The sequence below is a fragment of the Xyrauchen texanus genome, chromosome 11, assembly GCF_025860055.1.
Source record: "Xyrauchen texanus isolate HMW12.3.18 chromosome 11, RBS_HiC_50CHRs, whole genome shotgun sequence".
NCBI classification, from domain to species: domain Eukaryota; kingdom Metazoa; phylum Chordata; class Actinopteri; order Cypriniformes; family Catostomidae; genus Xyrauchen; species Xyrauchen texanus.
This window is the reverse complement of record NC_068286.1, coordinates 1,415,352-1,487,205: the sequence shown is the minus strand read 5'-3', so window position 1 is coordinate 1,487,205 and position 71,854 is coordinate 1,415,352. Positions and strand designations below refer to the sequence as shown.

The 71,854-nt window shown below is 40.6% G+C and overlaps 4 protein-coding genes across 8 annotated transcripts in view; all 4 read right to left on the bottom strand.

The window, feature by feature from the left end:
- adgre5b.3 (adhesion G protein-coupled receptor E5b, duplicate 3) overlaps positions 1-16,786 on the bottom strand; it is a 23,633-nt gene extending 6,847 nt beyond the window's left edge. Inside the window, exons 1-14 of one of the 2 annotated variants that reach the window (XM_052137624.1) lie at positions 16,524-16,786; positions 12,446-12,511; positions 11,171-11,314; positions 10,958-11,089; positions 10,679-10,801; positions 10,100-10,231; positions 9,959-10,014; positions 9,520-9,609; positions 4,108-4,261; positions 3,845-3,961; positions 2,200-2,396; positions 1,864-2,034; positions 1,574-1,768; positions 720-937 (exon numbers count right to left, since the gene is read on the bottom strand). In XM_052137624.1, the coding sequence (XP_051993584.1) occupies positions 720-937; positions 1,574-1,768; positions 1,864-2,034; positions 2,200-2,396; positions 3,845-3,961; positions 4,108-4,261; positions 9,520-9,609; positions 9,959-10,014; positions 10,100-10,231; positions 10,679-10,801; positions 10,958-11,089; positions 11,171-11,314; positions 12,446-12,511; positions 16,524-16,554 (1,826 nt within the window). In that variant the 5' untranslated portion in view covers positions 16,555-16,786. The remainder of the gene's footprint in view (positions 1-719; positions 938-1,573; positions 1,769-1,863; positions 2,035-2,199; positions 2,397-3,844; positions 3,962-4,107; positions 4,262-9,519; positions 9,610-9,958; positions 10,015-10,099; positions 10,232-10,678; positions 10,802-10,957; positions 11,090-11,170; positions 11,315-12,445; positions 12,512-16,523) is intronic. The other variant, XM_052137625.1, reaches the window with a different exon arrangement.
- An 11,854-nt stretch (positions 16,787-28,640) lies between these two features.
- Positions 28,641-52,770, bottom strand: LOC127651508 (zinc finger protein 501-like). Of its 3 annotated transcripts, none has more exons than XM_052137367.1 (3): positions 52,427-52,770; positions 36,747-37,164; positions 28,641-34,440 (listed from the first exon to the last, which is right to left on the bottom strand). In XM_052137367.1, the coding sequence occupies exons 1-3, from the start codon at positions 52,679-52,681 to the stop codon at positions 33,407-33,409; spliced, it is 1,707 nt and encodes a 568-aa protein (XP_051993327.1). In that variant the 5' UTR covers positions 52,682-52,770; the 3' UTR covers positions 28,641-33,406. The 3 variants fall into 3 exon arrangements, with proteins under 3 accessions (XP_051993327.1, XP_051993326.1, XP_051993328.1); XM_052137366.1 differs by lacking the exon at positions 52,427-52,770 and adding an exon at positions 37,234-37,602; XM_052137368.1 differs by lacking the exons at positions 28,641-34,440; positions 36,747-37,164 and adding exons at positions 41,955-44,051; positions 50,212-50,518.
- Positions 52,771-60,535: 7,765 nt separating this feature from the next.
- On the bottom strand, positions 60,536-66,000 carry LOC127651510 (zinc finger protein 883-like). The gene is made up of 3 exons (XM_052137372.1): positions 65,640-66,000; positions 65,177-65,570; positions 60,536-61,527 (listed from the first exon to the last, which is right to left on the bottom strand). The coding sequence occupies exons 1-3, from the start codon at positions 65,892-65,894 to the stop codon at positions 60,563-60,565; spliced, it is 1,614 nt and encodes a 537-aa protein (XP_051993332.1). The 5' UTR covers positions 65,895-66,000; the 3' UTR covers positions 60,536-60,562.
- A 1,055-nt stretch (positions 66,001-67,055) lies between these two features.
- The window catches only part of LOC127651509 (zinc finger protein OZF-like), a 19,954-nt gene continuing 15,155 nt past the window's right edge, over positions 67,056-71,854 (bottom strand). For both annotated transcript variants that reach the window (XM_052137370.1, XM_052137371.1), the window contains exons 2-3: positions 71,697-71,854; positions 67,056-71,442 (exon numbers count right to left, since the gene is read on the bottom strand). The exon at positions 71,697-71,854 is cut by the window's right edge and continues 242 nt beyond it. In XM_052137370.1, the coding sequence (XP_051993330.1) occupies positions 70,436-71,442; positions 71,697-71,854 (1,165 nt within the window). In that variant the 3' untranslated portion in view covers positions 67,056-70,435. The remainder of the gene's footprint in view (positions 71,443-71,696) is intronic.

Sequence of the window (71,854 nt, the reverse complement as noted above, 5' to 3'; positions counted from 1 at the left end):
CAAGTGTACTCGAACCCGTAAGAGTCTGGAAGGCCAAGGAAATGGTGTCGACGACCCAGCGTTCCTTTTCCGACATCCGCCGAAGCAGACAAAGAGCTACTCAGAACATCTAGAGCTCTGCGTGCGGTCCAAATAGATACGCAAAGCACGTACCTGACACAGCAACGAGAAGGCTGGGTCTGCCTCCTCCCGGGGCAGCTTGCTTGTAGGTTCACAACCTGGTCCCTGAAGGGGGTCGTAGGAACCTTGGGCACATAGCCCGATCGCGGAAATCGACATTTAGTAATTTAGCAGATGCAGACTTACAAATGAGGAACATAACATCTGCAATCTTTTTCTTCCGGGAATACAGAACAAAATTACTGATGACTCATACTGCACTCACTCATTTCGTCCAATCAAATGCTCTGTAGTTCAAGAGTATCCCTCCCCCAAATAACACATACCTCTGACTAGCGATTGCAAGTAGCGATTAATGGCTGTGATGTAAATTAAAGCCTATTGGCTATCTAAAGAAACTTTCCAGCTTCTACTTTCAACAGGAAACAAGTGTGCTTGTCATGTCAGTTCATGGGGACTTTAACTACAGAAATAATTTATTTTATTTAAAAACGAATAATAAAAAAAGCTGGACTGAGTGATGTTTCATTTCAATTTCAGATTCTTGCTACTGTCCTGTACTGGCACATATACAGCTGTGTTCACAAAGACACACTTACTGTCGATCAGTGCCGTATCCTTCCCAATTCACAATTGCAGAGATAGCCACAATGACGAGAGGGGCTCCGTATCCGACGGCATACAAGTAGAGATGCTTAAGCGTGCTCTGAAACACCAGGACAACCATTCGGTACAGCTGCACTCCCTCCAGCAGCATCCAGCAGAACGCGGCCAAGAAGAAGAAATGCAGCAATCCAGCAACAAACGCACAAGCTCCCTGAACGGCAAAACACAGATCAAATCATCTCTGGACTTTGTGTTCAGCATGTGGTTGGACTCTCGTGTGCCCCTTACAATATCTTTCCTCTAAAGCAGGGATTAAAAACGAAACGTTTTTTATTATATTCACTATATTTTTTTCATTCAGGTTCCAGTTGCCTCCTTACTTAACATCTGGCCGGAGAAACCATGCATGTTTATGTAGTAATGAATTATAAATAGTTGTTAAAACGGTCTTCCGCATGTCACAGAAGGCTGCATCCATAATGTGCAATAAGGTAATGATATTTTAGATGCAGCGGTTTCCTTCACGATCAAAGCACATATTTATCTTGTTCAACTCAAATTTAAACCTAACGAAAATGTGCTGTGATAAAAGCTTTCGTTTGATTTCATGAACAAAAATGATAGGAAAAAAATATAAAGTTTTTGACCTGTTACCAGCATTTCTAATATAATGTTTTCACTCTGGAACAGTTGAAAGGGACATTCCATTTTCGGTTATGCTCTGCAAAAAAATGTATTCATTTTTGGTTTTCGTTCCTGAACAGTTTCTAGTCCCTGCTTTAAAGTGGGTATATAGTGGCTCCAAAAAGGTACTCATTTTTGCGTTTACAGATTATTCTACACACACCTTGTTGTAAGTACTGGAGATCCCGCAGAGGAAGACGAGGTCAGCGATGAAGAGGCACAAGCTCAGATGGAGGTGGATGCTGTTCCGGGTTCCTTGGATGAAACGGCAGAAGCGGAACGTCAGAATACACAGCAGTAAACAGATCAGAGACAGAACTAAACCCACACGAGTGATCAACACCAACGCAAACGTGTCCTGCAGAAGAAGTAGAGGAAATAAAGGGCAAAGGGGTGAATATTATAACAATGTTGATAAACTCTTCTTCACAACTGTCCAGTTCTGAGGTTTACCTTGATGGGGTAGAGAGCCATGAGCACTGCGAAACTGCTCAGGTGACTGCAGGAACACACTGTATGTGTGCTGTTAGACCACGCCCTCACACAGCCCCGCCCAGACCACGCCCCCTGAGCCTCATTCCAGTACACACAAGAGTATTTCATGCCCTTAGACTCCGCCCTCTCCTGAAAGAGAGTTTGAAGCAGCTGATTAAAGTAAGACAGTTCAACCTGCAGTTTTCAGAAAGGTGAGGATGTACGTAAAGCGCAATAGTATGGATGCTAATGTCTTCGATGTGTGTGACTCCAGTGAGTTCTTGTGCTGGTATTGATGATGTGTTGGGATTTTACCTGCACGTGTTTAAAGACGAGAGTAACAGGATCAGACAGGTGTTTTGTTTCTGGATTACTGATGATGGCTGTCACCACTCTCGAGTTGAGTTGATAAATAATGTTTCCCTCCTCCTGTGATATTTGGCTTATCTTGTTGAAAGAATCTCTGGATGTGTTTAGATCTTTATAACTGACCAGCGCCGCGAACGCAAAACCTAAAGACAAGCATTAAGAGGTTTTAGAAATGTTGATCTTTATTTTAGGAATTATAGGATTTTGGATCCACTTGGTCAAACCTACATGATAAATGCAACCTGAAGATAAATAACTGAAGATAAACTTTTCTTTGATAATTATTGATCTAGGGAGTTCTAGATGTAGTTCACAATAGCAGGTAACATTGGATGATATACAATCATTTACACATTTATACATTTATTTATACAGCCATTTAGCTGAAATATGATTGGCTGCTGGTGGCCAATCATTTGATATGAGTCATATTGTAGAATATGTAAACATTTGGCCCCAAATGGTAAATGGTCTGCACTTATATAGCGCCTTTTTAACCTTAACGGTATTCAAAGCACTTTACAATGTGACTCATTCACCCATTCACACACACCAATGGCTGCATGTAAGGTGCTAGCCTGCCATTGGGAGCAACTTGGGGTTCATGCTTCGGCATGTGGAGTCGTGTGGGCCAGGATTCAAACCACCAACCCTGTGATTAGTGGCCGACCCGCTCGACCACCTGAGCCACAGCCGACCTACAGGGAGCCCAACAAGAGGTTGCGGAGTTATGAGCATTTTTTTGTTGTAGCGCCCCCTATATGCAATTTTGTAAATCTGCTGTTGTATATGTGTGTCAATTTTCATAACATTTGGCCTTTTCGTTTGGCAGATATGGGTCAATACACACAAAATGGATGACGCCTGACCAATTCTTTGGCTTATATCTTCGCAACGCTTTGACAAATAAAAAATTTCTTTGCTAAGTTTTTGTCAAGAGGGTTTATATTAGACACACGCCAATTTTTGTGAGTATCGGATATACGGCCTAGGAGGAGTTCAAATTAGCGTGAATATTTTCATGACCAAAATGAAATCCACCGATATAAGACACTTGTGTGTGCGACAAACGGTTTGAGTTATGGGCCAAAACTTAAAAAATTATCACTATAGCGCCACCTTGAGGCCGATCGGGCCCAAACTTTGAAATGCTGTAGAATTCTGGGGGACAACCTTCCCTCAAAGTTTCAACTCTCTACTACTTACGGTTTGGTAAGTTTTAGGGCAGAATAATAATCCTGACAAATACAATAGAGTTTCAGCCGTTCAGGATTGAACCACTAATAATAACAATAATAAAAAATAAACAATATTACAGAATTCACGTACAGTCAAAGGACTTATTTGCATAATTTATTCAAATATATATATTTTTTTGTATATTTAAATTGCACCAATAAATGTATTAAAAGACAGCCCTACTGATTGTTAATGAAAGGAGTGTAAATTGTTACTTTATACACTTAAAATTAGAAGTAACATGCAAATAAGTACTGCATAAGAAATCCAAAGTAATCACGTTAGATTACATACAAAGTCTAAAGATAATGTTACCAATTACAATTTTAGTTGTATCATTTGTAATCAGTACCTGGATATGATTTCCCTACAACCGTTTTCCAGCTGGTGTTGAAGTGGGCGGAGTCTGTGCTGACAATGACACTCCCAGTGGGAGGAGCTTCACCACGCCTTACAGCCACCTCAGTGTCTGTGCATATATAGAGGTCACTCACTTATTTAAACATTACACTGCGGTTGAATCTGAATGTGTGATATGAAACACGTCATGTCTTATTTCTTTATCGTGTATCCGTCTGAAAAAATGAACTCTAAATGGACGTCCAAGTGTCTTACGAGTATTGTGTGTCTCGAATCTGGTTACAGGCTCTTTGAGTTGTGGTCCAATCAGACGCATGCTGTTCTCCATCGCACCCAGAAACTGACTCAAAGTTTCACTGTCAACAAGATTCCCCTCCGACAGCAGCTCATCAGAGGACATGCACAGATTCTGTGGAGTCAAACAGAAGCTTCATTCACAACTGAGGAATTCAATAAATAAGGTCATTTGCTTTGAACTGAATGTCATGTCACTCCAAACTCACAACACAAATGCATCACGATCACTGGCTATCCTGCTCAGCTGCTTTTGCTTGGCTCATGTACAGTGGTGGACGAAGTACACATACCATGTACTTGAGTTAAAGTAAAGATACTCAAGGTAAAATATTACTCAAGTAAAAGTAGAAGTGCTGCCTTTAAACATTCACTTGAGTAAAAGTACAAAAGTATTTGCCTTCAAATGTACTTAAGTATCCAAGTACTATGATTTTTTATGGCCATAATGTCCTATTATAATTTGTCACAAGACTCTTGCTTAACTCAGACTACATGAAGACTAATGTCACTCTTGGCACACCAATCTATTAATAAAATGACATTAATTAGTCAGATGTGTATATATATATATATATTTTTTTTTTATTGAATACATTTTTTGTGTATTTGATTTTGGAGGGAAGGGGACTGTTCCTATAAGGTATAATACATTTACAGTATTTACTGTATATATTTTTCTGGAGTGTCTATGGTCATAATTATTAACATCCTATTGTTATGATACATTCACATAAACCTGCACAACGCCATTAAAATATATATATGTGTGCGTGTGTGTGTATGTGTGTGTATTACATATATATATATACACACACACACACGCGCGCGCGCACACACACACACACACACACACACACACACACACACACACACACACACACACACACACACATACATACATACATAGAATATATATATATATATTCTATGTTATGGGAGCAGCCAATTTCCCTCCAAAATTAAACACAAAAACGTATTAATGCAGTGTTTCTGCAACTCCCCAGAAAGAAATGCTATTATATGCAAGTCATTTTAGTGTCAACATAATAAGCAATGTACATTATGCGTCAATATTTACCGATAATTGCTGCAATAATAGCTGCAATTATGATGATAACGACGGAACTTGCGACCATAGTTGGCTAACGATGCTTTTGGGAAACGCACCCCTGGTTCGCGCTTAGTAGATGCCGCCAAGGCAAGTTCAAAACAAAGCGCGCGCGCGCTGTACTGTGATTGGTGGCTCGTTTGACCAGTTACGTTTTTATCCACTCATAAATAAAAAGGAACGACTGATTTTGAAAATGTAGTAGAGTAAAAAGTAAGGTATTTGACTTTGAAATGTAGTGGAGTTAAAGTAAAAGTCTCCCCAAATTGAAATACTTCAGTAAAGTACAGATACGCAAAAAAGCTACTTAAGTACAGTAACGAATTACATTTACTTCGTTACTGTCCACCACTGCTCATGTAAAGAAAATATAATATACTGTATATGTGTAAGATCAGGATATGAACTGGATACCATTGCATGCTTTCATGAAACTTTATCACCACACCAACATTCGTTTTTTAAATGATCTTTTCTTTGGTCTTGTAGGCGAGGGCACCTAACGGGCCAGAGCTCATGAATGAACCAGTATTTCTGAACACATCTTATAAGCGTATGATTCATTCTCTGACTCATACTTCACATGCACTGAATCTCTCGCTGTTGACGACAGTGAGCTCTAGTTGAAGTGCGAGTAGATTTCACAACATAATAAAGATTTTAATAAAGGATCATTAGACTTGTTTCAGTTATGAACGACTCGCTCAAAACACATAAAGACATCTGTCGGTCGCTGAACGAATCAGTCAACGAATCTGAATGAATCTTTTGGTGAATGGATTAAAATCACTGTGTTGAAAGTGAAATTCATGTAGCCAGTAAAACAGTGTGCGGTGTGTGTGTGTGTGTGTGTGTGTGTGTGTGTGTGTGTGTCTGAACATGTGTGTGTGTGTGTGTGTCTGATCATGTGTGTGTGTGTCAGATTATGCATGTGTGTCTGATCATGTGTGTGTGTGTGTGTATGTGTGTGTGTCTGAACATGTGTGTGTGTGTGTGTGTCTGATCATGTGTGTGTGTGTGTGTGTGTGTGTGTGTGTGTCTGAACATGTGTGTGTGTGTGTGTGTGTGTGTCTGATCATGTGTGTGTGTGTGTGTGTCTGATCGTGTGTGTGTGTGTGTGTGTGTGTGTGTGTGTCTGAACATGTGTGTGTGTGTGTGTGTGTGTCTGATCATGTGTGTGTGTGTGTGTGTGTGTGTGTGTGTGTCTGAACATGTGTGTGTGTGTCAGATTATGCATGTGTGTCTGATCATGTGTGTGTGTGTGTGTGTGTGTGTGTGTCTGAACATGTGTGTGTGAGTGTGTGTGTCTGATCATGTGTGTGTGTGTGTGTGTGTGTGTGTCTGAACATGTGTGTGTGTGTGTGTGTCTGATCATGTGTGTGTGTGTGTCTGAACATGTGTGTGTGTGTGTGTGTGTGTGTGTGTCTGATCATGTGTGTGTGTGTGTGTGTGTGTGTGTGTGTGTGTGTCTCTGAACATGTGTGTGTGTGTGTGTGTGTGTCTGAACATGTGTGTGTGTGTGTGTGTCTGATCATGTGTGTGTGTGTCAGATTATGCATGTGTGTCTGATCATGTGTGTGTGTGTGTGTGTGTGTCAGATCATGTGTGAATTTCTGATCATGTGTGTGTGTGTGTCTGATCATGTGTGTGTTTGTGTTGTGTGTGTGTCTGAACATGTGTGTGTGTGTGTGTGTGTTTGTGTTGTGTGTGTGTGTGTGTGTGTGTGTGTCTGAACATGTGTGTGTGTGTGTGTGTGTGTGTGTGTCTGATCATGTGTGTGTGTGTGTGAGTGTGTGTGTCTGATCATGTGTGTGTGTGTGTGTGTGTGTGTGTCTGAACATGTGTGTGTGTGTGTGTGTCTGATCATGTGTGTGTGTGTGTGTGTGTGTGTCTGAACATGTGTGTGTGTGTGTGTGTGTGTGTGTCTGATCATGTGTGTGTGTGTGTGTGTCTGATCATGTGTGTGTGTGTGTGTGTGTGTCTCTGAACATGTGTGTGTGTGTGTGTGTGTGTCTGAACATGTGTGTGTGTGTGTGTGTGTCTGATCATGTGTGTGTGTGTCAGATTATGCATGTGTGTCTGATCATGTGTGTGTGTGTGTGTGTGTGTCAGATCATGTGTGAATTTCTGATCATGTGTGTGTGTGTGTCTGATCATGTGTGTGTTTGTGTTGTGTGTGTGTCTGAACATGTGTGTGTGTGTGTGTGTGTTTGTGTTGTGTGTGTGTGTGTGTGTGTGTGTGTGTCTGAACATGTGTGTGTGTGTGTGTGTGTGTGTGTGTGTCTGATCATGTGTGTGTGTGTGTGTGTGTCTGATCATGTGTGTGTGTGTGTGTGTGTGTGTGTGTGTCTGAACATGTGTGTGTGTGTGTGTGTCTGATCATGTGTGTGTGTGTGTGTGTGTGTCTGAACATGTGTGTGTGTGTGTGTGTCTGATCATGTGTGTGTGTGTCAGATTATGCATGTGTGTCTGATCATGTGTGTGTGTGTGTGTGTCTGATCATGTGTGTGTGTGTGTCAGATTATGCATGTGTGTCTGATCATGTGTGTGTGTGTGTGTGTGTGTCAGATCATGTGTGAATTTCTGATCATGTGTGTGTGTGTGTCTGATCATGTGTGTGTTTGTGTTGTGTGTGTGTGTGTGTGTGTGTGTGTCTGATCATGCATGTGTGTCTGAATATGTGTGTGTGTGTGTGTGTGTGTGTGTGTGTGTGTGTGTGTGTGTGTGTGTCAGATCATGTGTGAGTGTCTGATCATGTGTGTGTTTGTGTTGTGTGTGTGTGTCTGATCATGCATGTGTGTCTGATCATGTGTGTGTTTGTTGTGTGTCTGATCATGTGTGTGTTTGTTGTGTGTCTGATCATGTGTGTGTTTGTTGTGTGTCTGATCATGCATGTGTCTGTGTCTGATCATGCATGTGTGTCAGATCATGTGTGTGTGTGTGTTGTGTGTGTGTGTGTGTGTGTGTGTGTGTCTGATCATACATGTGTGTCAGATCATGTGTGTGTGTGTGTGTGTTGTGTGTATGTGTGTCTGATCATGCATGTGTGTCTGATCATGTGTGTGTGTGTTGTGTGTATGTGTGTCTGATCATGCATGTGTGTCTGATCATGTGTGTGTGTGTGTGTGTGTGTGTGTGTCTGATCATGTGTGTGTTGTGTGTATGTGTGTCTGATCATGTGTGTGTTGTGTGTGTGTGTGTCTGATCATGTGTGTGTTGTGTGTATGTGTGTCTGATCATGTGTGTGTTGTGTGTATGTGTGTCTGATCATGTGTGTGTTGTGTGTGTGTGTGTCTGATCATGTGTGTGTTGTGTGTATGTGTGTCTGATCATGCATGTGTGTCTGATCATGTGTGTGTTGTGTGTGTGTGTGTCTGATCATGTGTGTGTTGTGTGTATGTGTGTCTGATCATGCATGTGTGTCTGATCATGTGTGTGTTGTGTGTGTGTGTGTCTGATCATGTGTGTGTTGTGTGTATGTGTGTCTGATCATGCATGTGTGTCAGATCATGTGTGTGTGTGTGTGTTGTGTGTATGTGTGTCTGATCATGCATGTGTGTCTGATCATGTGTGTGTGTGTGTGTCAGATCATGCATGTGTGTCTGATTATGTGTGTGTGTGTGTGTGTCAGATCATGCATGTGTGTCTGATCATGTGTGTGTTGTGTGTGTGTGTGTCTGATCATGCATGTGTGTCAGATCATGTGTGTGTGTGTGTGTTGTGTGTATGTGTGTCTGATCATGCATGTGTGTCTGATCATGTGTGTGTGTGTGTGTGTTGTGTGTATGTGTGTCTGATCATGCATGTGTGTCTGATCATGTGTGTGTGTGTGTGTGTGTCAGATCATGCATGTGTGTCTGATTATGTGTGTGTGTGTGTGTGTCAGATCATGCATGTGTGTCTGATTATGTGTGTGTGTGTGTGTGTCAGATCATGCATGTGTGTCTGATCATGTGTGTGTTGTGTGTGTGTGTGTCTGATCATGCATGTGTGTCAGATCATGTGTGTGTGTGTGTGTTGTGTGTATGTGTGTCTGATCATGCATGTGTGTCTGATCATGTGTGTGTGTGTGTGTGTGTTGTGTGTATGTGTGTCTGATCATGCATGTGTGTCTGATCATGTGTGTGTGAGTGTGTGTCAGATCATGCATGTGTGTCTGATTATGTGTGTGTGTGTGTGTGTCAGATCATGCATGTGTGTCTGATTATGTGTGTGTGTGTGTTTTGTGTGTGTGTGTGTGTGTGTGTGTGTGTGTGTGTTACCTCCAGTAAATGCTCCCCTGTGAAATGCTCGGCATCTGAATCATTCAGAGACTCGCAGCTCTTCATCAACAGTGACAGTAAACTCTTCAGCTGCAACACAAAGCAAGTAAATAAGTAAAAGCCGAACAAGAGGATGCGTTTAAAACATCAATTTCCGCAACTGGAAAAACGTGACTGCATCTGTGTCACATGACAATGAAAACTTCTGGTTTCCATGGAACAAGTTTTATTAATTTCACATATTTTTGCAATAAAACATATAATGAGTGTTTGAAATGAAAACAGAAATATCTCCACTGCAATATGATAAACATTTTAAAAGCTTATTCTGGCTCATCCTAAATGAAAATCCTGGCGATTCTCCACTATATGGCCAAATACATCTGTCTGCATTTCTGTCCATCTCATAATTATGAAGACAAGAAGAAGTGTGTTGTACCTTTTCAGGTGTGTGGTGTGTCTCATTTTCAGGTTTAAATTGCTCACAGTTCATCTCTGTGCACGACAGAAACAAGGATTAAAGTGAGCCGTACATTAGTGAATATATAAGTGTATTCAAACACAAACTCATTACATTCACCTATGCATTTTGACTGATTGTTGCCATAGTTACTGTATCCACGGTGACAAATGCAGCTGTAGCTGCCTTGAGTATTGTTGCAAATAGCATGTGAGCCGCACCGATCGGCAACGTCTGCACACTCATCAATGTCTGTAAGAGACAAAAAGTAGGATTACATTACAGTCAGGTCTCCTTAGCAACCAAATTGTCCCGGTTGCTAGGGAGAGTAGAGTCACATGGGGTAACCTCCTCGTGGTCACTATAATGTGGTTATCGCTCTCGGTGGGGCGTGTGGTGAGTTGTGTGTGGATGCCGCGGAGAATAGCGTGAAGCCTCCACACACGCTACGTCTCCACGGTAACATGCTCAACAAGTCACGTGATAAGATGCGCGGATTGACGGTCTCAGACGCGGAGGCAACGGAGATTCGTCCTCCACCACCTGGATTGAGGCGAGTCACTACGCCACCACGAGGACTTACAGCACATTGGGAATTGGGCGTTACAAATTGGTGAGAAAAAAAAGAAAGCTCATCTGTTATGATGTTGTTATTAATATATTTAGTATTATTAGGATGAGCAGGACACTGGCGCTCACCTGTACAGTTTGAGTTCTTCTCATGTTTATAGAAACCTGAAGAACAGCTGCAGGAGAAACTGCCAGACGTGTTAATGCAAGTGCTGTGAGCGCCACACACTGATGACTCACACTCATTCACATCTGCAACACACACACACATACACACACATGCATGATCAGAAACACACACACACACACACAGTTTAACAAACAATCGAAAATATCCAATTGTACTCTACTCAGTTAATGCATGTTGTGAAAATAAGTCACATGGGTCATAGCAGTGAGACCCGTCACCTTCACATGTGCCGTTTCCTCCAGGTGTTATCTGGTACCCAGAAGGGCACCTACACTTAAAAGAGCCAATGGTGTTCTCACACATCGAATGAACAGAGCACACGGATTCATTCTCAATGCACTCATTTATATCTGACAGGAGAGAGAGAGATTTGAATTCAGTTGAGTTCTAGTGTTTCAATGTGCTGAACTCTTTGTAATGCTCTCCCGTACCTTTACACTCGCCGGTTGTCACAGTGAAATTGACGGTTCTGGATCGAAAGCCTTCATGACAGATGCAGTAGTAACTTCCCTCTGTATTTACACAGTGTGAATGATCACCACACAGATTCACAAATGATTCACACTCATCTTCATCTGAGAAAGAGCGAGAGAGAATGAGGAATAAAACACGTCATCGCTTACAAAGTCAACCCTCAAATAAAAGTCTGTCCAACGAATGGGGAAAACGTTTCTCAAGACACAAGTTGTTTTAACTGGAAATGGCACCTTATTCGGGGTTCAATCCACAGCATTTGTGTCATAATGTTGATTACTACAAAAACTTATTTTGACTTGAAAGCAAAAGTCTGGGTTACATGAAGTCTCAACTTGCAGCAAATTTGCCGCTGGATATTTTCACATGCAGATGAGCTTTTGATTCGCCGCAAATGTTTGATTCCAGCAAACCTTTGGCAACAATGGACAATTTGCCACAAGTTCGCCCCAAAGCATGTGAAAATTATCAGTGGAGAATTTGCAGCAAATTTGCCATGAACTCTCGGTTTCTGTAAGAGAAGTGGAGCGCTTCCAATGGAAGTCAATGGGGTTTAATCTGTAAACATTAAAATACTCAAAAGTATAGACACAAGACGTAAACAATATGTGTGTTAACATGATTTTACTGTCATTAAAACACTTACTGACCGCATCTTGTAAAGTTATAGCCAATTTTACAACTTCGTTGCCATGACGATGTAATGTCGACAAACCCTAAAACGACTAAAAAGAAATGTAAACAACTTTACAGCTCATATAATACATACGTTTTAAGTGCTTTAATTATAAGCTTCACATTTCTGTGTTTAAACCCTCCATAAATTGCCCCATTGACTTCCATTATAAGTGTCTCACTGGAACACACATTTGTGCCTTTTGTTTAAGAAAAGGAGGGATGCGTCAAAATACATTTCTATGGTAATCAACATTATGAAACAAACGCTGTCGATTGAGTTTAACTTGTACTGAACCTGGAATATTCCTTTAAAAATGCAGTAATATTGTATTATTACTTAAAGAGCGTGATGTTTCATTATTCAGCAAAACAGTGAAACTGATATTTAAGTGAAGACATTAACTTTACATTGGGGGTGAGATGCACACATAAACAACACAAACGACTGATTGAAACTGCGCGTTTGGTGTGAACGGCCCTTGTACTCATGCAGTGACATACAGACCAGTGACCAAATGTTTGTATTGCACTTCACACTTCAGGGCGATCCTTACCAACACATTTCTTTTTATCAAATCTGAATCCGATGGCACATCCACTACATGATGGCAGAACGAGACCTGAGAAGACAAAGAAAACACACAGGTGTGAAACACAGTAAATATATCTGTGTGAGGGGGGTCAGGACCACTAGTACTCAACTCACACAGCAGAACTGTTTCCTTCGACTGTCTGAGGCCCTTAATACTCCATAAACCTGCCCTGGGTTAAACGAAAGCTTGTTCTCTTTTGCACCTGAACAAAGGCTGAATGGCTATAAAATACACATTCAATGTTGAACTCTGCACCTTTATATGGCTGTGCTGATAAATCTGCTGGAGAGGTTGTGTTTGCTGCGCACTTTAAAGGACTGTTAAAGCCGTCCCAGTTTAACATGCAGACACAACTCTACTGTAAGAATCCCTTTTGGATGTTCATTTTCTTGTCTCTGTGATGTTAACAAATTCATGTTTGTTATGAGCGACCCATCAAGCCAGACTCAACAAAACACTGATTCATCATCAACAGAATACTATCAGATGTTGTCAATTGAGCATTACCAGAAATGAACCCAGAATATTCCTGTAAAGACAGATCACTGCGTATGTGAGACTGCATGTTTGCATTGGCCTCCATCTAAAGACAGAGGCGGCATGTACATCTGATAAGAGAATTCTACAGTAAAACACATTAACACACTTTAAACTGAGAGAAGAAACATGTAAGTCAGACAAAGAAGCAACTGTACAATTGTGGCAGGGTGGAGGGTGGGGCCGGGTCGTGATCCTACACACCCAGTCCCGTATCCTCTCTCTCTCTCTCACTGCCGCATTGGCCTTTTCCCTCTTTTAAATTTTACAGTGTTTTGGGGGGTACTACACTGTTACAGGAAGTACTCCCCCATATTTTAATATTTCTGTTTCCCTCCCCTTGTCCAGATAGATGGGGATGACCTGCCGGCAGATGGGGCTTAGAACACGCCCTCCCCCAGTGAAAGAGCGGGGGGTCCTCTGCCTGAGAGAACGAGGGAGGAATGTGGCAGGGCGGAGGGCAGGGTCGTGATCCTACACACCCGGTCCCGTATTAGGCTAATCAAGCCTCCGAGAGGGATAAAGGCCGACTGTGGAGGATTGTGCGGGAGAGAGAGATCGTTTACGGACATGTCCATCGTTTGTGTTTGTGTTTGTGTCTTTTGTTTAAGTTTTTAATTAAACTTATGATTTATATTGTCAAGCCGGTTCTCGCCTCCTCCTTTCCCTTGAACTACTTTACAACAATACTTTGGATTACTTCTTCAGCACTGGTAGATTTTTTTCACTTGTTTTGACTATTTGTGACTATAAAAAAGTACAGTAAGTCAAAACACACATGTTACAAATACATTCTCTGAAAAACCCAAAAGCAGTGTACTTCCTTCTGCCAGTTGAGGAAGTTCAACCTGCCACAGGTGCTGCTGAAACAGTTCTACTCTGCAGTCATTGAGTCTGTCCTCTGCACTTCAATAACTGTCTGGTTTGGTGCAGCTACGAAATCAGACATCAGAAGATTACAGAGGACAGTTCGGTCTGCTGAGAGGATTGTTTGTTGCCCCCTGCCCCCCTTCAAGAACTATACACTTCCAGAGTGAAGAAAAGTGCTGGTAAAATCACTCTGGACCTCACTCACCCAACACACTACCGTTCTGAACTGTTGCCTTCAGGCCGGCCGGCTTCAGAGCTCTGAACACCAGAACTGTCAGACACAGGAACAGTTTTTCCCTCAGGCCATCCATCTAATGAACAATTAAATTGCCCCATTGAGCAATAATTATGTGCAATACACAGTTTAATTCTATTTATATTATCCAACATATCCACTTCTGCCATTACTTACATTGCTCTGTACATAATATACAGTTTTTTGTTCTTTATATACAGATTGTATTAGATTTGCACTACGTGTGTGTATGAAGGTGAGTGTATGTATAATTATTTATTTTGTGTTCTTTTTTGTTTTTAGTTTTTAATTACCCATGTCTTGCTGCTGTTTTTGGTGTTGTTTGTATTGTTGTACACTGGAAGCTCCTGTCACCAAGACAAATTCCTTGTATGTGTGAGAATACTTGGCAATAAAGCTGATTCTGATTCTGATTTTGCACTAATGTCAAAGATCTTACTAGAAAAACTAGATTCAACATGAATGTTCTTGATAATAAATATGATCGTGTCTGGTCACATATGCCTGTAAAATGGCTAGAAATAGCATTTTAGCTTAGCGTAAAGCTAACAATTTACACACGGTTTATTTCTATTTCTTCTGCTTCAAATGTACTTCTCAATTGGAATTCAATTCTTCCATCCAGCTGTTGTTAAATGTACATGTATATTTAGTTTTTTTCACCGGAGCACCAGCTGAGACTTCTCCTCCCCTCTACCAGTGATGCTTGATTTAACATCCCGCGTCTACTGCCTGCGCGGATATCAACAGCGCAACTGGGTTGTAGGTTGCCAGATTGTGGTCACAAATGATATGTAATGTGTATGATGTGTCGATTGTGTGAGTAGAATGCGTTTCATTCAAGATCTGGCAACTGATATTTGTACATCTAACGTAAGTTGAGCGTTTTGGACACTTTTGAAAAAAAAAGTGGGAGGCACATATACAAACTGTTGTAATTCCTACACCGTTCACCTGATTTGGATGTAAATACCCTCAAATTAAAGCTGAAAGTCTGCAGTTAAAGCACATCTTGTTCGTTTCATTTCAAATCCATTGTGGTGGTGTAAAGAGCCAAAAAGATTAGAATTGTGTCGATGTCCCAATATTTATGGACCTGACTGTATATATAAAATACATACAACCACATGTACTATTTGCAAATCATTTCCTCTTTAGTCACATCCATGTCTTATCTTGCTATCCTCTGGCATCTGGGTCACTTTGTTGAGCAGTGGTGTAAAGCAACATGCAGGTCATCACTGGTGGAGATTAAACATTACAATAAACATTTAACCCTACATTAAAGGAAGGAATATTCCAGGTTCAATACAAGTTAAGCTCAATTGACAGCATGTGTGACAATGTTGATTACCACAGATATTATTTTCAGCTCATCCCTCCTTTTCTTTAATAGAAGTTAAAATCTGTGTTCCAGTGAGACACTTCCAATGCAAGTCAATGGGGTTTAATCTGTAAACATTAAAATACTGTTTCAAAAGTATAGACACAAGACATAAACAATATGTGTGTTAACATGATTTTACTGTCATTAAATCACGCACTGACCACATCTGTGTAAAGTTAGAGCAAATTTTACAACTTCGTTGCCATGACGATGTAATGCCGGTTTACCCTAAAAGGACTGTAAATAGTTCTCATAGTGTTGTAAATGAAGCGGATCATTGAGGCTGTGACTCATAATGTTTGTCAGCTGAGGGCGCTATTGTGCCACTGTTCAATTTGACAAACATTGCGCTCTTTTGCTCAGTTTTGGTCTCAAAATGATCTTTGGAGGCGGGGGTTTGAATGAGGGGCGTGGCTAATTCGATGGCTCAGTCGCGTGAAAGCTTCAGAAGCTAAAATCAATTACAGCACCTTTAATACTTATTTGAGCGCCACGATTCAGATTGTACATTTAGTCCGGCTCTGCGCAACATTAAAACGCATATTCTATCTTCAAAAACACTCTATATGAGCAAATTTTATGTCACTCCAGTAATTTTGGGATGGACTTCATAGACTAAAAACGAATAATTACCTTTACAATTTAATAATTGACAAACATATTTGTTCAGGAATGTATTCATTAAACACATGACTACTGTTACAGGCCTAATTATTATGTAACTGGATAATATTTGACCAAAAACAATCATCTCCCTCTTCATCTATGGACTAGTCTTGGCTTGCTCACATGTTGATACTATGACACCAATTTCTCTAAAGCTGCTCTGAAAGAGGAATATGTATCATGTGATATCTCTCCCGTTCATGGAGATTTCTAATATCCTCTAGTTTAAAGAACAGTCTTTGTATAACACAGATTTATGGCCTTATCTTCGGGTTTCCAGCTTCAACATGTTGCAGATACACAAACACAACACATAAACTCACCCAAAAGAAGAAGTGTCCATTTCAGTTCCATATTAGCAAACACTAAGAATAACTGCTATTTTAAAACACAGTCTTTTAGGAAACGTCCTGCTGTGAATATGATATTCCCAAAGGAAATGTGTATTCCTGTAAGACATTAGAAATTCCCCTCATTCACGTTCTGACTTTCACTTCACGTCCTGAAAGTCTTCAGTCCTTTCAAAACTCTCTGTCCGTCTCTCTTGTAATGTGTCCAAGTACATGTGAACTGAACATTGTAAACTGAGTCACCTCCTCCTCCTCCTCCTCTCTCTCTCTCTCTCACATTTCCTCTACTTTCCACCATGTGTGTGGGAGAGAGAATATGGCAAGCCGCTTTAGCTATTAATACTCCCAGTGTTACTCGTCCTGAGAGAGAGAGAGAGAGAGAGAGAGAGAGTGTGTTGCTCTACCCAGGGCTGTATGCTTATTTTTCAAGGTGTTAACACTGTTGCTAGTGAACTAAAAAATGAACGAGCACAAATTGTAATTTATTAGCACAGTGTAGAACAGCGGTATTCAATAAACTTTTTCGAACTAGTCCTAGGCCGTTCAACCGATTGGAACCAAACCAGTGCAGGAAGATTCTCTGGAGTCCCAAAATGAAAGGTTATCAAAGGAATTTTTACATTTTGATTTATCCTCAAACGGTATGCCAAAACGTTTTAAATGGGCGTGGCCACTTTTACAAAAATGTTTATAACTCTTGAACAGAATCGGATATTGTCACCAAATTTGGTACACATATGTATTGAGTCACTCTAAGGATACACAAAAACAATTGTGCATCTCCACCTCTTGGTGGCGCTAGAAAAGTAAAAAACATTCAAATGGATCTAACTATGGAATGTCTGGGCCGATCGACTTGAAATTTTGCATGCAGTTTTTGTGTCTAAGGTGCCATCAAGGTCTATAAGGACAGTCATATACCTAGAAAAACATGACCGCTATCAACAAAATCATCTTTTAGCCTTAGCTGGAGGCAAAACAAAGGGGAAACTGGAGGCGGCCAATAAAACCAGCACAGAGTCGGCTACATAAGGAGCTTAAAATGTCATCTTGTTGTGTTGTTGGGTGCCAGAATCGGAGAACAGGCTCCAATTTGAAATTTTATCGGATACCAGCTGCCACTGCCAGAAAAAAAAACGACGACAGCTGTGGTTAAATGCAATAAAACGAGCGAACTGGACAGAAACGATCATCAAAAATGCTCGCGTTTGAGGCGCAAACTTCATATCAGGTTAGGTTAAATAAACTGTTGTCTTTTGTTGGTATGGATTATGGTTTGGTTACGTGTCTAAAGATTTCTCATGCATGCCCACCTAATCAATAAGTTATTTCTCACGTAATGCTAATGTTTTTAGCGCATAGGTTAGCTAACTTTGTTAGTTGTACAACTAGTGGTTAGCTAACTGCTAGCTAGCAACCAGAGACTAAACATAAAGGAAACTGTTTGTGTCATCTCCCCTTCTACAGTTGCCATAAGTACAATTGTAGAAAGGGAGAGGGAACAGTGAGAAGGCCCATGTTATGTGTCTTGTGTGTTCAAGTAGTTGCATTTGCCACTGTTAGAAGCCAACCAAAAGGATAGCTAGCTAGCTAGGTAGTAAGCTAGGCTGACATTAGCTTCAATTACATCTTATTATTTTGTAGGAGAGGCTTCAATGGATGAAGACAGCCCAGACTTCGTCGCCTCTTCTTATAATCGGCAGAGTGACAGGCCTGTGGAAGAGCTGGAGAGGTAGGTGAAATTGAGTTTTCTGAATGTGTCTATGTAAGTGGTACTATAGGCTGCAATTTGTGTGCAGTCTTCTTCACTAAAATCTCTATGTTTTGTCTCTGTTTTGTCTTGCTTTTCTAAGGCTGGAAAGGAAAAGGGAAAGTCTGACAGTGGAGCAAGTGGCTCCTTGCCATGTTAAGAACATTCAAATGATTTTTTATGCACTGTACAATGTTTTTGTGATACAGAATTATCAAACTGCTTTGTCACTTGTCTTTGACTTGTCTTGACTTTCACAAATGTCTTCCAGCTGATGATGATCCAATGACACCAGAGGAACAAATGGAAGAAGCTGAGGCAATAGTCCCTCAAGCAGCATACAACAGTCTCATTGAAAAGTATGACCAACTCAACACTGAATATGTCAACTTGAGAAAAGACTTCGACCTACTCAAAGAGGAGAATGAAAGATATTTTTGTGATTAATTGTGAGTAAGAAGAAAGAATAATCAAATATGGACAGTTCAAAAATTAATTTGCAGTCTCTGGAATGTTTATTTCTAGAAAATATGCAAATCTTACTTTAAAATTGTACTGTAATGTCACTCTAAATTTACACCATTTACAGGAGGCATATACTTTAAAATAACTCTTTGGCCATTACATGCATACATCTTCAAATAATACCTTAGCCATCACATTGAATTTAACTTTTGTTTTTGTATTTTGGCCCAGTTCACTCTCATGTAGCTGTACAAATAGTTCTTATTGCCTGCTGAAATAGAAACATATATACTAGGGATGGGCGTATCGATCCTGTGGTATCGATAGATCGATATACTCACGCTACTCATTTGGCATCAATTTCCTTAAAAAAATATCGATATAAACTAAAAAATTATAATTGGGGGTGTATGTATCACTTTCAGCTGTTTTAGATTACTTCCTTAAATTACTATGTGCCGGGACACCCCTGGCTGTACATGGCGGCGTATTGAGCTGGCCCATGTCACGTGACAGTAGACGAGCGAATGAGCGACACAGCCGACGATTACACACACACACAGTCCAGCACGAAAGCGGGAGGTGGAGGCGGAGGGAAAGAAGAGTATGATATGGCAGACAAAAAACGAAGCGTGGTGTTGTGTTATTTTTCACCAGTCGATAAACTCACGGCAAGGTGCCAAGTGTGTGATAAAAACGTTTCCCACAGCAGCAACACAAGTAATTTATTCAAACATCTAAAGACGACGCACCCCGAGTGCCACAGTGAGCTTGAAAAAAGACAGGCTGCTGTGAAAGTCCAGTGTCCTGCACCACCCGCAGTCCGGCAGAAGACCCTGCAGGAGAGTCTGCAAAATATTCAAGTGTATCCAGGTACAGACTTGACAGTGGAGTGATTAAGTGTATAAATACCGGTATTACGATCACAATCTAATTTTAACAGACACTTCAGGTGAAGGGGATATAGCCTACTCCCGCTATATCCATTTAATGTTATATCCAGTAACGTTACTGTCCAGTTGTTGATTAGCCTAGTTAAAACAGGCCTTGGTTTTTAGTAATGTTTACTGAATGTTTTGTTAAAGTAATTATCCGAAATTCTAATAATTTCCACACCTAAAGGGGAATTTATTGAAGTTGAAAATTGCTGGCTCAGAGTATTTAAACAAGATAAGAATATATGAGATACAATATTGGGGATTTTTAATCTTTGCATGACAGTTTTATTTTTTCCATTGAAAAGAAAATATTAAAAACTATGATGTTGGGATATTGGTTTTAATCTGTAACATGATTTTGTACATTGGGAAAATATAATTTCATATTTCATTAATTATATCACAAACTTCTGCAGCTTCTTGCGATTCAGATATGACAGTTAATTGGAAAGTGACGTGAAAACTTTATCCTTTTCAGGTGAGTCTCAAAGAGCACGTGATATCACAATGGGCCTGGCCAAAATGATTGTGAAGGACTTGCAACCCATTTCAATGGTAGAGGATCAAGGTTTCCGGTATTTTATGAAGGTGGTGGATCCCCGATACCAGATCCCTTGTCGGAAATCCATGATGACAGGTGAAATTCCCAAACTGTACGAGCAAGCACAAAAAACAGTGAAGGACTCCATACAATCAGCAAGCAGTCTGGTTTTAACAACCGATATGTGGACTGCAAGAACCACCGAAGCTTATTTGACTCTGTCAGGACATTTTATTGACAAGGACTGGAAGATGCTGTCTTGCAATCTTACAACAATCCATGTAGCTGTGCAGCACACAGCAGACACTCCTCACAAAAATAACTGATGAATGGGGCATCACCAGTAAGGTTCATGCAGTTGTTACAGACAATGGAGCCAATATGGTCTCTGCTGTGCATAAAACTGGTTGGAAACATATTCCTTGTTTCTCTCACACACTTAACCTCATTGTGAAGGACTCCATTAAGGCTGACACAAGTCTTGAGTCCAGCTTGGAGAAATGCAGTGCTATTGTTCGGTTCTTCCACCACAGCACCAGAGCGACTGACAAACTAACAGAAGTACAAAATCAGTTGAACTTGCCACAGCATAAACTAATCCAAGCAGTGGATACTAGATGGAACTCGGTGTTGTACATGATTGACAGACTGTATGAACAACAACAAGCCATCACAACTGCACTTTGTCTTCTTGGGCGAAACAACATGTGCCTAAGTGATGGAGAATGGTTCCACATCAGGCAGGCCATTGATGTCCTCAGGCCTTTTGAAGAGGCCACTAAGGAGGTTTCAGCAGAGCAGTAAGTGACAATTTCCAAAGTCATACCTCTGGTCTCTCTTCTCCAGCAAGCAACCACATCTGCTGGGCAGAGTAACAGGCTGGCTTCACAACTTGAAGCACAATGCAAGCGACGGTTCCAAAACATTGAACGCAACCACACTCTTGCAGTCAGCACCTTTTTGGTCATTCGCTTCAGAAACATTGTGTTCTGTGATTCTGCAAATGTGGAAATGCTTAAATCACGGATCATCACAGAGATGCAAGCCATGGCTTGAGCTGAAACACAGTCAACCAGACATGAAGCCGCTGCGACTGCATCAACTGTGACACAAGTGACACAAGGGTCACCTGCTGAGTGTTCATCATCCAAGGGATTATGGCGGGAGTTTGACAGTCGGGTTGTGGCTTTTCAGAGCAAACGCACAGCAAACACAGATGCATATATTGAAATGAGAAGATACATGGAGGAAAAGGTGATCCCAAGGAGTGAGGACCCTTTGATTTGGTGGAAAAAAAATGAAACCACATTTCCACTGCTGAACAAAGTTGCGAAAAAATACCTCGGAACTGTTGTAACGTCTGTTCCAGCAGAGAGACTCTTCTCTAAGGCCGGAGAAATAATCAGCCAGAGGCGTAATCGTCTTAAAGCAAAAAATTTGAATATGCTACTTTTTCTGAACACCAATCTGAAGCTTCAGTAAAGTGTGACGACATATCTCGAAGTGCACTAAAGGCGACAGTTTTCTAGTTCATTTTTCCAAGTTCATTTTCTCAGGGAACAACTGTCTTTGTTATGCAGGTTTATAGGATAAGTAAATCCTAGTTTATTATGATCTTTATGACGTCTTGTTTTTGCTTCAGTGAAGTGTTACATGTTTACGTCTACAAAAGAGGCTCGAAACATAAAATTGTTATGATGTATTAGTTTTTTTTTTCCTTTTAGCTTTTTCTACCAAGATTGGTCTTTTTTCTTTTTGAGAAATAAGAAAAGTGGAAATGTGTATTATTCATATTTAATTTAATTTATTTCTTTCATATTTATGTTATTTAAATTTTTATTTTATTATGTATTGACCATAATAAATTTTGTTTAAATGGTCTGTATTTGTCTTGTGATTTGTCTTAAATTTAATAATATTTTTACTGACAAAAATTGCCAATAAGAAATGAATGGTATCGGTATCGGTATCGGTATCGATATCGATGAAAATGCAAGAAAAAGTATCGGTATTTTATCGAATCCTAAAAGTGTGGTATCGCCCATCCCTAATATATACATCTTCATGGCTAACTGTTAAGATAGACGCAGTTGAGTCAGGTGTATTCGTCTACAGCGACTGTATCCCCCTCTTAACTTGTGCACAACTATAATGAAAGAAGTGTTTGCACATCATACAGTCAATCACTTTCCCAAACTCTGGCTTTTCACATGTGTTGCAACGTACTGGTGGTTGAAGGGCAGGATCTTGGCTGCGGGTTAGAAGTTCTGGCAGAATAAAAGGTCCAAAATATTGCTTTGCTTTAGGTAAATCCTTCTGCAAGAGCTCTTCATCTCTTGGGATGCGATTTACAACCAGCTCCTTAGTTGTCCACACCACAAAATCACAGTACTGGAAATTGCAGACAAATATATGGAGTTGAACCTGTTGGTAGTACTGGTGTGTCTTCTTTAGTTGGAATGCTTGGTCAAGGCAGAAATCCTCAGTGACTGTGACACCCTGTAGGCCATCCCTGTATTTATATGGGCATTTGATTTCCAGGACTCCTTCCCCACAGCAAGAACACACGACTTCCCCATCTGGAGATGCGCCGAGGTGTGGTTCATCAGGTCGTATCTCAAAACCACAGAGAATAACCTTTACATTTTGATGGGTTTTATTGACCTCTTTGGTGTAGCACTCCCTAGTAATTTCCTCCTTGTCTCTTCCCCATGCAACTGCTGCAACCTGCATGTTGGTGTCGTGGTAGCGCATGATTTTGTCCAGGGTGGTTTTGTGCAGATGGTCACCTTTACATACACTTTAAAGTGTTGTGGTGGTAATCCTGCCTGCCCTGTGAGTGTGCCAGTCTTGGGACTTTGCCTGCAGATTTGTGGTGGCCTCAAGTCTCGCACACTGGTCAGGGGGGATGTTTCTTTTCACGTTGAGATAGGCTTCCTCACATTTCTCTCTGATGTCCACGTGTGTCTGCTGTCTGAGCGTGAGGTCGTACAACAATGCGTATTCTATGAGATCATTATATGTTTGAAGTATGTCTGTCTGGTGAGAACCACATTTTGTTGTATGTCAAATGTGTTGAGACTCAACTAATGCACTTTGAAGTTTGACTGGACACTTGACTTGAGGGTGAACCTACACATAGCAGCATAACTCTGACCTGGTCTGGAAGTAATTACATGTTAATTCTTACCTCTATCTTAAATCACTCTGTTTCTCTTGACAAAGCAACAAAGCCTGATCTACTCTGGTACATGCCTCTAGCACTGCTACTGAACCTCCTGACTTTGGCTGGAACTGCTGCTGTCAACAGTCTTTTAGGCTTCTCTCCCAAACTCTTGCTGGTTTGACCTTTCTCTTCGTGTGTTTCAAGAGGCATTCTCCTGATGTGTTGCTGGCTGCTCGGACCTCCCCATCCTAGCATACAGCTCATCTTAAATAGTATTGCAGTTGCATGGCTGCAACAAAACTCTATATTGCGATGTCAGATGGAAAAATTAAAATGAGTGATAACTTGTTGATCATCTCATAGCATAGCTAGCACAACAACATAGCTAACATAACAACTATTAACAACATAAGTGTTATATTCATTGTGGTTTCAAATATGAGCTTTCAAATATGATATTACCCAGCCATGCAAGTGCAGTTCACCATCAAGATGTAGTTGTTGGTTCTGATTACAATGACCCAAGCCTGGTACATGGTCGTCTTCTGGCCTTGGTGCTGGCTAGGCAGAACTTCAAATCTTACGACACAAAACTCACCTGTTAAATCTTTGTATTTTAAGTCTTGTACGTGACCATTCAGCACATAGTTATAGGCATCTAAGATTAATACGCCCTCAGTTTCTCTTTACTATACACACTTGGTTTCTCTATCAGGTAGGTGTAGATGTCAGGCTACTCAACCGGAGGTAATCCTGTCAGATCTTCCATCCATTGAGTGAGCGTGTACGGGTTGGCCAATCTGGTTCTGTCCATTAAAGTTAACTTTTTCCAAATAACAATTGCGGTCCCGCACAGTGACCTTAGACATTCAGATACGATTGGATTTTCCCCAGTCATTGTTAAAAAGCAAGCTAACAAAACTTGCTAGCTAGAGTTAGTGAAGTGGTCAAGGGAATCGTTCTGCCTTCACCTAATCTCTGCCAACAAAACAAACGTCACAATGTTAACTAATTGAAAAGGGGTCTATTTGATCTAGTCTTAATCCGTTCCCGCGTTTGGAACCAGTCCAGTGCAGAAAGATTCTCTGGAGACCCATTATAAATAATTATTAAAAAAAAAGTAATATGGTCTAAAAAATAGTCTCCTAACATGCTGATTAATGAAGCTAAATTTAGATAGATGGTTTCAATTTGCTTCATTTTTGTTTTCTGCAGTGTGTTTAAGCAAAAGATGGCAGTATCTTGGGTCTCCGCTACTTCTGTTAAAATAACTGTGCCTCTTCTTCATACAGTAAATCAGGCGTTGTGCGCACCACATGTCTATAGCACGGAGAGCAGGAATAAGCACATAGCGCTGGACACCCTTTAATCACGCTCTAGAGATAAACATTATCTCTAGTGTGGAACACACTATTCCCACTCGACACACGCATAGACTTATGCTTACAAAATAACTCAGCCATGTGTCAGATAACTAGCACAAATATTTAGATCTCGGTCTGAAATGAAGTGTCCTTCGGTCCTGATCTGGACCGGAATCCACCTATTGAGTACCCCCTGCTGTAGAGTATATAAAGTGGATATAAAAAGTCTACACACCCCTATTAAAACAACAGGTTTTTGTGATGTAAAAAATAAAACAAAGATAAATCATATCAGACTTTCTGCCCCTTTAATGTAAAAATTACAACCTATGTAACGTCACTGAAAACCAACTACTACAAGAGCCATGGCCACAAAGAGCTTACTAAGCATCAACGGGATCTCATTGTTGAAAGGTATCGCTTAGGTGAATTTCCAAGGCATTAGATATATCGTGAAACACAGTGAAGATGGTCATCAACAAGTGGAGAAAGTATGGCACAACAGTGACAAGAACGGGACGTCCCTCCAAAATTTATGTGAAGACAAAGAGTAAACTGGTCAGGGAGGCTGCCAAGAGGCCGACAGCAACATTAAAGCAGCTGCAGCTCTTTCTGGAAAGTACTGGTAACTCCTTAAGATCTGCAAAGAAGAATGGCAGAATATCCCCAAATCCAGGTGTGCAAAGCTTGTCGTATCATACCTAAAAAGAATTTAGGCTGTAATCGCTGCAAAAGGTGCTTCATCCAAGTACCGAGTTAAGGGTCTGAATACTTTTATGTTCAATACAAGTATAATTATTTTTAATACATTGGCAAAGTTATGAAAAAATCTGTTTTTTGCTTTGACAGTATGGGGTGTGGAGTGTAAATTGATGTGAAAACATATTTTTTAAAGCATTTTAGCATAAGGCTGCAACATAAAATGTGAAAAATTAAGGGGTCTGAATACTTTATGAATGCACTGTATGTGGATGTGTGTTTGCACACACAAATTCCTTGAACATGTGTGCGCACGCATGCACGCACACGCACACGCACGCACGCACACACACACACACACACACAACGTTGAGTGCCCATTTGTGCATTGTCTCTCCATGTACACTCTTTGAGGAATATTTCAAGATACTACTACTTATCATATTATGTTGTGTTTGGGCTCGTTTGAATCAGGATAGTCTGCCATAACTTACAATATGTCATTCTCAATGTTATATATATGTTTTAGGGATGTTATAGGGAAATCTTGACAAAAAGACACCTGCTAATTATATTTATGTGTCAGAATTTCAAACACTTGAAAAAGCAACATAATAGATATTTAGATTTGCTTTTAGAGAATGTATCTTGTATATAAGTGTACTTGTTCACTTGTTCTTATTTCTGCCAGTGTAGTAAAGACAAAATATACTCTTATTCAAAATATATTCTCTAAAAGCAAGTCTAAATATCTTATATGTTTCTTCTCAGGTAAATTGATGTTGTTTTAAGGTGGCTATTTTTAGATTTTTTTTTAAATAGTTTAAATATCGTATTCAACATTCTCCAATAACAATTTTTTCTTCTTTAGTGTAGTTCCTAATGTAAATGTATGTAGTTTTAAAGGAATTTTAGATATTATGTTTGGGAAAAAAGCCAAAAAAAGACTAATCAAAAACTGTTGCCGTGTATAATGTGCTGACTACACTCTCACCTTTCTGTTCACTTCAATCATCTTTAACTCACAAAAACAAACTCTCTCCTTAACAGTGCTGCATATCGGTGATTTTCTTCACAATAAGATGCACACTGAGACACATACAGTATATGTTGATTCAATACGTCGCAAGTCATCACGTTATAATCTAGCTTGTCGATAACGTCAACTAATTGTTTCAGCCCTACTCCACAAGACCTCTGAAGGTGTTCTTGTGGTATCTGGCACTAAGACATTAGAACACCTTGAACTCTTTTTCATATTCCTCAAACCATTTCTGCACAATTTTTGCATGCATTATCCTGCTGAAAGAGGCCACTGCCATCAAGGAATACCATTGCTAGGAAGGGGTGTACCTGGTCTGCAACAATCTTTAGGTTGGTCATGTCAAAGTAACATTCACATGAAAGCCAGGACCCCAGCAGAACATTGCCCAGAGCATCACACTGCCTCTGCCTGCCTTCTTCCCATCAGCCTATCCTGCTACCATCTCTTCCCCAGGTAAACGATGCACACGCACCCGGCCGTCCACATGATCTAAAAGAAAATGTGATTCATCACCTTCTTCCATTGCTCCATAGTCCAGTTCTGACGCTCATGTGCCCATAGTAGGCACTTTCGGCGGTGGACAGGGGTCAGCATGGGCACTCTGACCGGTCTGCGGCTAAGCAGCAACCTACAATGCACTGTGTGTTCACTTTTCTATCATGGCCAACATTACATATTTCAGCAATTTGTGCTACAGTAGCTTGTAACGGTCTCCAAAAAAATAACTTAGGAGGCAAACTACAAAATAATTTTAAGGGAGGGACCCACCGACCAGATTTGCAATCAACACTTGTGATATAACTCATTCATATAAACTTCACAACACATATAAGCCAAAATATAGTTTTTAAAGTTTATATGAAAAAGAAACAAAAATATCTGCATTGACAAAACAAAAACAAAAAACGACTTCTCTCCTCTTTCCTGGCTTTACACAAGAGGAGGAATGCAACAGAGCCCCCTAGTGCATGGTAGTGGCATTACACTTAAAAACCACAGTAACCAAATTCTGGGTGGTTACAAGCTCTAATGTGGTATCAGATCATACGGGCTAGCCTTTGACTTCCATGTGCATTAATGAGCCTTGGGCGCCCATGACTCTGATGCCGGTTCACCAGTTGTCCTTCCTTGAAGTACTTTGGTAGGTACTACACACTGTATACTGGGAACACCCCACAAGACCTGCCATTTTGGAGATGCTCTGACCTAGTCGTCTAGCCATCACACTTTGGCCCATGTCAAAGTCGCTCTGATCCATACGCTTGCCCATTTTACCTGCTTCCAACACATGAAATTCAAGAACTGACTGTTCACTTGCTGCCTAATATATCCCACCCTTTGAAAAAATACATGTTATTCACTTCATCTGTCAGTGGTTTTAATGTTGTGGCTGATTAGTCATTTATTTAAGTCTCACTAAAAATGAACTCTCCTGTCAAACGCAGAAGAAGAGTATCTTGGGAAAACGATATGCTGTCAGATGAGATCCTGTCAAGCAATTTGCACATATGTGATTATTCAAATTTTATTTTAATAACTTAAGCCATGGCTATAATTTGAAATACCTTTCAGACACAGGTCTCCTTTTTGCATGATTTCAGCTGGAGAAACCGCACAAGCATGCAGTATCTGGGGATAAAATGCTATTTCACAATGTCATTATTACTCTCGCATCACAAAACCATCTCATCAGGTAAGATGAATCAATATGTTATGTCCATTTATTCAGTTAGTAGATGTGAAATAAACGTGATAATGCACAGTCAGAAAGTTGTACCCCAACAGGGTAGTGGAGGGGTCTTGTATCATCCTGAAAGGGTTTAGGGTTTAACACCCAGCTGACTATACATTATCCTGCTTATTGCAAGTCTACAAACTAAATAAATGGACATAGAGTATTGATTTGCATTGAAATTACATAATTATGTGAAAATAAATCGCTGAACAGCTGAAATCCACCTCTTCCATACATCAGTTTTTTTTGGGTTGAAATTCTGCTTATTTGTAAAAAGTGGTTGTCTGACTGCTTATTATGAAGCTTATAACAAGACTACTTGCCTATTAAATAAATAAATGGACATGAAACATTGATTTGAAAGTTGAAATTATTTTATTAGCTTACCACACAAACTTATTAGATATCACACAATGATCCGAAAAACAGGAAAGATGACCAGCAATCATAGATATCAGACTGCTAGATGGTGTTAGAATCAGAATTTATTACTCTAGACTGCCATGTAATATTATGCGATAACATTCGGTTGACTACATTATCCTAACAAAAATGACAAAGAAATCATTGAATGGGCAGAGATATTACACAACTATGACTCATAAAAAGTATTAGACTACTGATTAATTGAAGCATTACATTTTGAAATTGCTAACAGTTGTGCACTTCATTATGTGCCACACATCCTCAAATGGAGACAGGTCAGGACTGCAGGCAGACCCATGTAGCACCCGCGTTCTCTGCTTACACAGCCATGCACTTGTAATCTGGGCAGTATGTGCTTTGTCGTTTTTCTGTTGGAAAATGCAGGGACATCCCTGGAAATGAATGTCTGAATGGCAGCATATGCTGCTCCAAAAAGTGTACATATCTTTCTGCATTAATGGTGCCCTCACAGATGTGCAAGTTACTCATGCCATGGGCACTGACACATTCCCATACCATGACAGACACTGGCTTTTAGACCTGACGCTGATAACAGCTTGGATGGTTCTTTTCATCTTTCGCACAGAGAACAAAAAATATGGACTCTCCAGGCACACAACACAGTTCCACTGTTCTACTTTAATCACAGATGACACTGAGCCCAGAGAAGTCGCCAGCGCTTCTGGACAGTGTTGATGTATGGCTTCTCCTTTACAAGTCTTAAATTGCATCCATAGTTGCAGCGGCAAATGGTATTGACTGACAAAAGTTTATCAGAGTATTCCCAAGCACATGCAATGACATGCATTACAGACGAAGTTTTTTAAGACAGCGATGTCTGAGGGATCGGAAATCAAGCACATTTAGAAGTGGTTTACTCTCCCGTTCCTGTTAGGGTTTCCAATCAATTCTCCCCACACAGTGATACACCCACTGAGATCATGTTGAAAGAGCCCTTGTTATTGTCTCAGAGTCTTAATAATAATATTATTTGACTAACTGGGGCCCAGGTCAGGAAGCAGACAAACTGGTTAATCCGAACATCTGCTAGCTGCCTTGAGATGTCACACAGGTCACGTAAACTACAACACATAGACTGTATCACCTAGATATCTCATAGAGACTGTGTCTGTTCCCCGAACTACGAAACACAATACCCTCACTAAATCATTTAGAAAAAATTTGATTAAGGGCAAACTTGAACAAAACAAACAAATTAAAAATACACATCATATAAAAATAGGGCTACTAAACATTAGATCTCTTTCTACCAAAGCACTATTTGTTAATAAATGATTACCCAGAAGAACTTGATGAAATAACAAAAAATATAAACGCAGTCTTCTCTAGCACTCTTGTCGCCCCACTTCAATTAAAGAAATAAGCCCTGCACCATGGTACATTGATCACACTCATGCTCTCAAGAGAGCAGCTCGGAAAATGGAGCGCATGTGGAAAAATACAAAATTAGAAATATTTCGTGGTGCATGGAAGGATAGTGTCTGTAACTACAGACAGGCACTCAAAGCTGCCAGGTCAGCATATTTTAGTAAACTCATAGAAAATAACCACAACAATCCTAGATGTTTATTTAGTACTGTGGCTAAATTGGTAAGGAATAAAGCCTCAACAGAACCAGATATTATGTTGCAGCCCAAGAGTAATGACTTCATGAATTTCTTTACAGTTAAAATTGAAATAATCAGAAATAAATTTGGAATTATGCAATCATCTGTCATCGCACCTCAGAACAGTGTCTAGTAATTTTCCACATGTGCAACTTCAATCTTTCTCTGTCATCGGTCATGAAGGGCTAACAAAACTTATCGAAACATCAAAAGCCACAACATGTTTGTTAGATCCTATACCAACTAAGCTCTTAAAAGAGGTATCTCCTGTCATTTCAGAACCTCTTCTTAATATCATTAACTCCTCGCTATGCTTAGGACATGTCCCAATAAACTTTAAAATGGCAGTTATCAAACCGCTTAAGCCACAACTTGATCCTGGAGAACTGGATAATTATAGACCGATTTTAAATCTCCCATTTATGTCAAAAATACTAGAAAAGGGAGTATCCTCCCAAATATGTTAATTTCTACAGAGAAATAGTATTTCGAAAAATAGAAGAATTTCAGTCAGGATTTAGGCCTAATTTACAGTACAGAGACTGCAATTATCAGAGTTACAAATGACTTGCTCTTGTAATCTGATCCCGGCTGCATTTCTCTTTTAGTGCTTTTAGATCTTAATGCTGCATTCGACACGATAGATCACGACATTCTCTTAAATAGGCTAGAGAATTATGTTAGCAACTGTGGAGTTGCATTAGCATGGTTTAGGTCATATTTAGCTGACCGCTACCACTTTTTCTATGTAAATGAGGAATTGTCAAACCAAAGAAAAGTAAAATATGGTGTGCCACAGGGATCAGTTTTAGGGCTTCTGCTTTTCTCCATGTATATGCTTCCCCTGGGAGATATTATCAGGAATCGTGGAATAAGTTTCCACTGCTATGCCGACAATACACAACTTTATATTTCTTCAAAACCTGATGAGATTTCACAATTCTCGAAATTAGCAGAGTGTATCAATGAAATAAAAGATTGGATGGCCAGACATTTCCTTCTACTCAATTCTTACAAAACAGAGGTTCTAATTATTGGACCAAAAAACTCTAAAAATAAGCCACTACAATCTATTTTGACTCTTGATGGATGTACCGTTACATCATCTTCAACAGTGAAGAACTTATGTGTTATATTTGATACCAATCTGTCTTTTGAAAATCAAATTACCAATGTTTGTAGAACAGCATTCTTCCACCTAAGAAATATTACTAAATTACAGCACATGCAATCTGTTGCGGATGCTGAAAAACTAAATCATTGGTTCAAAATGCAGCAGCCACTACCAGTATTAGCCAATACTAACGACAACCAAGAAATATGATCATATTAGCCCCATTTTATCATCGTTACATTGAATACCTGATTAATTCTGAATTCATTTTAAAATTCTGTTAACTACATTCAAAGCTTTGAATGGTCTCCGCAGTACTTAAGTGACATTCTACCACTTTTTATTCCATCACGTTCATTACGATCACTAAATTCTGGCCTGTTAATAGTTCCTAGAATATCAATATCCACAAAAGGAGGAAGATCCTTTTCATATTTGGCTCCTAAACTATGGAATAGTCTCCCAAACACTGTTCGAGATGCAGACACACTCTCTCAGTTTAAGTCTAGACTAAAGACATACACCTAATTTATCCTCCAACCCACAATTAGGCTGCTTTAGTTTAGTCTGCCGGAACCAGAAATATTGATCATGATTTATATCTCTGCAATAAATTGAATGGCATCTATGCTTATTTTATTTTATTTGTTTCCCTGTCTCAACCTCGGGACTCCTATCCTGAGGTCACCAGAACCGGCTGGATCCAGCACCATTCCTGCTTCATGTTGGACTCCACTGCTTCATGTCGCAGAATGATGATGACTAAATGCAGCCGGTGCCAAACATCACTTCAGTCTATTATGATGGACTTCAGAGGATGAACTGATGCCATCTCCATCCATAAGACATGGGATACTTCATATGCCATTGTCTGAACCTTGGATTTAGGATGGAACACACCGAACCTCAACGAAATTACCGGCATGTTCAACTGTGTTTCACATCCCTGATCTCTGCCTGCATCACCTCGGTCTATTGATTGACTACGATCTTGAAATGGAATACATAAACTAACAATTGCCAACAAAAGCTTCATCAGCCAATTAACAAGGACAATTGCATCTATGTGAACTTCTGCAGTTAATCCAGGTTGAACTTCAAAGACATTAATCATTAATCTTACAGTTCAAACACGATCAATGTTTAAACACTGACCCTTAACACTTACTTATTTTAATAATTTTAACGCATGACTTTAACTATAAATAAGAAATATTTACATTATATTCATGATGTTAGCCAGAGGGGAACTGGCCCCCACAGTGAGTCTGGTTTAGGGTTAGGGTGGGGTTAGTCAGAGGGGAACTGGCCCCCACAGTGAGTCTGGTTTAGGGTTAGGGTGGGGTTAGTCAGAGGGGAACTGGCCCCACAGTGAGTCTGGTTTCTCCCAAGGTTATTTTTCTCCATTAATCCACATCTTATGGAGTTTTGTGTTCCTCGCCACAGTCGCCTTCAGCTGCTCACTGGGGTTATTAATACAATTGTTATTGAATTACTTATTTTGAAACATGATTACAATCATATTTTATCTAATTACACAATGATGATTCATCGACATTATAGACAATACAGTTTTATCGTCTGTTAATTCTGATCTTCTGTAAAGCTGCTTTGAAACGATGTGTGTTGTGAAAGGCGCTATACAAATAAAATTGACATGAATTGACTTTCCATTTACACACAGAGATTTGACTGAATTCCTTGAATCATTTAACTATATTGTGCACTATAGAGGGTGAAATGCACAAAATTCTTCCAATTTGTCTTTGGGGAATGTTGTTCTCAAAACGCTGGATTATTTGCTGATGATCTGTTGACAAGTCTCGAATGATCCTTGCTCTTGAAGGACTAGGCTTTTTGAGGCTCCTTACATACTTTGCCACACCTGTTAACATCACCCATTTCACATTACCTTCTTATTTCAACAGCAGATTTTTAATTGACCTAAATTGCCCGTCCCAACTTATTTGGTTAATTCCCTATAATTATTCTATATCTTCAGCATGTTTCTTTTGATGAGCATTAAAACTCGTTAAATAAGCAAATCTCTCCCAGCAGATGGAGCAGCTGTAAGGTTTCTCTCCTGTATGCACTCTCTGATGGGTTTTCATGACATATTGGTAGGCAAAAGATTTGTCACACAGAGTGCATTTGTAAAGTCTTTCTCCGTTATGTGTTTTCTGATGCTTTACAAAGGTATCGTGTCGACTGAAACTCTTCCCACAATCGCTACAGTTATAAGGCTTTTCTCCCGTGTGCACTCTCTGATGAATGGTCAACTTTCCTGAAGTATAAAATCTCTTTCCACAGTGAGAGCAGAGGTAAGGTTTCTCTCCAGAGTGCCTTCTCTCATGGACTATCTGATCAGATCTTTTAAGGAAACGTTTATCACAGTATGAACATTGATAGCGTTTCTCCTCAGTGTGTATTTTCTGATGTGACTTTAGAGAATCTATTCGTGTAAATGTTTTCCCACATTCACTGCACTGATACGGCCTCTCTTTGGTGTGTACACGGACATGTGTCTTCAGATGGGGCTTGTGGTTGAATCTCTTCTCACAGTGAGGACACTTGTACGGTTTCTCTCCTGTGTGTGTTCTCTCATGAGCAACAAGAACTCCTTTAGTTCTAAAACACTTGTCACACTCACTGCATCGAAAAGGCTTTTTATCACTGTGTATCTTCACGTGAGCCTTTAGAACAGAATGAATAAAGAAAACCTTCCCGCACTGATCACAGTGGAACTCCTTTTCTCTCTGGACCTCTTTCTTTACACTCTGGATTTCCTTCTTTACTCTGTGCACTTTTGAATGAAGTTTCTTCTCAATCAAGGAAGAAAAGCTGCTCCCACATCTCCTGCATTTAAAAATGTTCTGCTCTGTGTGTTTTCTCTCATGTCTTGCCAAGAGTCCCTTTGAGCTGAATGTCTTCTCACAGGTGATGCAGGAAATACTCTGTTCTGTAAGATGCTTTTTTGACGTAGATGTTTCTCCATCTGATAATGAACCACTGCTTGCATCTGAAAGGAACATGACAGTAAAAGATAGTAATTTTCATTCATACTATTTATAATAATCACTATAAAAACAGGGGTTTTAGAAAGTGTTTAAAGACCAAAGCTAGGAACGTAGATGGTTAACAAATTAAAAAGCATTAATAATTTGTTATAATTCTTAGCAGGAAACAGATGGGAGTGCGTACTCCAGGTAGGGAATGAGGTTTTGCCCCAAGTGAAGGAGTTCAAGTACCTCGGGGTCTTGTTCACGAGTGAGGGGACAATGGAGCGGGAGGATGGCCGGAGAATCGGGGCAGCAGGGGCGGTATTGCACTCGCTCTATCGCACCATTGTCACGAAAAGAGAGCTGAGCCGCAAGGCAAAGCTCTCGATCTACCAGTCAATTTTTGTTCCTACCCTCACCTATGGTCATGAAGGTTGGGTCATGACCGAAAGAACTATGTCGCGAGTACAAGCGGCTGAAATGGGCTTCCTCAGAAGGGTGGCGGGCTTCTCCCTTAGAGATAGGGTGAGGAGCTCAGTCATCCGTGAGGAGCTCGGAGTAGAGCCGCTGCTCCTTTGCGTCGAAAGGAGTCAGTTGAGGTGGTTTGTGCATCTGGTAAGGATGCCCCCTGGGCGCCTCCATAGGGAGGTGTTTCAGGCACGTCCAGCTGGGAGGAGGTCTCGGGGAAGACCCAGGACTAGGTGGAGAGATTACATCTCCACACTGGCCTGGGAACGCCTCGGGGTCCCCCAGTCAGAGCTGGTTAATGTGGCTCGGGATAGGGAAGTTTGGGGCCCCCTGCTGGAGCAGCTGCCCCCGCGACCCGACTTCGGATAAGCGGTTGAAGATGGATGGATGGATGGATAATAATTTGTTCGACTAATCATATCGATAAAAAGGAACCAATAGGCTAATTAAAGACACAACAGAGAGGTAATTCTATGGGGTTATGTACACACGAGGGCGCTGTTCACATGTGCACCTCTGTCTTCCTCTCAGTCTAAATGACAAGGAAATAAAAAATTGGCCACACGTGATGGAACATAATGAAGAGCCTCATCACCGCTGCCTTTAAAAACTGAGAGTGCCTCTCCTCGGGAGACTGGCATCTTCATAGGTCCAGGAACAGTGCGGGCAGGGTCTGGCGCGAGATCGATGCATCACCGGACCCGCACACTGCACCCCCGGTGCAAATCAGGTGCAATGCTGGAGGATTGGAGCATGCATCGCGGCTGACGGGCAGGATTCTGGACTGCATCGAAGAAGCTGCCTCCCCTTATGCTCCAGGCAAAGGAATGGGAACACGTTGTGGCCACTGGACAACGGCCATTACACCTGAACCTTACCCCCTCTGCACTACCTTCTTTCACTTTACACAGATCCACTCATCTCCGCACACGGACCATCGCCATGAACTCTCTCTACCAACACTTTTTATTATTTTATTTTTATTTTCTGCCCTATACTCCCCAATACGCTCCAAGTCCTTGTGGTGGCGTAGTGACTAGCCTCAATCCGGGTGGCAGAGGACGAATCTTAGTTGCCTCCACGTCTGAGACCATCAACCCGCTCTACCACCTGAGCCACAGCCACCCCGATCAACAACACCAATGGAGAACGCCGGGATTGGAGCTACACTCTTGTTTGTTTAGGGCTGTTTTATACGACTGTAGCTGCATCAGAAAATGTAGGCAGCGGCCTAATCAGTTAATGGTTTAAACAACAGTGGTTTTGGATGCGAGGATCTCATGGAAAGTAAGAAAACTGGTCTCTGAACAGACTGAGCACTTTATTTCATCCTACCTCCTTATACAGCGTTAAAACTGCATTTTCTATTGTCAAAGCGGAAGCCAGTGTCATCAGGTAAGAGTTTAAACTTGCTGCGTGTGGTGTCCCTGAAGCCGAGTGAGAGACGAGGTTTCGAAAGTGCTCTTTGACCACACAGCACATACTGAAATTAAGCGGACAACGTGTTAAAAGTGCACTATAAACTTAAAAAAAAAAAAAAAAGAAAGCGAAAGTACCAGTCCAGGGGAAGGTGAGTAAAATAGGCTTAACCTGCGAAAAACCCTTTTTGGAACCTCTTAAAAGAGTGAAGCTTCCCCAACATTCACTCTCTGTTGGCAGTGTCTTCCATAAAACAGCCCCTTTGTGGTAAATACACATATCTTGGTGTGTTGTTCACCTCATTCAATATTCACCACAGTCATGGAAAGCATGTGATAAATAACATCAACTATTTAAATGGTTTGGTTTTCATTTTTGGGTAAACTATTACTTTAAAAAAAAATCCTTAAAGACTATTTTAACAGAAGGGGAAACATACCTGAAGGAATAAAATCCTCATCATCTTGACTGTCATGTTGAACAACATCCTCATCATCCTCCTCCTCATCTTCATGGTGATCATCATGCTGTTCCTCTGCTGTGGTTTCTACTCTCATCTCCATCAGGTTCCTGCAGTCCAGGAGCTTCACTGAACACATCTTCAATGGTATCTGCAGCATCTGCTGTTCTCCAGCGTTACAGACAGAAGCCAGAGACTCTGTGGAGGTTTGATCACCCTGATTACTGTCACACACACTCTCCTGAGCGTCAGTATAACAGAGTAAAGTGAGGCTGAGCTCTGAGTCCTGTGTGTCTCTGGATCTCTGATCTCTGACGCTCCACACTGAATCCTGACATTCTGTGGAGGTCCCATCAGTCACACACACTGAAGATTGACAGGAAACCTTCTCCAGCTCCTGACAAACACAACACAATCACTGTACTGACTCATCTGGACTCTTGATATATTGAACAGCTGTACAAACCTCTCCGTTCAGTGGATCTCCTCTTTCCCTCAGCTTTGCCTCCAGTAACGCCACCTCTTTCTTCAGCTGAGAGATTTCTGTCATCAAATCATCAATATCCAGCATGGACAGATCAGTTCCTACTGATTTACAGCACATCAAATCCACCTGCAAACTCATCTTCAACATCTCAACACAAAAACTCAATAAGACTCCTGAAACAGGATATTTAAAGCTCTTGTCAAAACAAAGAGAAAACGTTTGGTTTGCTGTCATGAAAGAGAGGAAATCATCAAGAATAGAAACAGAGAAGTGACAGAAATGTATTAAAGACGCAGCAGCTGAACATCTAAACAAACTGTGAGTTCTTCTTTCTTTCTTTAGTGAGTTTACCGGCGGACTAAAGAGCTTCAGAGCGACTCCTGCTGGACTGGAGTCACAACACAAGCAACATTCAGCAGATCTCAGAAACAGCTGCTGATTATTGATTGACAGGTAAAAACTTACACATTGAGTAGATAGAGATGCTGTAATCCACTCAAAACTGCTAAAGCACAAGGAAAAGTTTATTTGAATTGTTAAAAACAAAAAGGACTGATTTGCAAATCATATTCATCCAATGCTACATTGAAAACACTGCAACACATTTTTGTTTTGTTTTTTACCATGTGAATTGAATTGTTTGTTTTTATAAATATACACTATTTCAAATCAGATGATTGCAAAATACCTAAAAAAGTTGGGAAATTTGAGTGTTTACTATTGAGTAACTGTTTTTTCCTAATATCTCTTAAGCGTTTGAACACTTTCCTTCATTCTGCGATTATATCAAGGTCTATAGCGGTATAACATCACCTTGTTATTTCAAGTCCATAATTGCCCCGTCTCAACTGTGGAACATGTTGCAATTATCTTGGTACTTTTGCACAGGACGGTGTATATCTATGTGTATTCAGAACTGTGCAAATGTTTTAGGCACTTGTGAAAAATGTTGCATAGTGATGATGTCTTCAAAAATAATGACATAAATAGTTTTCATTTATCAATTAACATCATAGAAAGTCCAGTAAACATTAAAAAAGCTAAATCAATATTTGTTGTGACCACCTTTGCATTTTAAACAGTCCCAATTATCCGAGGTTCACCTGGACAGAGTTTTTCTTGGTTGTCGGCAGATCGGATGTTCAAGCTTCTTGGAGAATTCGTCACAGTTCTTCTATATCTGCTGTCTCAATTCTGTCTCTTTATGTAATCTCAGACTGACAGTGTTCAGTGGGGAGTTTTGTGGGGGTCATGACATCTGTTGCAGGCTCCCTGTTCTTCTATTCTAATCTTTTCTATTTGCAAAAGTAATGTTTGGAAGTCTAAATGGTATATTTCCTATTGACACATTAAAGCTGAAGTAAATAACCATCTTAAGACAAAAGCTTTTGTGAATCATCTTATGCAACTAAAACTTTTGCACAGAACTGTGTATATATGTGTGTATATATATATATATATATATATATATATATATATATATATATATATATACATACATACATATACATACACATACATACACACACACACATACTTATTAAATAACTATTAAATACAGTAAAACCTCAAAAAAAATTATTGTTTTAGTGCTTCAAATATAGACAGTATTAATATAATTCACAAATCACTGCTTTTTGTTTTCCATACTGTCCCAATTTGTTTATAATTGGGGGTTATTTATATAAACATTAGACAACTGATTTCTGTTATTGATACTACTACAACTAATAAAAATGTATTTTGTTGATGAAACCATTTTTAAGCAATTCTAGAAGCCCTGTTGTGTCAAGTCAAGCTTTTTATTGACATGAAACAAGTTCAACAAGATTCGTTCTCCCATTTCTTACGGAGTGAAGAAATCTTAAATTTGGGAACCTCTGGATTACAACATCCATGTTAACATGAACATATGAATCCTCAGCCAAATCAAATATGTGTATATTCAACTTAAAATGTACTGGTGGTTTGTTAACCTCCCAAGAGACAGCTGTGTGCAAATAGTTTTCCCAAAAATCAATCTCCAGATATGTGGACAGCGGGACTAAGTTGTGAAATTTTAAGTAATACCAAGATATAGAAAGTTTTTTTATTTTCCATCAATAGTTTGAAACCAGGAGAGTTGGCTATTCATGTTGAGACGTTATAGACATTACAGCTGATTTTCTAACAAGTTGAATGACTTCTTATTCAAATTAATGACCAGCATCATCAAATCACTGCCAACCATGTTAAAATAAATTCTGAATCTATGTACTTATTATGAGCAGCTGTGGCTCAGTTGGTAGAGTGGGTTGTCCACTAATCGCAGGGTTGGTGGTTCGATTCCTGGCCCACGTGACTCCACATGCCGAAGTGTCCTTGGGCAAGACACTGCACCACAAGTTCCTCCCAATGGCAGGCTAGCACCTTGCATGGCAGCTCGGCTGTATGAATGTGTGTGTGAATGGGTCACATTGTAAAGTGCTTTGAATATGGTTAAAAAGGCGCTATATAAGTGCAAACCATTTACCATTATCATTGTCCCATGTGTGTCAAACATGTTGAGTGATCCAAATATCATCTGCAGCCTGAAGCTGAACTTTTGATCAGATTTTAGGAGTGAATGCACTAAGCTGTATAGGAAAACTATAGGATGCACCCTTGCTCTCTATTTTGTTTTTGTAATTAAATTTTTTTTTATTGGTTCATATATAGACCATAAAGAAAAACCCAACTCATATACAACGAATCAACATTTCAGATTCAAAGCCCACTAATATCCCTCCCCATTCACCAACCCCACCCTGACCCCCAACGAACACCCCTTTGGTCCCACATATTAACACACAACCAAAAAAACAAAAAAAAACAAACAGAAAATATAATAAACATACTTAATTAAACTAAACTCTCCACATCCCATCCCGGAGAGTCCCCCCAAAAAAACTAAATAATTGCCCCATTTCCTAACAAATAATTCCCAAAAACCCAGCCTTCTACTTACCACTTCCTCAAAAGCAGCCACCCTCCCCATTTCCACACACCACTCCGAAAAAAAGGCGCTCCATCCAACTTCCATCCCCTTAAAATTATTTGCCTGCTGATCATGAGACTGGTCAGAACCCAATTTTTAATGTTAGTTTCCCACAAATTCATGACCACCCATCACCCAAAATGCAAAGTCTGGGACAAAGTCAAATTTGAGTGCTCAAAATGTCAACTCTCAAACTCTGAACTTTCAACCAAAATTCTTGAATCTTAGCACACACCCCAAAAACATGGGTTGTGTCTCCAACTTCTGATTGTCATTGCCAGCAGGTGGGTGTGTCTTTAAGACCAAGCCTATATAACCTACAGGGGGTCCAACAGAATCTATGTAAAATCTTGAATTGCATATGGTGCACCCTTGCATCTCTAGATGCAGACTTGATGTTTTTAGGATCCTAGTCCACACTCCCTCCTCCAATACCAAGAATAAATCTTTCTCCCATAATCTCTTGAGAGAAGTTGAAGCTCTGCCCCCAGACTCTGAATTAGCAGTGAGTAATACAATGACTCATGACCTTCTCCAAAAGCAGTAATCACCTCTCTCAGAATATCTGATGCTTTAGGGGAGTGTATGCTACTCCCCAAAATATTACAGAGCAGGTGGCGCAGCTGTAGATACCTATAAAACTGAGATCTGGGAATCCCAAAATGTTAAACCAAATTACCAAAAGATCTCAACACTCCACTCTCATATTGGTCACAGAGTATAGTAACCCCCCTCACAATCCACTCTGACCAGCAGAAACGGGACCTTTCAATACATAAATGTTACAAAATAATACATAAACACCTTTCAATTTAGAGTTCAGCCATATGCTCGAGGTATTTAAATAAATGTCCGAATTGAACACCCTTGCTCCCTATTTTGGTGTGGTGGTAGCGTAGTGGGCTAAAGCACATAACTGTTAATCAGAAGGTCACTGGTTGGATGCCCACAGCCACCACCATTGTGTCTTTAACTCCAAGACACTTAACTCCAGGTTGCTCCAGGGGGATTGTCCCTGTAATAAGTGCTCTGTAAGTCCCTTTGGATAAAAGCGTCTGCTAAATGCATAAATGTAAATATTTAGTGAATGACCTTCAGTGTGCTGTCTGTTGGCACTGGTCTCAGAACAGTTAGAAATGCACCTTATTTTTATCCTAACTCCATATTCAAACTCTGAAAAGCAACATTTTCCAGCTTTAGGATACATCCATCAATTCTCAATAATGCACAGTGAATGTAGGATTTTATGGAAAGTTAGCCCTATTGTCCATGTACCATTCATCTGCGCAGTGAGCAGGGCCGAAACACAACTCGCGTAAAGTGTTCTTCCGCAAAATTGCTTGCAATGTAAAGTTTCAACTACAGATGTCACTAGAGAGCACAAAAATCCACAGTGCAGCTTTAACTTATGTAGGGCTCCAGACTGCAACTAAAATGGTTGATTACGACAATTATTTAAAATCTAGTCGCCATTGGCAGTCGGGTTGTGGACGTTCATATGCGGTTTTGTCAGACATCATCTTGTGAGTTATTAAATACATCTTTAGAGCGAGCACCACCAGTGTGTCTCGAGTCACTTTTCACCCGTTCTGTTTCTGACGAGCTCGCTGCACCACGCACAACAAAAAACCCCAGTGCGAGAGAGTCAAACAAATGAATCTTTTGAACCAGGTCTTTTTCCATGAATCACCAATCAAGCATTTTAATCACCAATCAAGCAATCAACAATTTAATATACATATATGAGATCAAGCTTTTGACACTTAGGACAAATGAGGGACTTGTACACAACTACAACACAAGGCTCAAACATTCACTGATGCTAAAGAAGACAACACACTACTATATGCATACTATACTTTCTGTAAATATCGGTAATGTAGATTCTGATGAGCAGTACTAAATAAAAAAACTTTTCTCTCTTATATTTGTATAAACTATGAAAGGGGTGTGAACATTTATGAGACAAAAGGGGATGCAAACTTATCTTCTCAACTATATATACTGTTTATTAAACCTCCGATTAATGAGTTATCAGCTGTCTTCCTTTTCTTTGACTTTGTCTTGATTCTTTTTTTTTTCTTCCCATGTCTACCCAATTTGGAATGCCCAATTCCCAATGTGCTCTAAGTCCTCGAGGTGGCGTAGTGACTCTCCTCAATCCGGGTGGCGGATGACGAATCATAGTTGCCTCCGCATCCGAGATCATCAATCCGCGCATCTTATCATGTGGCTTGTTGAGCACGTTACCACGGAGACCTAGCTTGAGTGGAGGCTCTCGCTATTCACGCACAACTCACCACGCACCCCACCGAGAACCACATTATAGCGACCATGAGGAGGTTAACCTAATGTGACTCAACCCACCCTAGCAACAGGGCCAATTGGTTGCTTAGGAAGCCTGACTGGAGTCACTCAGCACGCCCTGGGATTCAAACTCACGACTCCAGGTGTGGTAGTCAGCGTCTTTACTTGCTGAGCTACCCAGGTCCCCTTTCTATCTTGTTTCTGATTTAAATCGAGCAATTCTTTGATTTGGCGGCTAAAAACAGCCATTTGGCTCCTTAATGTTATGACTTAGGAGCCAATGGCTCCTAAGTCATTATTTTGTCTGGAGCCCTGTAATGTTATTAGAACCATCCTGTTCACCCCAACACAACTATATTCAATGTATTCAAATCTCTCCATCTCTACTCACAATCCAACAAGACAGCTCAGCGTGATTCTGCCCCATACTGGCAGAGCTTACCATACTGATTCTGGAAAGGCTGAAAGAGTATGTTTTTCCACTGAGCATTGAAAACATTCTATGATGATTCTAGTTTTTTAGCATGTCTCTTTTGATGAGCATTAAAACTTGCTAAATAAGCAAATCTCTCCCCGCAGATAGGGCAGCTGTAAGGTTTCTCTCCTGTGTGCACTCTCTGATGGGTTTTCAGGACCTCTTGGTAGGCAAATGTTTTGTCACACAGAGTGCATTTGAAAGGTCTTTCTCCAGTATGTGTCCTCTGGTGCTTTTTTAAGGAATCATGCTGACTGAAATTCTTCCCACAAACGCTACAGTGATAAGGCTTTTCTCCCGTGTGCACTCTCAGATGAATTCTCAAATCACCTGGACCAGAAAATCTCTTACCACAGTGAGAGCAGAGATAAGGTTTCTCTCCAGTGTGCATTCTCTCATGGACTGTCAGCTGAGACTTATGACGGTAACGTTTATCACAGTGGGAGCATTGATAGGGTTTCTCCTCAGAGTGTGTTTTCTGATGCGATTGTAGACTATATGACTGCGTAAATGTTTTCCCACATTCGCCGCACTGATACGGCCGCTCTTTGGTGTGCACACGCAAGTGTTTCTTAAGTTGGGGTCCATGGCTGAATCCCTTCTCACACTGAGGACACTTGTATGGTTTCTCCCCCGTGTGTATTCTCTTATGAGCAACAAGACTTCCTTTCGTTGTGAAACACTTGTCACACTCACTGCATTGAAAAGGCTTTTCACCACTGTGTGACCTCATGTGAATTTGTAGAGTAGAAGGAGCTGAGAAAATCTTCCCGCACTGATCACAGTGGAGCCCCTCTCTTCTGTGCACTTCTGAATGAAGTTTCTTCTCTTCTTTGGTAGAAAAGCTGCACCCACATCTCCTACATTTGAAGAATTTCTTTTCAGTGCATCTTCTCTCGCGTCTCACTAAACGTGCCTGTGACACTCTTTTACCAGATGCTGTCAAACGCTGTTTTGATGTAGAAGCCGTTGCTCCATCAGAAGATGAATCACTGTTTACTACAAGGAACATGACAGTAAATAATAGTAAGATTGCAAATATTACACAAACTATTTATAATGAATGTGATGTGGTGTGGTTAGAGAGCAAGGATTGAGGTGGAGAAATATCCATCAGAATTAATAATATCCATCCATGTGTTTATCCTCACTTTAATGCATATTCTGTGACTTTAATTAGATAATAATGTGTTATAAATAGAAGTAAGGACATGCAAAAAGTGAAAACAAGACAAAATAAGTGAATTTGAAAACATCCCCCATATTGTGTTTTAGCCTGCCTGCCTATCTACGTATAATCCATCCATCCATCCATCTTTCTATCTACTTATCCATCTACAGCCGTGGCCAAAAGTAAAGTTTGTGTTTCACTAACTTTTCTGCTTCAGTTGTTGTGGTGTTGATTCACATTGTTTTTAGATAACTGTGAAAAGTGAACAGATGCATTTTATATAATTTCAAAAAGCTTCATTGGCCAAAAAAATGAACTTCATCACAAAAAACCAAATTTCACTGTGTTGTTTGGCCCTGGCACAAAATGAACAGCTAACTTAATTTCACTAATCATATCAGCAGCACCTGGGAAAGTGTGAATGAGTTCTAGTCAGGTGAAATCAGTCAATCATTCTGATTGGATTATAAGAGCATACTGATTGCTATAAAAGGAGGGAAGAAGTGCTTCCAATCATTGTGTTCTTGTTAGCAATGGTTACATATAAAGAAAGACGTGCAGCCATCATTGCTTTGCATCAAAATGTCCTCACATGCAAGGAAATTGCTGCAAAAAATATTGCACCTGAAATAACCATTTACCGGATCATCAAGAACTTCAAGGAGAGAGGTTTAACTGCAGTGAAGAAGGCTTCAGGACATCCCAGAGTGTCCATCAAGCGCCAGGACCGTCTCCTCCTGAGGAGTCCGCTATGGGATCGTGTCAGCACCAGTGCAGAGCTTGCTCAAGATTGGCAGCAGGTTGGTGTGAGTGCATCTGCTCACAGAGTGAGGTGAAGACTTTTGGACAATGGCCTTGTGTCAAGAAGGGCAGCAGAGAAGTCACTTCTCTCCAAGAAATACATCAAGGACAGACTGAAATTCTGCAGGATGTACAAGGATTGGACAGCAGAAGACTGGTGCAAAGATATTTTCTCAGATGAAGCCCCCTTCAGACTGTTTGGGACATCTGGAAAATTGATAGTCCGGAGAAGAAAAGGTGAACGCTACCATGAGTCCTGTGTCGTGCCAACAGTGAAGCATCCTGAGACCATCCATGTGTTGGGTTGCTTTTCATCACAGGGAGTGGGCTCTGTCACAATCCTTCCCAAAAACACTGCCATGAATAAAGAATGGTATCAAAACGTCCTGCAAGAGCAACTTCCCCCAACGATCCAGGAGCAATTTGGTGATGATCCGTGCATTTCCCAGCATGATGGAGCACCATGTCACCAGACAAGTGTGATAATGAAGTGGCTCGGAGATCATTACATTGAAATTTTGGATCTGTGGCCAGGCAACTCCCGGATCTTAATCCCATAGAGAACCTGTGGTCAATCCTCAAAAGAAGAGTGGACAAGCAGAAGCCCACAAATTGTGATCAATTCAGAGCACTAATAAGGCAAGAATGGACCATCAGTCAGGATTTGGCCCAGAAGCTGATATCCAGCATGCCAGAGTGAATTGCAGAGGTTATGAAGAACAAGGGTCAACACTGTAAATATTGACTCTTTGCATATATTGAATGTTTTTGCCAATAAAATCCTTTAAAACATATGAAATGCTTATCATTGTTTTCCAGTATACCACAGAAACATGTGAAAAAAATTATCTACAAATACTGAAGCAGCAATCTTTGCAAAACACAAAAATGATGTCACTGCCAATACTTTTGGCCACGGCATGGCTATTCCATTACAGTTACAATTCAAATAATTGGTAATTAGAAAACAGTTACATTCAAATGTATTTTGATTACTGAAGAGATTACTTTGCATTTTATTGTCATTTTTTTCATTTAATATTTATTAACATTTATAAATATAAATGATGCGATCCAAAGTGCATTTGAACAGCGGTGAAACACTTTCCTATTTTCTTTGATCTTAGAAAAAAATTCCCATTAAAAAATTTTCTTGATAATAATGTTTATATTGTTTTCCTGTAAAAATATCTCAAAATAATTTGTAATGCCCAATTCACACTACTTAGTAGGTCCTCGTGGTGGCGCGGATACTCACCTCAATCCGGATAGCTGAGGACAAGTAACAAATATTGTGTATAATGTTGCCTACGCTTCTGAGACCGTCAATCCGTGCATTTTATCACGTGACTCATGGTACATGACACCGCAGAGACTCACAGCATGTGGAGGCTCATGCTACTCTCTGTGATCCACACACAGCTCACCACACACCCCACTGAGAGCAAGAACCACTAATCAACACCACAAGAAGGTTACCCCATGTGACTCTACCCTCCTTAGCAACCGGGCCAATTTGTTTGCTTAGGAGACCTGACTGGAGTCACTCAGCACGCCCTGGATTCAAACTCACGACTCCAGGTGTGATAATCAGCGTCAATACTCGCTGAGATACCCAGACCCCCAATATCTAAAAATCCTTAAAACAAGATCTATTTGATTTATCTTCTTTTAAAAACAACACTGCATAAGATATTTCGTTTTTTCAGAGGATGTATTTTTAACATGTGTATTTTGTCTTACAGTACTGGCAGAGTTGACAAATCAAAACAAGTGAAAAAAATCTACCAGTGCTGAAGTATTTAGAATGTTACTGACCTTGAGTAACGGAATATGTTACCAATTACATTTTACAGCCTTTATTCTGTAATCTGTAGTGGAACACATTTCAAAAGTAACCCTCCCAATATGTATCTATCTCTCTGTCTATCCACATATATATTCATCTACCTACAGTGCATGCGGAAAGTATTCACAGCGCTTCACTTTTTCCACATTTTGTTATGTTACAGCCTTATTCCAAAATGTATTAAATTCATTATTTTCCTCAAAATTCTACAAACAATACCCCATAATGACAACGTGAAAGAAGTTTGTTTGAAATCTTTGCAAATGTATTAAAAATAAAAAAACACATGTACATAAGTATTCACAGCCTTTGCTCAATACTTTGTTGAAGCACCTTTGGCATCAATTACAGCCTCAAGTCTTTTTGTGTATGATGCTACAAGCTTGGCACACCTATTTTTGGGCAGTTTCTCCCATTCTTCTTTGCAGGACCTCTCAAGATCCATCAGGTTGGATGTGGAGCGTCGGTCCACAGCCATTTTCAGATCTCTCCAGAGATGTTCAATCGGGTTCAAGTCTGTGCTCTGGCTGGGCCACACAAGGACATTCACAGAGTTGTCCCGTAGCCACTCCTTTGTTATCTTTGCTGTGTGCTTAGCATTGTTGTCCTGTTGGAAGATGAACCTTCACCCCAGTCTGAGGTGCAGAGCGCTCTGAAGCATGTTTTCATCAAGGATGTCTCTGTACATTGCTGCATTCATCTTTCCCTCGATCCTGACTAGTCTCACAGTTCCTGCCACTGAAAAACATCCTGCCACCACCATGCTTCACTGTAGGGATGGTATTGGCCAGGTGACGAGCTGTGCCTGGTTTCCTCCAGACATAACACTTGCCATTCAGACCAAAGAGTTCAATCTTTGTTTCATCAGACCAGAGAATTTAGTTTCTCATGGTCTGAAAGTTCTTCAGGTGCCTTTTGGCAAACTCCAGGTGGGCTGTCATGTGATTTTACTGAGGAGTGGCTTCCATCTGGCCACTCTACCATACAGGCCTGATTGGTGGAGTGCTGCAGAGATGGTTGATCTTCTGGAAGGTTCTTCTCTCTCCACAGAGAAATGCTGGAGCTCTTTCAGAGTGACCATCGGGTTCTTGGTCACCTCCCTGACAAAGGCCCTTCTCCCCGGCTCAGTTTGGCCAGACGGCCAGCTCTAGGAAGAGTCCTGGTGGTTCCAAACTTTTCATTCCATTTACGGATGGAGGACACTGTGCTCATTGGGACCTTCAATGCTGCAGAAATTTTCCTGTGCCCTTCCCAAGACCTGTGCCTCGATACAATTCTGTCTTGGAGGTCTACAGACAATTCCTTGGACTTCATGGCTTGATTTGTGCTCTGACATGCACTGTTAACTGTGGGACCTTATATAGACAGGTGTGTGCCTTTCCAAATCATGTCCAATCCACTGAATTTACCACAGGTGGACTCCAATCAAGTTGTAGAAACATCTCAAGGATGATCAGTGGAAACAGGATGCACCTGAGCTCAATTTTGAGTGTCATACATTTTCAAAGATTTCAAACAAACTTCTTTCATGTTGTCATTATGGGGTATTGTTTGAAGAATTTTGAGGAAAATAATGAATTTAATCCATTTTGGAATAAGGCTGTAACATCACAAAATGTGGAAAAAGTGAAGCGCTGTGAATACTTTCCAGATGCACTGTACACACACATGTCCTTCACACTATCATCCACGTATCCACATATCTATCTAACTATGCATCTATCCATCCATTTATCAATATATCTACATATCTATCAATCTGTCTATCTACCTACGTATCTATCTATTTATTTATCTATATATGTCTTCAGTTCTATCATTTCGGCATTGTAAGAGAGCTTTATAATATAATTATTAATTATATTTTCATTAGGTTTCAACCTTGCATCAAATCATGTATATGAAAGCAAATATATACACTGGCGACCAAAAGTTTGGAATAATGTACAGATTTTGCGGTTTTGGAAGGAAATTGGTACTTTAACCAAAGTGGCATTCAACTGATCACAAAGTATAATCAGGACATTACTGATGTAAACAGCTCCATCATTATTTGAAAAAAATTTTTTTTAAAAAGTAATTTTTGATCAAATCTAGACAGTAGCATCACTCAAACATCTTATCCATGAGTAATTATGCTAAATTGATAATTTGATACTAGAAAATCACTTGCCATTATATCAAACACAGCCGAAAGCTATTTGGTTAATTAAATTAAGCTTAACATTGTCTTTGTGTTTGTTTTGAGTTGCCACAGTATGCTATAGACTGGAATGTCTTAAGGACAATATTAGGTAAAATGGAAACAGCTTTCTCTAGAAACTCGTCAGTCAATCATTGTTTTGAGGAATGAAGGCTATGAAATGCTTGAAATTGCCAAAAAAACTGAAGATTTCATACAAAGGTGTAACTACAGTCTTCAAAGATAAAGCACAACTGTCTCTAACAAGGACAGAAAGAGCTGTGGAAGACGTGCAAATAAACAAGAGGATAAGTACATCAGAGTCTCTAGTTTCAGACACCTCACATGTCCTCCGCTGACAGCTTCATTGAATTCTACCCGCTCAACACCAGTTTCATGTACAACAGTAAAGAGAAGACTCAGGAGGTCTTGTGGGAAGAACTGCAAAGAAAAGTCACTTTTGAAACAGAAAAAGAAAAGGTTTGAGTGGGCAAAGAAAAACAGACATTGGACAACAGATAATTGGAAAAGAGTGTTACGGATCTGAACCCCATTGAGCTTTTGTGGGATCAGCTAGACTGTGAGGTGTGTGAGAAGAGCCCGACAAGACAGTCACATCTATGGCAAGTGTTACAGGAAGTGTGGGGTGAAAGGTCAAGTGCTACAGGAAGTGTGGGGTGAAAGGTCAAGTGCTACAGCAAGTGTGGGGTGAAAGGGCAAGTGCTACAGGAAGTGTGGGTGAAAGGTCAAGTACTACAGGAAGTGTGGGGTGAAAGGTCACCTGAGTATCTGGACAAACTGACTGCTAGAATAACAAGGATCTGCAAAGCTGTCATTTCTGTACGTGGAGGATTTTTTGATGAGAACTCTTTGAAGTAGTTTAAGACGTTCTGAAATTCATTTTCAAATTGTAATAGTAATTTTTCACGTGATTAATATATTGTGATCATTTGAATGCCACAGTGATGATGATGATGATGATGATGATGGACCCTTCTTGGTTTTCTTTATATCTTTTTAGTTTTCGGTTGCATTATGCTTACATATTGTCAAAAGACTTGGGAATAAAAACAAAAATGTACCAGCCAGTGGCAATACATTCTCCAATGTGTCTGTAGAGGGATGAGAACACATGACATTAAATTAATAAATGTACCTGAAAGAATAAAATACACATCCTCATCATGATTTTCATTGTAATCAGTGTGTTGTTCCTCTGCTTTGGTTTCTTCTGTCATCTCCATCAGCTCAGAAGCCAGAGACTCTGTGGAGGTTTGATCACCCTGATTACTGTCACACACACTCTCCTGAGCGTCAGTATAACAGAGTAAAGTGAGGCTGAGCTCTGAGTCCTGTGTGTCTCTGGATCTCTGATCTCTGACGCTCCACACTGAATCCTGACATTCTGTGGAGGTCCCATCAGTCACACACACTGAAGATTGACAGGAAACCTTCTCCAGCTCCTGACAAACACAACACAATCACTGTACTGACTCATCTGGACTCTTGATATATTTAAGAGTAGTAGTGGTGATTTTGTTTAATTTCAGTGAAGACTTTTGAATCTGTTCACCAAAATTATTTGTTCATATCCGTTCACCTGTAGATGGTGCCAAATAACTGTTTAAGTAATAGAGCGCAACGGTCTGGTTCCGAAAGTAAAAATCCCATTCATTTATCCCACAGACAAATTGATTTTCAACTTATAAACCATTAAAGGCAGACCTACCAGAGACGTCTTATAGCAACTCGACTGATAAACAATGCTGCAACACTAGCATTTGTGCTAAAGGTGTACGATTATCAAAAGCGTATAATTTACCACGTTTTATACACCCACTTTAGATAATCGTGCATCTCAGCGAAGTTGAAAGTTTCCGACCTCAAGTGGCATTCCATTGCAATTTTCCTAGTAGGAAGTTGGAAAATCCCACATTTCAAGTTGAATGGAACATAGCATCAGAGCGAACGTCCACTCCCATGATGCACACTGAATGATGTAATCGAGTCGGTATCTCTTCAACCTTAAACTACTCATCTATTTGAGCATATTGGAATATTTTGCAATCAACATAAATTATTTTGTTTCTATACATTTATTCAACAGCCTAAAATCAATAAATGTACACATTTCTATTGTTTTTTAATTCGATGGCATCATTCGCAATGCTTAATGGGATTGCAGTTTGTGACAGTTGACTGTACTAAAATAGTGTAACAAAGCAGTCCGTATTTGCTTGCGGGCAGAAAAGTATATTTTGAAAGACGATATCAAATCTGGAATGCAGAAAAATGAAGGCCTATAGACTCTGTAATGTTCAAATCATAATGTCTTAAAGACGGCCGTAAGGCAAAGTCTTCCAGATTAAACTGCCTCATGAAAGACAGAAAGTACTTGCCCCTGTACCTTTGTATTTTGTCCGATTTTCAAATAATTTTTGGCATCAAAACAAATTTTGTGATGTTGTGATTCACCTTGGAGCTGTTTGATTTGGTTCATGGCTTAAAACTCTTTTATGAAGGATTTTATTGAAAGTCTGTGGAAGAAATGAATTGAGAAAATACTTCCAGAACACAGATGCTGAATTAGTGGGCGGGGCAGGCATTTGCGAGCAGAACGAGTCTAATTGTACTTGATTAAAATGTGCATATCAACAGTTCTACAAAATGACCTCAGCACTGCAGTGTGTTTTATTCATTCAGTGAACAAGAAATACAAGTCAGAGAGTGTATAGAGGTGAAAGAGTATGATTTGTTCACTTATCCCTTGTGCATCAATTACAAAAAAGGGACAAAATCCTTTTGTCCTTAGGACAAAAATGCCCACGTCAAAATACTGCCATAATAATATTATATATTCATATTATTTTCCACTTTCAATTAGTTAATTTTTTTAATCAACATCAGTCCTGATCATAACTACCAAATATTCATTTATTTTCAGGATTTGAACACTTTAAATGTCACTGTTGTTTATGAATAATAATAATAATAATTTCCGTATTCTAAATACTAATTATTATTATTTTTATTCTAACAGTCTGGGATAGGTCAATGTTTAGCAACACCACTGATTTTGATGCATTATTATTTTTTGTGCAGTGTCAGATTAAATAGAACAAAAAATGTCCGCGTATTGCAGTTTTGATGGGTCTCAATGGGGGACATTTTTGTCCTGATGGTTCTGAGTGTAACTATTTGGTGTACACAGAGTATTATAGATGTATTATAGAAACTGGGGTTGAAATGTCAAAATAACCCCAAAAAATACACATCTTTGGCAAAAATGTATGCCGTTGGCATTAACACTAAAATGACAAGACAAAAACGTTCCGAATGTCGCAACATGAATATTTAACAGCTGTACAAACCTCTCCGTTCAGTGGATCTCCTCTTTCCCTCAGCTTTGCCTCCAGTAACGCCACCTCTTTCTTCAGCTGAGAGATTTCTGTCATCAAATCATCAATATCCAGCATGGACAGATCAGTTCCTACTGATTTACAGCACATCAGATCCACCTGCAAACTCATCTTCAACATCTCAACACAAAAACTCAATAAGACTCCTGAAACAGGATATTTAAAGCTCTTGTCAAAACAAAGAGAAAACGTTTGGTTTGCTGTCATGAAAGAGAGGAAATCATCAAGAATAGAAACAGAGAAGTGACAGAAATGTATTAAAGACGAAGCAGCTGAACATCTAAACAAACTGTGAGTTCTTCTTTCTTTCTTTAGTGAGTTTACCGGCGGACTAAAGAGCTTCAGAGCGACTCCTGCTGGACTGGAGTCACAACACAAGCAACATTCAGCAGGAGGATTTCATTAAATAAATGACCACGGGCCCAGGGGTGCCCAGGCAAAGGTCTATGTTTGAACCTTAAAGGGATCAAGTACAAGTATTTACATGATAAACACATTTATTGTTATCATTAAAACACATTTCAACTTGTCATCTGATTCTGATACCCCATCCCCCCGCTGTTATTGTGAAAAAGGTGCGGTCGAAACACTTGGTCAGTCAGATGTGTGGAACACACACGATAAGCATTGTGCAGCTAATGTAAAGCAGGGAGTGACTAGAGAGTCAAAATACCTCACCAAAGGCTAAAATCAGGGGTAGAAATAGAAAAGAGAGCAAACAGAGAGCAAAAGTGAACGAAAGAAGCAGAGAGGCGATAGTCAATTTTTTGCCAAGCATGAAGCACCAGGTATGATAAGCCAAGCTGAACGTGGCAGGAGCTAGTGTAGCAATTAAAACTTCAGCTAGCTAGCTTAACCTTTAAATAACGTTAGCATGTTCACTTAACTAGATAAGAAAATGTCCTTAAAAGTGGGATGGGTACCAAAACCTGGTATTAAATGGGCCCCGAAGCTAAATTATTAAAAACTGTAGTATCAGTAGGTCCTTTTTAACGCTTTGGTGTAATTTATAATCACGCTGCTGCAGCCTCTTTTCTCTCTTTCAGGGCTGTGCTCCACATACACACACACTAAGGTGACTAGATCCCAACAAACCAAATGTGGGACAAAGAGCAGGCTATGTTTGTGTGGGACAATGTGGGACGCATTACCAATGCTGAGATGTCTACATTTTTTATATGATGACTGTCTAAATAAAAAAAATAAAACATCGCAATTTTTTCCGGCTCTATATAGGACGAGGGGCAGCAAAGATGGTGACAGGTCCACCTGCACTTGACCCACGTTTGTGCAGTTTCATTGACATCAAACACAGCCCCTTGATGACAGCCTTCCCTGCTTTCTTCACAGCCATTGGATACAATAATTTTATTGAAATTTTAGATTGGATTCCAGTGAGATATTATTGAGTTGATATAGTGACTTTGCTGTTGTAAACATTACTTTTTCTTCTCTAGAAACACATTTTTATTAAATAATATATTTTAGCAATTATTTATTAATTGATAAAAAACAAACCGATAAGGAGTATCGATAAGAGTAATAGTAATGATACAATCCTAACGATTCCCATCCCTACTTATATTGCAACCTGCTGGAATTACTAAAGTTTACAATTAGCTAATTGTTAGGCCTAAAGTCAGCAAGAAAATAATCCGACTTTTCCAATGATATCACCCTCTATCAGAAACTGAGGAAGAGACGTGCATCCCCACCATGCAGAGCAGGTCCACTGAAGCAGAGACTAGCATCCCCACCACACAGAGCAGGTCCACTGAGAGAGACAAGCATCCCCACGACACAGAGCAGGTCCAGTGAAGTAGAGACTAGCATCCCCACCACGCAGAGCAGGTCCACTGAGAGAGAGACTAGCATCCCCACCACGCAGAGCAGGTCCACTGAAGGAGAGAGACAAGCATCCCCACCACACAGAGTAGTTCCACTGAAGTAGAGACTAGCATCCCCACCACACAGAGCAGGTCCACTGAGAGAGAGACAAGCATCCCCACGACACAGAGCAGGTCCAGTGAAGTAGAGACTAGCATCTCCACCACGCAGAGCAGGTCCACTGAAGTAGAGACTAGCATCCCCACCACGCAGAGCAGGTCCACTGAGAGAGAGACTAGCATCCCCGCCACGCAGAGCAGGTCCACTGAGGGAGAGACAAGCATCCCCACCACGCAGAGCAGGTCCACTGAAGTAGAGACTAGCATCCCCACCACGCAGAGCAGGTCCACTGAGAGAGAGACTAGCATCCCCACCACGCAGAGCAGGTCCACTGAAGGAGAGAGACAAGCATCCCCACCACACAGAGTAGTTCCACTGAAGTAGAGACTAGCATCCCCACCACACAGAGCAGGTCCACTGAGAGAGAGACAAGCATCCCCACGACACAGAGCAGGTCCAGTGAAGTAGAGACTAGCATCTCCACCACGCAGAGCAGGTCCACTGAAGTAGAGACTAGCATCCCCACCACGCAGAGCAGGTCCACTGAGAGAGAGACTAGCATCCCCACCACGCAGAGCAGGTCCACTGAGGGAGAGACAAGCATCCCCACCACGCAGAGCAGGTCCACTGAGGGAGAGACAAGCATCCCCACCACGCAGAGCAGGTCCACTGAGGGAGATACAAGCATCCCCACCACGCAGAGCAGGTCCACTGAGGGACAGACTAGCATCCCCACCACACAGAGCAGGTCCACTGAAGTAGAGACTAGCATCCCCACCACACAGAGCAGATCCACTGAAGTAGAGACTAGCATCCCCACCACGCAGAGCAGGTCCACTGAGGGAGAGACTAGCGCCCCCACCATGCAGAGCAGGTCCACTGAAGTAGAGACTAGCATCCCCACCATGCGGAGCAAGTCCACTGAGGGAGAGACTAGCGCCCCCACCATGCAGAGCAGGTCCACTGAGGGAGAGACTTGCAACTTTTAGCAAAGATCTGAGCCCATTGGAACTACTCAAATAAATACACAGGTTGTAGCTCCAAAGTATCTATGGAGTCCTATGCATACTCCTGCGCATCTTCCGCACATTACCAGTGGCCTGGCATTCAGCAAAATAAAACTAATTAAAAACTATTTGCGCTCCATGATAAGCCAGAAAAGGCTCAATGGACTTGCCATACTCTCCATTGAGAGAATATTGGTCCAAAGACTGGACTTTTGTGGGTGGGTGATGATGGACGGTGCTGGAGTGGTGTGGATGAGGGCAGTGCTGCAGGAAGTAGTTGCTGCTGTTTTTTTTAAATAAATAAAACAAAAATCGTTGAGTAAGATAATTCTTTATTAGAATATACATTTTTCGTATCCAGGCTGGCAATGAGCACGTACAAGCAGTGTAAAAGCACTCCACACAGTCAAAGTCTGGCGAGTTTTCCAATTTGGAAAACGTTGTCACCCTGTACATAAATCCTGATGGAGGCCCTGATTAGGTCATATCAGAGATTTATGACAAGCGATTACTAATGATCGTCTGTTCTACTCTTAATTGTTAATTTTGTTATACGTTGTAGATTATTGTAGGAGTGTACATAACATTTCAATCATGCCAAAAACACACTTACCAAGGAGATCAGAGTGGCTAAGGGAAGCTACTTTGAGAAGCTGAAAAACACATTTTCAGCTAACGACCCTGCATCAGTGAGTGCATTAACATGGACACCAGAAAGAATCGTATTATTGAGAGAAAGCTGAATTACTGTTTACATAACTGTTTATGTTACTGTATACACTTAACTCATGTATACATACGGCTTGGTAAGAAAGTAGCATTCTCCATAGCAACATAATATCCACGCAATGCTAGTGTAAATAACAAACACAGCATCTGAGAAAGACTTTGCAATTTTACTCTGTTTACCTCACTTTATTTACATATATTCCACAGCTATTGCTGTGCTTGTTTCCTTACATTTAAATTGCAACCTGCAGCAGAATTGCGTGGCAATAATGGGGTTTTCTCTCTTACGTAAAACACCAGAATAACCACAATGTATGAGTGCATATATACAGAGGTAAGGGACAGTCAATAATTTACACTGGTGTTTAAAAATGGGTATAGCTTATTGTGTATGTGCTTTCTCTACTGTACTCCTGGAAATGTTGAAGTCTTTCTGCTTTGTTTACTTCATGTTTGGCTCCATCTGATGAAGTGAGTTACCCTGGCCTGCTCACACACATCCACACTCTTCATAAACTTGTCAGAATGCCGCTTGTGTGTTTACATGGCCAGGTCTTTCTGGTATGCTTCAAATGCTCCACCATCATCCCCAAGATCAAAGGACTTAATGACTACAGACCCACCGCTTTGACATTTGAGGTCATTAAGTCATTTGAGAGATTGGTTTGCCCACCTGAAGGACATCACTGGCCCCTTTCTGGACCCCTTTCAATTTGCTTTTTGAGCAAACAGGTCTGTGGATGATGCGGTCAACATGGGATTGCATCATATCCTGCAACATCTGGGCATACCAGGGACATATGCAAGGATCCTTTCTGTGGACTTCAGTTCAGCTTTCAACACCATTATCCCAGCTCTCCTATGGAATAAATAACACCAGCTCTCTGTTCCCCCTTCTATCTGCCAGTGTATCACCAGCAGCAGATAGTGAGACTGGGGTAACTCACTTCCAGCAACTGGATGATCAGCATTGGTGCCCCCAGGGATGTGTGCTCTCCCCACTACTCTTCTCCCTGTATACCAACAACTGCACTGCCAAGGACCCCTCTGTTAAGCTCCTGAAGTTCACAGACGACACTAGTGTCATCGGTCTCATAAAAGATGCCGATGAGTCTGCATAGCAAAGGGAGTTCGAACAGCTAGCTGTCTGGTGCAGTCATAACATCCTGGAGCTGAACATGCTCAAAACAGTGGAGATGATTGTGGACATTATGACATATTAGTGAACACCCCAACATTGACCCAGCTCACCATTCAGGTTCCTGGGCACTACCATCTCACAGGACCTGAAGTGGGAGACCCACATTGACTCCATTGTGAGAAAGGCCCAGCAGAGGTTGTACTTCCTTCAACAGATGAGGAAATTCAACCTGCCACAGGTGCAGCTTATACAGTTCTACTCAGTAGGCATTGAGTCTGTCCTCTGCACTTCTATAACTGTCTGGTTTGGTTCAGCTAACAAATCAGACATCAGAAGACTACAAAGGACAGTTCGGACTGCTGAGCAGATTATTGGTTCTCCCCTTCCCACCCTCCACGAACTGTACACATCCAGAGTGAGGAAAAGAGCTGAACTATTGACTTCTGGCCGGTATAAATAGACTTTATATTCTATTCACTTCATTTTTATTCTATTTTTTATGATTTCTGTACTGTTTGTGCACTGGAAACTTCTATCACCAAGTCAAATTCTTTGTATCTTTAAGCATACTTGGCAATAATGCTCATTCAAATTCTGATCAAATATTTCAAAATAAGAGTCCCCAGTGTATTTCAGCCTTTAAAGTTAAAAGATCCACGCTGTTGAATTTTCCCCCTTGTTAAATACAACATCTGGAATTTAATTCAATTTGGGCTCTTGTTGCCTCTGTCTGGCACTCCCCATCAAAAGAACATTTAATATACGCTACCAATTTTATAAACTATTGGCAGACAAATTTCCTTTAAACACATTATCATATCACCAAAATCCAATATTGGTTGACCTCTAATTTGCATTTATTTATATAATGGTGATAAGCAATGGCCATGTTGAATGTGTGCCCCTGCCTGTTTAAGAGTCTGTGATGAATTATTTATTTTCAGATTGTGTGGGTTTGTTTTGGTATGTAGATACAGTATTAAAAAAATGTGCAGCCACCCTGGATTCATTCAGCAGACAAAAAGTCCTAAGATTTTGTATGAGTTATCAGTGATTATTTAAAACTGTAGGCAAACTGGTTTGAATATTCAAACATCCATGAGTAATTTATCAAAAAGAAACATCAGTGTTTACGTGAACATCACTCTCTAGTGGCAACAATCATCGTCACATGAAGACAAACTTTCCTGTCGTCATCACAAGAATCGATATTATTCATACATTGGCTGGAATGAAGAGTGACATCTGCAAAGCATTTTTATCTGATGCTTTCTTTAATAAAAATTGTTACAAACTTATGAGTTTGAAAACAATGGCAACTGGGAATCAGAATCGAGGCCGATCACCTGAAAAGCGAAAAGCGTCATTTGATAGCAATTAAGAGCAGAATTGTGTAATTAAAAGCAGAGTCAAACAGCTCCGCAGTGGCAAAGCCCCGGGGATTGATGAGATCCGACCAGAAATTCTGAAAGCTTTGGATGTGGAGGGGGTGTCATGGATGACACGCCTCTTCAACATTGCGTGGAAATCTGGGACAGTGCCTAAGGAATGGCAGAACAAGGTGGTGGTTCCCCTCTTCAAAAAGGGGGATCAGAGAGTGTGTGCCAACTAAAGGGGTATCACACTTCTCAGCCTCCCTGGTAAAGTTTACTCCAAGGTGCTGGAGAGGAGGATTCGGCCGATTGTCAAACCTCGGATTGAAGAGGAACAATGCGGGTTCCGTCCTGGCCGTGGAACTACGGACCAGATCTTTACTCTCGCAAGGATCCTGGAGGGGGCCTGGGAGTATGCCCATCCGGTCTACATGTGTTCTGTGGATCTGGAGAAGGTGTATGTCCGGGTCCCCCGGGAGAGACTGTGGGAGGTGCTGCGGGAGTACGGGGTGGGGGGGGTCCCTTCTTAGGGCGATCCAATCCCTGTACGTCCAAAGCGAGAGCTGTGTCCAGGCACTCGGCACGAATTCGAGTTTGTTCTATGTGGGGGTTGGTCTCCGCCAAGGCTGCGCTTTGTCACCAGTCCTGTTTGTGATATTCATGGACAGGATATCAAGGCGTAGTCGGGGTGGGGAAGGTTTGTGGTTCAGTGGGCTGGGGATCTCATCACTGCTTTTTGCAGATGATGTTGTCTTCATGTCATCATCGGTCTGTGACCTTCAGCTCTCACTGGATCGCTTGGCAGTCGAGTGTGAAGCGGCTGGGATGAGCACCTCTAAATCTGAGGCCATGGTTCTCAGCAGGAAACCAATGGAGTGCGTACTCCAGGTAGGGAAGGAGGTGTTGCCCCAAGTGAAGGAGTTCAAGTACCTTGGGGCAGCAGGGGCAGTATTGCACTCGCTCTATCGCACCGTTGTCACGAAAAGAGAGCTGAGCCGGAAGGCAACGCTCTCGATCTACCAGTCAATTTTGGTTCCTACCCTCACCTATGGTTATGAAGACCGAAAGAACTAGGTTGCGAGTACAAGCGGCCGAAATGGGCTTCCTCAGAAGGGTGGCGGGCTTCTCCCTTAGAGATAGGGTGAGGAGCTCAGTCATCCGTGAGGAGCTCGGAGTAGAGCTGCTGCTCCTTTGCGTTGAAAGGAGTCAGTTGAGGTGGTTTGGGCATCTGGTAAGGATGCCCCCTGGCCGCCTCCCTAGGGAGGTGTTTCAGGCACGTCCAGCTGGGAGGAGGCCTCAGGGAAGACCCAGGATTAGGTGGAGAGATTACATCTCCACGCTGGCCTGGGAATGCCTCTGGGTCCCCCCAGTCAGTGCTGGTTAATGTGGCTCGGGATAGGGAAGTTTGGGGCCCCCTGCTGGAGCGGCTGACCCCGCGACCCAACTTCGGATAAGCGGTTGAAGATGGATGGATTATGTAAGAAATACTTAAAGGGACAGTTCACCCAAAAATGAAAATTCATAATTTACTCACCTTTATGCCATCCCAGATGTGTATGACTTTCTTCTGCAGAACACAAATGAAGAATCAGTCCAATGTTTGTCTTTTTTACTATAAATTCTTCTCCCTCCTCAGTCAACCTCAATTTCATTTTCACTTTCTCCTTCTGTTTTTGGCCATTCACATTTCTTTGTGCATATCGCCCACTACTGAGCAGGGAGGAGAATTTATGATTAAAAATGACTTCAAAATTAATGTTTCTCACTCACACATATCATTGCACTTCAGAACACATGGATTATAACATGGGCAAGAAAGTCATACACATCAGGGATGGCATGAGGGTGAATAAATGATGAGAGAATTTCCATTTTTGGGTGAAATATTGTTTTAATGATTTTTACCATGTTTCTTCTGATGAGTATTTAAACATCCTAAATAAGTGAATCTGTCCCCGCAGATAGAGCATCTGTAAGGTTTCTCTCCTGTATGCACTCTCTGATGGGTTTTCAGGACATCTTGGTAGGCAAATGTTTTGTCACACAGAGTGCATTTATAAGGTCTTTCTCCAGTATGTGTCCTCTGGTGCTTTTTTAAATTATAATGTTTACTGAAATTCTTCCCACAAATGCTACAGTGATAAGGCTTTTCTCCCGTGTGCACTCTCAGATGAACTCTCAAATCACCTGGATCAGAAAATCTCTTACCACAGTGAGAGCAGAGATAAGGTTTCTCTCCAGTGTGCATTCTCTCATGGATTATCAGCTGAGACTTATGACGGTAACGTTTATCACAGTGGGAGCATTGATAGGGTTTCTCCTCAGAGTGTGTTTTCTGATGCGATTGTAGACTATATGACTGCGTAAATGTTTTCCCACATTCGCCGCACTGATACGGCCTCTCATTGGTGTGCATACGCAAGTGTTTCTTAAGTTGGGGTCCATGGCTGAATCCCATCTCACACTGAGGACACTTGTATGGTTTCTCCCCTGTGTGTATTCTCTTATGAGCAACAAGACTTCCTTTCGTTGTGAAACACTTGTCACACTCACTGCATTGAAAAGGCTTTTCACCACTGTGTGACCTCATGTGAATTTGTAGAGTAGAAGGAGCTGAGAAAATCTTCCCGCACTGATCACAGTGGAGCCCCTCTCTTCTGTGCACTTCTGAATGAAGTTTCTTCTCTTCTTTGGTAGAAAAGCTGCACCCACATCTCCTACATTTGAAGAATTTCTTTTCAGTGCATCTTCTCTCGCGTCTCACTAAACGTGCCTGTGACACTCTTTTACCAGATGCTGTCAAACGCTGTTTTGATGTAGAAGCCGTTGCTCCATCAGAAGATGAATCACTGTTATCTACAAGGAACATGACAGTAAATAATAGTAAGATTGCAAATATTACACAAACTATTTATAATGAATGTGATGTGGTGTGGTTAGAGAGCAAGGATTGAGGTGGAGAAATATCCATCAGAATTAATAATATCCATCCATGTGTTTATCCTCACTTTAATGCATATTCTGTGACTTTAATTGGATAATAATGTGTTATAAATAGAAGCATGGACATGCAAAAAAAGTGACTATATGAAAACATCCCCCCTATAGTGTTTTAGCCTGCCTGCCTGCCTCTCCGCCTCTCCATCTATCGACGTATCTATCTAAATATCTATCTATCTATCCATCTACTTATCAACGTCTCTATCTATCTATCGATGTATCTATATATCTTCCTATCTATCTATCTATCTATCTATCCATCCATCCACCTGCATATCTAACTATCGATGTATCTATCTTGTATATATTGGCAGTGACATAAATTTTGTGTTTTGCAAAGTTTGCTGCTTCGGTATTTGTAGATAATTTTTTTTCACATGTTTCTATGGTAAACAATGATAAGCATTTCATAAGTTTTAAAGGCCTTTATTGGCAAAAACATTCAATATATGCAAAGAGTCAATATTTACAGTGTTGACCCTCATTATTCATCACCTCTGCAATTCGCTCTGGCATGATGGATATCAGCTTCTGGTAAAAATCCTGACTGATGGCGATCCATTCTTGCCTTATAAGTGCTCGGAGTTGATCACAATTTGTGGGCTTCTGCTTGTCCACTCACCTTTTGAGGATTGACCACAGGTTCTCTATGGGATTAAGATCCGGGGAGTTGCCTGGCCACAGATCCAAAATATCAATGTAATGATCTCTGAACCACTTCATTATCACTCTTGCCTTGTCACATGGTGCTCCATCATGCTGGGAAATGCACGGATCATAACCAAATTGCTCCTGGATCGTTGGGAGAAGTTGCTCTTGCAGGACGTTTTGATACCATTCTTTATTCATGGCAGTGGTTTTGGGCAGAATTGTGAGAGAGCCCACTCCCTGTGATGAAAAGCAACCCCACACATGGATGGTCTCAGGATGCTTCACTGTTGGCACAAACAGTCGGAAGGGGGCTTCATCAGAGAAAATAACTTAGCACCAGTCTTCTGCTGTCCAATCCTTGTACAGTGCATCCGGAAAGTATTCACAGCGCTTCACTTTTTCCACATTTTGTTATGTTACAGCCTTATTCCAAAATCTATTAAATTCATTATTTTCCTCAAAATTCTACAAACAATACCCCATAATGACAACGTGAAATAAGTTTGTTTGAAATCTTTGCAAATGTATTAAAAATAAAAAACCACATGTACATAAGTATTCACAGCCTTTGCTCAATACTTTGTTGAAGCACCTTTGGCATCAATTACAGCCTCAAGTCTTTTTGTGTATGATGCTACAAGCTTGGCACACCTATTTTTGGGCAGTTTCTCCCATTCTTCTTTGCAGGACCTCTCAAGCTCCATCAGGTTGGATGGGGAGCGTCTGTGCACAGCCATTTTCAGATCTCTCCAGAGATGTTCAATCGGGTTCAAGTCTGGGCTCTGGCTGGGCCACTCAAGGACATTCACAGAGATGTCCCGTAGCCACTACTTTGTAATCTTGGCTGTGTGATTAGTGTCCTTGTCCTGTTGGAAGATGAACCTTCACCCCAGTCTGAGGTCCAGAGCACTCTGGAGCAGGTTTTCATCAAGAATGTCTCTGTACATTGCTGCATTCATCTTTCCTTCGATCCTGACTTGTCTCCCAGCCCTGCTGAAAAACATCCCCACAGCATGATGCTGCCACCACCGTGTTTCACTGTAAGGATGGGATTGTCCAGGTGATGAGCGGTGCCTGGTTTCCTCTAGACATGACGCTTGCCATTCAGGCCAAAGAGTTCAGATTTTGCTTCTCATGGTCTGGGAGTCCTTCAGGTGCCTTTTGGCAAACTCCAGGCGGGCTATCAAGTGCCTTTTAGTGAGGAGTGGCTTCCGTCTGGCCACTCTACCATACAAGTCTGATTTGTGGAGTGCTGCAGAGATGGTTGTTCTTCTGGAAGGTTCTCCTCTCTCCACAGAGAAACGCTGGAGGTCTTTCAGAGTGACCATCAGGTTCTTGGTCACCTCCCTGACTAAGGCCCTTCTCCCCCAATCGCTCAGTTTGGCCGGGCGGCCAGCTCTAGAAAGAGTCCTGGTGGTTCCAAACTTTTCATTCCATTTACGGATGATGGAGGACACTGTGCTCATTGGGACCTTCAGTGCTGCAGAAATGTTTCTGTACCCTTCCCCAGATCTTTGCCTCAATACAATCCTGTCTTGGAGGTCTACAGACAATTCATGGCTTGGTTTGTGCTCTGACATGCACTGTTAACTGTGGGACCTTATATAGACAGGTGTGTGCCTTTCCAAATGATGTCCAATCAACTGAATTTACCACAGGTGGACTCCAATCAAGTTGTAGAAACATCTCAAGGATTATCAGTGGAAACAGGATGCACCGAAGCAAAATTTTGAGTGTCATGGCAAAGGCTGTGAATTCTTATATACTGTACATGTGATTTTTTAATTTTTAATTTTTCATTAATTTTCAAAGATTTCAAACAAACTTCTTTCATGTTGTCATTATGGGGTATTGTTTGTAGAATTCTGAGGAAAATAATGAAATTAATCCATTTTGGAATAAGGCTGTAACATCACAAAATGTGGAAAAAGTGCCCTTCTTGACACCAGGCCATTGTCCAAAAGTCTTCGCCTCACTGTGTGTGCAGATGCACTCACACCAACCTGCTGCCAATATTGAGCTCTGCACTGGTGCTGACACGAAGCTGACATGTAGCTGGCTCTTGCTGGACACTCTGGGACGTCCTGAAGCCTTATTCACTGCAGTTGAACCTACCTCCTTGAAGTCCTTGCATGTGAGGCCATTTTGATGCAAAGCGATGATGGCTGCACGTCTTTCTTTAGAAGCTAACAAGAACACAATGATTGGAAGCACTTCTTCCCTCCTTTTATAGCAATCAGTATGCTCTTATAATCCAATCAGAATGATAGACTGATTTCACCTGACTAGTACTCGTTCACACTTTTCCAGGTGCTGTTGATATGATCAGTGAAATTATGTTACTGGTCATTTTGTGAAAGGGCCAAAAAACTGTGAAATTAGTTTTTTTGTGATAGTTATTTTATTTTTTTGGCCAATGAAGCTTTTTGCGTTTATTTAAAATGCATGTGATCACTCTGCACAATAATCTAGAAACAATGTGAATCAACACCACAACAACTGAAGCAGAAAACTTTGCGAAACACAAACTTTGTCACTGCCAATACCTTTGGCCATGGCTAAACGTATCTATCTGTCTGTCTTTATATCACATCTATCTACGTCTCAACAGAGCTTTATAATATAATAAATCATTTTCATTAGGTTTCAAACTTTCGAATATTTTTTGTTAAATTTCATGAATCATATATGAAAACAAATATATATATATATATGTATGATGAAGCACCCTTCTTGGTTTTCTTAATATCTTTTTTAGTTTTCGGTTGCATTACGCTTACATATTGTCAAAAGTCTTGGGAATAAAAACTAAAATCAGGGTTGAGAACACGTGACATTAAGTGAACAAACATACCTGCAATAATAAAATACACATCCTCATCATCATCTTCATCTTCATCTTCATGGTGATCATCATGTTGTTCCTCTGCTGTGGTTTCTCCTCTCATCTCCATCATGTTCCTGCAGTCCAGCAGCTTCACTGAACACATCTTCAATGGTATCTGCAGCATCTGCTGTTCTCCAGCGTTACAGACAGAAGCCAGAGACTCTGTGGAGGTTTGATCACCCTGATTACTGTCACACACACTCTCCTGAGTGTCAGTATAACAGAGTAAAGTGAGGCTGAGCTCTGAGTCCTGTGTGTCTCTGGATCTCTGATCTCTGACGCTCCACACTGAATCCTGACATTCTGTGGAGGTCCCATCAGTCACACACACTGAAGATTGACAGGAAACCTTCTCCAGCTCCTGACAAACACAACACAATCACTGTACTGACTCATCTGGACTCTTGATATATTTAACAGCTGTACAAACCTCTCCGTTCAGTGGATCTCCTCTTTCCCTCAGCTTTGCCTCCAGTAACGCCACCTCTTTCTTCAGCTGAGAGATTTCTGTCATCAAATCATCAATATCCAGCATGGACAGATCAGTTCCTACTGATTTACAGCACATCAAATCCACCTGCAAACTCATCTTCAACATCTCAACACAAAAACTCAATAAGACTCCTGAAACAGGATATTTAAAGCTCTTGTCAAAACAAAGAGAAAACGTTTGGTTTGCTGTCATGAAAGAGAGGAAATCATCAAGAATAGAAACAGAGAAGTGACAGAAATGTATTAAAGACGCAGCAGCTGAACATCTAAACAAACTGTGAGTTCTTCTTTCTTTCTTTAGTGAGTTTACCGGCCGACTAAAGAGCTTCAGAGCGACTCCTGCTGGACTGGAGTCACAACACAAGCAACATTCAGCAGATCTCAGAAACAGCTGCGGATTATTGATTGACAGGTAAAAAGTCAGTTATGAGCATTCAGTATGCTACAGCACTCTAGTATTATAAGCTTTAGCCTCTTTCCAAAGTGCAGGGAACTTTGACTTAATAAACTTTCATAAAACTTGTTTATTTGTTCAGTCTCACCTCAGAAAACCATGTTGCTCTTAAACAAGATGCTTTCAGGCTACATGCAAATATATGATTATTATTTTTAATACTTAAAACATGTAAATAATTTAAAATAAACATCTCACCACAGGCCTTATCTGTGCACGATTTCAGCTGGAGAAATATTTTATCTGTGGATAAAATGTCACCGACGATTCGGTGTTGCAGTAATCTTTTTTATTACATTCTCCTGTCTGTCTCTCGCATCACTCTGCCATCTCAACAAGTTCATTAAATTATTTTAACTCTAATCAATATATCCAATGGTGTAGCCAGGAAATTACCTTTGGGTGGGCCTCAGTAAAATTGGATGGGCCAACGTTTCCTTAAGTAAAACAGTACTTTTGCACTTTCAGAAATCAGAATGAATGCATTTGAACTATTTTATAAATACATATTTGAAGTCAGAGAATCAACTTTAATATTTTGGATGGGCCTTTGTCTAATTTGGGTGGGCTCAGGTCCATCCTCGGCTACACCACTGAATATATCATGTCTATTTAGCTATTTATTTGGCATATATTATAATAAGCGTAGTGGTCGTGATTCAGGGTTTATTCTGCAATAACTCCAGGCTGACTATACATTATCACTTACATTTTGAAGAGATCATTAAATGTATAGAGACATTAAACAACTACTACTCAGTATTTCAGTATTAGACTACTGATTTATTGAAGCATTTCAGTTTCAAGGTGTTAATGTAGAATAGGGCTGGATGATATGTAAACAATATTTTTGCGATAATTGACTTAAAAAAATATTAATAACAGTTAATGCTGCTTAAACTCAATTTTATTTTCAAGGTGAATGTGTCTTGCATTACTTTATGATTTAATCACATTTATCTTTATTTAATACAAAGATATATATTATTGAACCTGCAGAGATGCGTTCACAATGCACGTTACTAGTGTGGAAATATAGTGACCTAAACTCACAGCACCTCCCGAGATGATCTGAGATCATTTGCAGCATTCTCATAGATGACATTATTGTTGCAGTTTTCAGACGAGTGAAAACTCTTTAAATGTGCTTGTTCCAAGAGACAGGCTTGTGCTGCACGCCTCCGAAGGTGTAACCAGTCCTGCTTGACCCACTCCGGATGGCACTCGAAGTGCCGTCTCCGGCGAGGGAGCGCTAACGAGGAGGCTAAAATCTCCAGCCTCTAGCATCATAAACTAGTGCGCCTCTTGAGGGCAGGGGAGTGAGGTTTACATACTGCACAGCTATCACATACCAGCTCTTTCTCATTACATAGGGAAGGCAAGTAGCAGCACTATTGTAGCAAAGTTGAGCATATTTCATTTTGAGGTGTGTCTCGAGTCCAGCTAAAATTCGGAGATGTGATTGATTTAGAAATATCTAAGCTACCAGCTACGCAACAGAAAAATTGTTAAGCTAAGCAAAAAGCTACACAACAAAGATATCTTGCTACACCTAAGCTATTTTGTTTTTCAACCAGATGCATTAATGTAGTATGCAAGTATACTGTATGTTGCAGTATGTATGTGCATGTAAAGAAAACAACAAACAAAAAATGTAAATTAATATTTATACACGTTTCCTATATAACGGGAGCCAGATGGTACGTGATATCTGTGCAGTGTGTTTAAGATTGAGGAGCCTTTAGCCTCCTCATTAGCACGCCCGCCTCCCATGCCAGCGACGCCGGTTCGAATCCCACTTGATGCGGGATGAGCAGGAACAGTTACACCTATACAAACCCATGAGTTCAATATGCAAAATCACAATTTTTCAATTTTTTATAAATATATTTATACTACTACTTGTACAAACCCATTTGAACAACATATTTTGCAAATTCCTGTACATAACAACTCTACATACATATACAAATCATCTTGTCCTGTAATTCTGTCTAGCTGATGTATTTCTAGATGTACTGGAAGCTTATGTTCAGAGGCCAGATTCCCTGTGTGTATGTGTGTGTGTATACACCTGGACAATAACACTGTGATATCAGGTGGTAATACCATGGCACTTTGAAGAACCATGTAATTATAGAATGGTACATACACTTGCGGCCAAAAATTTGAAATAATGTACAGATTTTGCTCTCATGGAAAGAAATTGGTACTTTTATTCACCAAAGTGGCATTCAACTGATCACAATGAATAGTCAGGACATTAATAACGTGAATAATTACCATTACAATTTGAAAAATACTTTTCAGAACTTCTTAAACTACTTCAAAAATTTCTCATCAGAAAATCCTCCTTGTGCAGAAATGACATCTATGCAGATCCTTGTTATTCTAGCTGTCAGTTTGTCCAGATACTCAGGTGACCTTTCACCCCACACTTCCTGTAGCACTTGACCTTTCACCCCACACTTCCTGTAGCACTTGACCTTTCACCCCACACTTCCTGTAGCACTTGCCATAGATGTGACTGTCTTGTTGGGCACTTCTCATGCACCTTACAGTCTAGCTGATCCCACAAAAGCTCAATGGGGTTCAGATCCGTAACACTCTTTTCCAATTATCTGTTGTCCAATGTCTGTGTTTATTTGCCCACTCCAACCTTTTCTTTTTCTGTTTCAAAAGTGTCTTTTTCTTTGCCATTCTTCTCATAAGAGTCTTCTCTTTACTGTTGTACATGAAACTGGTGTTTAGCGGGTAGAATTCAATGAAGCTGTCAGCGGAGGACATGTGAGGTGTCTGAAACTAGAGACTCTGATGTACTTATCCTCTTGTTTAGTTGCACATCTTCCACATCTCTTTCTGTCCTTGTTAGAGACAGTTGTGCTTTATCTTTGAAGACTGTAGTTACACCTTTGGATGAAATCTGCAGTTTTTTGGCAACTTCAAGACTTTTATAGCCTTCATTCCTCAAAACAATGATTGACTGACGAGTTTCTAGAGAAAGCTGTTTCCATTTTACCTAATATTGTCCTTAAGACATTCCAGTCTATAGCATACTGTGCAACTCAAAACAAACACAAACACAATGTTAAGCTTAATTTAATAAACCAAATAGCTTTCGGCTGTTTTTGATATAATGGCAAGTGATTTTCTAGCACCGAATTATCAATTTATCATGATTACTCATGGATAAGGTGTTGGAGTGATGCTGCTGTCTAGATTTGATCAAAAATGACTTTTATTAAATAGTGATGGTGCTGATTTACATCAGTAATGTCCTGACTATACTTTGTGATCAGTTGAATGCCACTTTGGTGAATTAAAGTACCAATTTCCTTCCAAAACAGCAAAATCTGAAGATTATTCCAAACTTTTGGCCGCCAGTGTAAATATAATTGTTGTATATCCAAGTACTTCAAAGACTACCATGGTACTTCGATATATGGATTCCATATTTATATACCATTTTATTTACATAGTGCTACCAGGTAATGGTACATGTCCAAATATGGTAATGACATGGTACTTTTTTTGTGTGTTTTCATGAAGGCTGCTAAGTGTTTTGATACTCTATTGGAGGTAAAATCTCTTCACCTGCAGTAGTCGTTCACAATCTGCAGACATGTTGAACTTTAATACATTCTTTGTAACTGGCAAACTGTAGGATGCAATTGCAGGTTTGGTTTCCATTTATCATAGATATACTGATGCACTGCACCAGTGTTATCTTTAATTTCCATGTTTTAAAGTATTATGTTAACATTTTGGTCAGTGAGACGCACTTTGACGCGCAAGCTTTTAGATTGAATGCTGACTCAGACCGCTTTGCAATCACGAGTGGCCAATTTGTTGTAAAGACTCAAAGGAGTGACTTAATATATAAATCAGACATTTTTAATTCTGATTCAAAACCGGCGACAGTAAATACCAGGTATATGGAATAACGTAGCGGTGTAGCTTTTGTTAACGCTAAGCCCGCTACCTAATAAAAATATAGATTTGCTACTAAAAAGTTAATTGATTTAAAAACTAGTGAAGCTATCACCTCGCTAGTGGGAAATGTAGCTAAGCTAACAGCTTCGCTATTTGTAGCAAGGCTACTGCCCACAACTGCACGCCCCCAGCTGAAATAGAGGTTTTGATTGGTTCTGCTAAGTCATGCCTGTCCGTACCCGTCGGTCCGTGTACATTCAGTCCCCTATTGGCCGAGAGCTTGATTTACTGACTCTAGATGTGCTGAAGGAGTCTCTTCTTCCACTGACCCATGAAAAAGACAAACACTATAATGATTCTTGATCTTTAGCATGTTTGTTCTGATGAGTATTAAAACTTCCTAAATAAGCAAATCTCTCCCCGCAGATGGAGCAGCTGTAAGGTTTCTCTCTTGTGTGCACTCTCTGATGGGTTTTCAAGGTACCTTGTCGAGCAAACGTTTTGTCACACTGAGTGCAATTGTAAGGTCTTTCTCCAGTATGTGTCCTCTGGTGATTTGCAAAGGTATCGTGTCGACTGAAACTCTTCCCACAATCGCTACAGTTATAAGGTTTTTCTCCCGTGTGCACTCTCAGATGAATGCTCAACTGACCCGGAGCATAAAATCTCTTTCCACAGTGAGAGCAGAGGTAAGGTTTCTCTCCAGTGTGCATTCTCTCATGGACTATCAGATTAGCTTTCTGACGGAAACGTTTATCACACAGTGAACATTGATAGTGTTTCTCCTCAGAGTGTATTTTCTGATGAGACTTTAGATAATCTATTCGTGTAAATGTTTTCCCACATTCACTGCACTGATACGGCCTCTCATTGGTGTGCACACGGACATGTTTTTTCAGATGGGGCTTGTGGTTGAATCTCTTCTCACAGTGAGGACACTTGTACGGTTTCTCTCCCGTGTGTATTCTCTTATGAGCAACAAGAACTCCTTTAAAGCTGAAACACTTGTCACACTCACTGCATTGAAAAGGCTTTTCGACACAATGTATCCTCATGTGAGCTTTTAGATTATAAGGAGTGGTAGAAGAAAACTTCCCGCACTGATCACAGTGGTACAGCTTCTTTCCTCTGTGCACTTTTGTATGAAAGTTCCTCTCTTTTGATGTAGAAAAGCTGCTTCCACATCTCCTGCATTTGAAGAATTTCTGTTCTGTGTGTTTTCTTTCATGTCTCACTAAATGTCCCTTTGAGCTGAATGTCTTCTGACAGGTGATGCAGGAAAGACTTTGTGCTTTCAGACACTCTTTTGATGTAGAAGTTGTTTCTCCATCTGAACATGAACCACTGTTTCTATCTAAAGGGAACATGAAAGTAACAGTAAGGAAGTAAATATAATACCAACTATTTAATGAACATGATTGAATTTAGGGGTGCTGGTTAGAAAGCAAAGAAAACGCTTGGATTGAAGGGGAGAATAAAATAAAAACTGAAATGATGATGAAAATGGTTGCATTATACAAAATATAAAACCATGTTACATCAGCAAACTAATGATTCTAGAGTTTTTATTAGAACTTTAAAGATGATTTTTTTTTTGTGGAGGTACACCTGAAGGCAGAAAATCATCATCGTCATCATGTTGAACATCATCCTCATCATCTTCATGGTGATCATCATGCTGTTCCTCTGCTGTGGTTTCTCCTCTCATCTCCATCAGGTTCCTGCAGTCCAGCAGCTTCACTGAACACATCTTCAATGGTATCTGC

Excerpts from the sequence above, each read along its gene's own strand:
- LOC127651508 (XM_052137367.1), bottom strand. The coding sequence starts at position 52,681 with ATGACAGCAAACCAAACGTTTTCTCTTTGTTTTGACAAGAGCTTTAAA. Across the intron at positions 37,165-52,426 it reads GAGATCCACTGAACGGAGAG|GAGCTGGAGAAGGTTTCCTG; the intron begins GTTTGTACAGCT and ends TGTGTTTGTCAG. Across the intron at positions 34,441-36,746 it reads TGAGGATTTTATTCCTTCAG|ATGCAAGCAGTGGTTCATTA; the intron begins GTATGTTTCCCC and ends TGTTCCTTTCAG.
- LOC127651510 (XM_052137372.1), bottom strand. The coding sequence starts at position 65,894 with ATGACAGCAAACCAAACGTTTTCTCTTTGTTTTGACAAGAGCTTTAAA. Across the intron at positions 65,571-65,639 it reads GAGATCCACTGAACGGAGAG|GAGCTGGAGAAGGTTTCCTG; the intron begins GTTTGTACAGCT and ends TGTGTTTGTCAG. Across the intron at positions 61,528-65,176 it reads TGTGTATTTTATTATTGCAG|ATAACAGTGATTCATCTTCT; the intron begins GTATGTTTGTTC and ends TGTTCCTTGTAG.